The sequence below is a fragment of the Lygodium microphyllum genome, chromosome 17, assembly GCF_053477565.2.
Source record: "Lygodium microphyllum isolate KBCC chromosome 17, Lygodium_microphyllum_v1.1.10, whole genome shotgun sequence".
In the NCBI taxonomy this organism is placed as follows: Eukaryota; Viridiplantae; Streptophyta; class Polypodiopsida; order Schizaeales; family Lygodiaceae; genus Lygodium; species Lygodium microphyllum.
The window spans coordinates 68278379-68350467 of NC_141151.1; the positions used below are offsets into that span (position 1 = coordinate 68278379).

The 72089-nt window shown below is 38.8% G+C and overlaps 1 protein-coding gene across 1 annotated transcript; it reads left to right on the plus strand.

Moving 5' to 3' along the window:
• The first annotated feature begins 8165 nt into the window (after positions 1–8165).
• LOC148022003 (two-pore potassium channel 5-like) lies at positions 8166–41728 on the plus strand. The gene is made up of 2 exons (XM_087697560.1): positions 8166–10824; positions 41076–41728. The coding sequence occupies exons 1-2, from the start codon at positions 9380–9382 to the stop codon at positions 41251–41253; spliced, it is 1623 nt and encodes a 540-aa protein (XP_087553686.1). The 5' UTR covers positions 8166–9379; the 3' UTR covers positions 41254–41728.
• Positions 41729–72089: the final 30361 nt, after the last annotated feature.

Genomic DNA, 72089 nt, shown 5'->3' on the forward strand with positions numbered 1-72089 from the left:
ATTGTAGCTATGCACACTGATGGAATTCTCCAACCAAAATTAAAATGCAAAACCTCATTGACTTGAGAACATGCATATCTTTCCATTTTTATGGATTGTCCCTCTATAATAGATATGATGTTGATGTTGAATCTTAAAAAATATCATGAGAAGTAGGAAATTGGAACTACTTTTTGAATGGCATGTTTCTATTCTCGTAGAATGCCTCTTTTAGGCATGTGATTCTCCAATCATTTTCGAATATTTTTGATAAGTTAGTCTCACATCACGAATGCATTATACATGTGGTGTGGAACTTTTTGAATAAAGAGATGAGGAGAGACCTTGCTTTATAAATGCTTTAGCATATCATTTGTCCTTTTGCATTTTATGCTACACTAGAAAGTGCTAAAGATCAAGAAATAGGCAAGTGCAAGAAATATGTGTGTAAAGCTATGACGTTTGACATCACAACATTTGATGCTTCACACTAGTCTTTCTAAAAAGAGCCAACATCAACATGTGATAGTGCTTGGTTTCTCAAGTTAGTTGAGGGGAGGAAATAAGTTAAAATTGGAGTTAGTACTACAGTCTACATCATTAGAAAAAGATGTACCCAAAAGCATTCATTATTATGTAGATCATGTATTTAAGCCTTTTGAGTGTACTCAAATAGCAAGGCCTACCATAAATGACTATTTTTGTCTACCAACCATTGACTTTAGTTGCAATATTTAGATTTTGGATATGATTTTACCCCCTTCACATTGTATAATAAGCATACCAATTGCATCTAGTAGGCAACACGCTTGGATTGCACATATGTCACAACTGGAGGTTGGTGGCTATGTACTAGAATGAAATTTTATGTACATTCATAAGTCATGGCATTAGACCACTACTCCATTATGATGTCAATGAAAATATGTGCACTATTAAGTCTAACAATGCCAACCCCACATAAATCCAACCTCTCATTCCTTCAAGACACTAAATTTATTTGCTAAGATTGAAAAGTTGGTTGTAAAGCATTTCTAATCCCTCTACTCACTAGCAAGCTTGCATTAAAGCAATCCCAAAACTTTCAAAACAACATGTCAATGCTAAAGTTGCATGTAGGTAGAGGAAGCAGTGTGCTACTGCAAGATTTTGAGATGATGTGCTTTGGTGTCTTAGTCTAGATACTATTAATAAGATTCTACATTTCCTCTTATAAGGATTTCCATAAGGGGCAATAGTAATTTTGTGTTCAAAAGGCAAAAGTAGTATTAAAGGTCTATTGGACTATAATGGCATATGCTCCCAACCACTTTTATTCCAATGCATTGAAAGTGAAATAACATAGGGAGTTAATTGCTTATGTGGATTACTTATGTGCAATATGAAAGTGGCACCCTCTTCGCTAATGGTTAGGATATATTTGACATATTTAAAAAGCACCTACCTTCTTTGATCAGAATGGAGCCCTCCCAATCCAAGGATTGGTAGGTACAAGAATCCCAATTATTAGACATTCTGATTGATAGTTCCAACTAAGATCGTGTTGCTACTAGATCACCCATTCTCCATTGATGAAGTTCTATTTGTTTGTCCCAAAGTCTATTTAAAAAGGCAAGTGGCATGGATTCGATAGCTTTCAAGTTGAGTTCTTCTTGGTAATCCAAGAGGTATGTTTTAATGATAAGAGAGATCATTCAAACCATTTTTGGCCAAGTGAGAATGAGAAACTTGTGAGTGAGAGCCTCATCAAATTGATCCTAAATCTTGTGAGAGGTTTAAACCCAATCATCATGTTGAATTTTTCCTATAAGCTATTCTCTAAAGCTCTAGCTCTTCAAATAAATATGTGTTGCCTAAGATCATTAACCCAAAACAATATGGATTTGTCAATAGTAGGAGGATTATCTTAAATTTGAGATATTTGATGGATTACCTTTGGGATGTGGTTAAGAAGCCCTACTGATCAATATGGACTTAAACAAGGCCTATGATTGTGTGCATTGCGATTTTATCCTTGTTATAATGGTGTATTTAGGCTTTGGTCATGGCTTTTGTAGAATGATTTGTGCAATATTTGCTAATGCTTTGATTAGAGTTTTTGTGAGTGATGTGTAGTCAATGGAATTCCAACTGAGGTGGTCCTATTGCCCCTTTACTTTTTGCTCTTGTTATTGCTCCCCTTTTGAGGAACCTAGACAAACTAGTGAGGATAAGAGCCATCAAAACAATTAGGCTCCTGGGTGGGTAAGTCTTTTTAGCATTAATTTTTTGTGGATGAACGACTCCAACTTGATGTAGGTGGACAAGGGGACTATGGATGTCTTGCTTTCACTCTATGATGATTTTGCATTTATTTTTGTTTCACTTGTGCACAATGTGAAATCAGAGTTGGTCTTCATTGGCTAGAATGACATTTTGCATGGGTCATTACGTTATGTCTTCAAATTGATATGACCTAGCCAAATATTTCGGTGGTTGGGGTGTCCCTTAGGCATTGATATCACACTCAAGCAATGCTATGGCTACGAGCAAACATGAAGTCAAAGTTAGGTAAGTGGTTGAATCTCTAGTATGGTTTAGATGGAAGATTAGTGGTAGCAAAATCAATCTTATCCTCCTATGTATTGTATGAGGTTATCCATAAGTTTTTATGGTTTGGTAGATCTCATCACTATTGGCATATAGTCTCATGGAAAAAGTTACCTCACTAAAGAAGAAGAAGGAATGGGCCTAGAACAAACCCAAGACAATGCGATTCAACTACTCAAGAGGCTCTTTGAGAATCAACCATTGAAGGTCATCATGATCCACTAATTGAGAATTGCACCAAACCAAGTTGCCAATAGAAATTGCCACCCATTGTCGAGTAGCTTTTTATTGTTGGGGGGGAGGTCAAGATTCCAACCTCACAAGTAACCTAGAATCTAGTTCATAGTTAGCACTCAATGTCGTCCCAATGCTTTGGGAAAGCGGTGGAAAGGAGGAAGATATGTCCCTTTCTTGGAGCTATATGGAAGTGGGAGTGGTGTATGAAGATCAAATGAGGATACTATACAAAGCTAGTTTAGCATATATCTGTGGTCCCAAAAAAGTTATCCCATGAAATAACAACAAGCTTAGATAAAAAATGAAGTAGTATTTGGTTGGCATAGGAATTGCCTTAGTGCATTGGCTAGGGATTGCCAAGAAGTGTGTCTAAGTTCTAATTACTGATCTAAAATGCTTGAAAGGTACTTATGATAGAGTTGTTGCTAAACAACTAATTAAAGTGATCTAAGTGCCTTATAAAAGGACTTTTGCTTTGTTTGTCACTTCTAGTAGATGATGTAGATACCTCTCATGTTTATTAATATATTTTAGTTTTGCATTTGAAAAAAGAATTCTCTAATGCTATTGCCTATTTATAAAGATACAAACCTTAAACTATGATAGATGCAACAATGTGGATCTCATAAGAGTGGCCATGTTTCTACATACTATGTGATTTGCTGTCTCATTTATGCATCAATCAAACATTCTAGAGTGGGTAGGGCTATATATCATGAATCTACATGTGGTTTAAGTATTCATAGCCTTAGTATAAAAGCTTGGAATGTAGAATAAATGTATATCCTTACACTTGTCATAAAGGTAGAATGTCTTAATTAACACATAAGAGTATTGTAAATAGGATAATGCAAGCCAAATTTATTGATACTAATATAGAATTTTTGGAGTTGCTTATGCTTTTTGTGGCATTGCTTGATTAATGGTGTAAGGGTGATGTGTTCATGGAGCTTGTCATCATATAAGTGATCTACTTCACAAGCAGTGAATCTATATACTTTCATTATCACACAATCTATTGTTTTTTTAATATAAATGCAACGCTTTTCAATGTATTTCTATTTTGGTTTGATGAGCTCATCATCTTTGCTCACATATTAATAAAATACCCCTCAAAGTTGCCCAAGCAAGAATGGAACTCACGATCACATGCAACACACCTAGTATTGCAACTAGCTAAGCTGCCACTTTTGGATGTCACACAATTTGTTGCATGGATTTAAAGAGTGGAGAAAAAGTGACAAGATCACATAGGCTAGCTTTTACATTGAAGTGCTTGAGATGATGCATGTGACAACAACTAACAAAATGTCATTCAATTAAATTTAGCTACGATTCATTGGATCCGAAAGTAGTATAGACCTCAATTACATAATACGCTTACTTGATCTATGTAACTTGCACATCTAGTATGTACATTTTTAAATGCAAGTAAATGTGTAATAAAGTGTTTGTGTCTTAGATACTACCCACTATATCATGAAAAAACAAGCTCACTAAAACATTTGGAAAAAAAGTTTCATTAAAACATTTGGAATTAAAATAGTGTTTTAATCCATGGTATATGTTGACAAGGATTGGGCTTCCCAAGTAATAACACTCTTGCTTAATGGAGTTTAGAATACTCTAGTATGTATGTTTTCAATGCAATTCAATGTCTAATAAAGCATTTGTGCCTTAGATTGTAAAGCCAACACATAAATATTTGGGTGGACCCATCTAGAAGAGTTTAACATATTTGAAAATGAGATCTTTTGGTTGCTTCAAGTGATGTCATGAAAATGATATCCAGTGTATCATGAAAATTTGAGCTCGCTAAAACAAGTACAATCCCCTTTGCATATGTACATAAGTAAAGGTGAGTCATAGTTTTCATTGGCCATTTGAATTTTTATTATTTAAGTAATTTCTAGCACCCTCCATAGGTGATTTTCCATTGACCAAATCAAACATATCCCTAGCTCTAAGATTTTTGCAAGTTCTTTATAAGAGAGCTTTTGATTGTGAAAATTTAAGAAAAATAGGCTAGGACATCATCTTGGCAGTCATGATGGCCATGAGTTTCATCAATGGTTTCCTAGAGATGACTAGTCTATTCACAAATGCATTAGCAATGATCAACATGAATGGAAGCCCCTCTTGCCCTTTTGAGCTAGCTAGATTGGTCTGTCCAGGGTGCCCAATAGCTTCTTTGCCATTGTCATAGACCCCTTTCTTAGAAATTTAGATAAAAGGATGTAGCAAGGCATGATCAAAGGCCTTCCACTCAATGAGGACATCACTTTCCTGGCTCAATGTTTTGACGATGACAATTCAAAAATTGTCAAGGCAAAATAGGAATATGTCTACAAGCAATTGGATATGTACAACACCTTCTTTGAGCTCTTAGGCTCCAAGATAAGTCAATAGGAAACAAATCTCATGCCATTACAATGGAGAGATCTAGACCCTTGATTAGTCAATTTGGGTTTCAAGGTCATCAACCATGGTCAAACCTTTAGATTTTGGGTTGCCTTATTTGATAAATACTAATAGCTTGCAGAAAGATGTGGAGAAGAAGGCGATGATGCTTAAAGATCAAAGAGAGAAGAACTAACAAACTACAAAGGCAAACCAACTCTTACAACATGGTAAGAAGAAAAATTTTCATGAAATTGTAGGAGTGGAAGACACTCTTCCCCATGAGCATTGGAAAGCATGGAGACATAGGGTGAGAAGAATTTGGAGGGTAATGCCATCTAATTGGCTCAAGACCTTGCTTTGGAAGATCTAAAAGTTAGTGACTTGGAGGAGAATTAGATAAAGGGTTCACATTACAAGCCTTGATCCACAAACATTTTATTGGAGTAGAATCTACAAAGCCTTATTCCTATGAGGTTTCACTAGAATAATGCCTCATATGATGCTTAGAGTGATGTCTCAAAGGTTGGGAATACAACATCAATCTTAAGTTTTGAGAGATTTGTATATGTCATGCTCAAAATATTTAGAGAATTAGTGTTGTGCAAACTAGAATTTAATGGAATCTTTCATCACTAAGTTGCAATCTTATGCATAATTTATTGTGAATTGCATAGGTTTACCTTGGCGACTCCAAGCCACATGATGTCTAACCCCCCAACCTCATATATTTGTCACAAGGGGAAACCTAAGCATTGATGTAACACCCCCCCCCCCCCCCCCCCCCCCCCCCCCCCCCCACCAAAAGGATGGCAACTTAAAGTATATCGTAATGAAGAAAAATCGACCATGCAAGAATGATTAAGTGGTATCTAACTATGTGTGTATGTTAGGTTTAACCCATGGTTGCACTTATATAATATTCACGTATTGTCTTAATGTTGAAGTGTCCACTTTTCAAACTTTGGTATTAGGTCAAACTTTCCTAAAGGTCAAACCATGCAAGCTCACTTTGGTATTAGGTTGAGTTGTAAAAATTTTTGTAAAAAGAACTAACATTCATTCTTGGTTCTAGTTGCTAGCTCTCATTACAATTGCAAATGTACAGCTTTAAATGTTACTTAAATAAGTACTATACTCAAGAAAAAAATGTTAAGCTTTCAATGTGTATTTATTTCTAAATCTTTGTGTATTGAGGCTAACATGTCCCTCAAGCTTTCATCACAAAAGAAAATGCATCACCTTCTTTCCTCATGCAAACTAGATCGTTCTAACACAACAAGTGATATACATTTCCCAAGTTTGATGGTTGGTAATTTATTACCAATTAGAAGATTCCAATGTTAGCACTTGCTTTTCTTGAGCTACAAGTGCCTTTTGATCACCTTTGTGATGACAGGGGTCAAATTTCCTATTTTTACGTAAAATTATCATAGCTTCTTTTTCATAGGCAAATGATTGATCAAACTAACAATGAAATAATGGGAGGATTTTTTAAACTTACAATTAGTGCCACTTTTCTTAAACTTGTGTATTTTGCAATGATGCCTAGACACCCCTTAGAGTATGGAATCTAGTTGTGTGATGGGGTCCAACGATATCATATTATTAAGGTATTAGTGAAAAACAAAATGGAGATTTGATAGATGATATTGAACATATTTGTGAGGGACAAGTGGTTGCTAATGTGGAAGCCTTATTTCTTAAGGCACGAGTTTGAGTCCATTGTATGACTTTTCCTATTGTTTTACACAAGCAAGAAATTGACATATTCTCATAGGAGTAATCCATGAGGCAAATTCTTTGTGGGCTTGTCCAAAACCAGAGGCTATTGGAATTGTTACTAATTTGCAAGGGAGAAGTGGTCACTCGGCTAACGTGGAGGCCTTATTTCTTAAGACATGAGTTTGAGTCCACTATACGCCTTTTCCTATCATTTTACACAAGCAAGAAATTGGCATATTCTCTTAGGAGTAATTGATGATGCAAATTTGTTGTGGTCTTGTCCAAAACTACAGTCTATTGGAACTATGACTAAATTGCATTGGATGCAAAAGGCAGGTTAGACTTAAGAATAGTGACTACATACTATTATTCATCTAAAAAAAGATTAGTTGCAAAATGCAAGGGCCCACTAATATCATTTGTAGCAAGGCTTCCTATTCCTAGATTTTCCCTCTAACTCATAAGAAAGTTTCATTTTTCCATGTCTTGTTTGGGCCAATCCATGTGAGGGTTTTACATATTCTAAATCATCCTCCTTTGCAGGCTTCTTCTACACAAGTACAAAAGATGACAAATTGATGCATCTGTCTAGGTGGAGTTCTTTGCTCTTTGAAAATTCATCTTAGGAGGAGAAATGTGATACAACATGGCTAGCAGAGTGATACACACTCTTCATAATTGCAAAAATTTAGACTTTTGTTTTGAAGCTCTTTTTGCAAATAACTTCAACAAATTGCAAGAGATTAGGAAAATTGATGCGGTTCCTACGTCAAAGCAAGTGTGTGAAAAGGCCCACAATAGCATAAACCCATTGCTTTGGGAGACCAAATGTGCCCTTTAGGAGCTTTAGGTCACCTACGGGACAATATATTTGGCTTTTTCTTTGTTTGAAGGGCTAGTCCTATTCGATGAGTAGGATGTGCACCCATGGAGTTATGTCATGAGTCATAAGGAGTGGGGTGGGTCAGTGTGTGACATAAGAGTGTTGCCAGACTCTTAGTTTGTATTTGCATCCAAACGTAAAGGTAGTTGCATATTTAGTAAGTGAGAAAGAAAAAAAGGCGCGCAGACTTTACTTATTTGACATGTAAAAGGTTTAGTAGGTCTGCGTGTGACCTCACTCTAACTCTTAACAAAAGATTTGGTGGACCTGAATAACCATTAGCTAAGTGGGGTCCACGAACTAACTTATTTGAATTTTCTTTGTTGGAGTCACCTTCTGGTCAGAGTCTAGAGAGAGGGAGAGCGAGCCTGCGTCCATTGGCAGCAAAACCAGCAATCACAAGCTCTCTCTCTCTCTCTCTCTCTCTTTCTCTCTCTCTCTCTCTCTCTCTCTGTGTCTGCGTATTTCTCTCTCCCTGTCTTTATGGCCCCGCCGCTCATATCCTCCGCCATGCCTCAACGAAGACATCGTCTAGAAGCTGCATGCACCGCTCTTGTGCATCACGGGAGAGAATGAAACATCATCGGTGAAATACCACAAAAGCCGAAGCTCGGATGATTGCTGCAGCACGAAATTGCCTCATTCAAGTTCTCAATGACCGCACTCGCAGTCTGATAGCTTGATTGGCTACGTTTTGTATTGCCGAGCAACAAGTACTTTGTTGATAAACCAAGGATTCGTTCGGCTTGAAGCTGAGAAGAGGCCTTTGCAGCTCCACAATGTAACGCTTGCCTGTCCTTCCAGACGGACAAAATCAACTCCTATTGATATAATTAGTGGATGACTGAAGCTGATATGACCGACAGGTCAAATAGCGGCTTTGCGGTCTGCCATCTGTATAAATATTGTACGCAGGAGAGCATCAGGCTTGATAAGGAGAGCAGCCGAAGTCAACTTATGCTTTCTATTTGCTTGCTAGACGGTCTCTAATTCTATGGGCACATCGACATGGTTTGTGAAGGGAAAGGATGGATCAACAGAGAAAAGATTGGTTTTCTTTGAGACTGTGCTTCATTGCCTTATTTCTGACTTGATAGGAGGTTGTGCTCCTGTCTATATAGAATGACATGCTACAGTCAAATAGAAAGAGTGTGCTTTTTCATTTACTATGTAGAGCTCTCTATAGTGATGCCAATCCTAGAGAACAATAGCTAGTATGCAAAGATTGTGCTTATTGGTGTCTACATGATAGGAATGCTCTGCTCTAGGGCTTGGCTGGGATATGTAGAAAACAGACAGAGGGGGGTCTCTACCAGTATGACTGCTATTTATTGTATCAGCACCAAGGGGAAGCCGTTTAAAGTGGCTTACATGCAGATATGCATTTCTTGCAGTCTTCATTTGTCAACGGGGTAGTTTCCTTCTAGCTTCTCCCATTTTTCTATTGATCAACAAGGCAACAGCACTAGCAGGGTAAATCAGTGGAACCGTGTATCTTGATTTTGTGTTCATGAGTATTATTGTTGCTTCTGGCTGGGACACCGCTGAACGTTTCTAATTGACAAAATGGATGAGCCTTTCCTTGAGCCTAGAAAGATATCCAACTTCCAGTTTGGTCCTGCTCTTTCACAAATCCCTGAAGAAGATAAAGTCTCTTCTGGCGGAAACACTACTGGTACGCCCAGACCACTGCCACGTCCAAATGAAATTAAAGAAAGGCTTATTTATGGATATTCAGAAAGTAGTCTCACATCCCAGTCTAGTTTGTCAAATCGTGGCTCTCCTTCATATCAGCAGGCTGCTGAAAGTGGGGATTTACCTGCTGCAAATTACGACACTGAATGCACGTGCACCATTACTCCTAAGGACATAGCTGATCCTTCTCCAAAGGCAACGGCTGCCAATAAACCTTTTGATGATTCTTTTCTGGACAACCATGCACTTAATTCTTATCGACATCCATCATCAATTGCTTCTCTAACTAGGTTGGACCTTTTGAGAGATGCTGCTGTAGGGTTTATCAGCCCTGCATTACGACTTTTGCCTGCTTCAAACATGGTGGACTATGGTGAAAGAGACTCTGCTGGTGCCAGTGCAGCATTATTGGGGGATGAAACAGAAAAGCAGTTTCACTCTGTCCTTATACCACCTTTAAATGGCAGAAAAGGTGCTGAATGTCATGCTTGTTCAAAGAAACAACTGCCTAGGTCAAGAACTGCTCCTGCACTTGCTGGTATTGGGGAAAAGCGACAAAAGCGGTTTGGCTTGAGTTCTCCCACACCATCAAATTCATCATTCTCAGTGGTTTCACAGGCATGTGTTGGTCTTGTGATATACCTTGCAGTTGGTGTAGCACTCTACACCTGGAAACAGGATGAGTTCTCTGGTTCGACCACTCATGGGTTCATTGATGCAGTGTATTTCTGCATTGTTACTATGTGTACTATCGGTTATGGTGATATTATTCCAACTACACCTCTGGCCAAACTGTTTTCTTGTGCCTTTGTGCTGATAGGCTTTGGATTTATTGATATCCTTTTGAGTGGTATGGTGAGCTTTTTGTTGGACAGACAAGAAGCCGTACTTTTGAGTGCTGTTGCTGCTGGCCGCCATGAAACTGCAACCAATTATCTAGTGGATGTTAAGAAGGGCAGATTGCGTATTCGCTCCAAAGTTGCTTTTGCATTTGGCGTAGTCATCATGTGTATAGGAGTGGGAACACTATTTATGCATTTTATAGAGAGTCTAGGGTGGCTGGATTCCTTCTACTTGTCTTGCATGTCAGTCACAACAGTAGGCTATGGAGATCATGCCTTCAAAACCTCATCAGGGCGGCTGTTTGCAGCAGTGTGGCTTCTAGTAAGCACATTGGCTGTTGCAAGGTCCTTCCTTTATCTTGCAGAGGCGCGAATTGATAAACGCCATCGCTTGATAGCAAAGCTGGTTCTAGAAAAGGAGATGACAGTCGGAGATCTGCTGGCAGCTGATTTGGACAATGATGGCCGTGTGAGGTATTTATGCTTTGAGTTGTTTGTGTTTGCAACTTCATGATTTACCAAATCTTCAAGGCAATGCTTTTAGTACAAATAATAGACTCTTTATTGCATGTGCTAAGATAAAGTATTTTTTCCTTCAACAGTGAACTTTATTGTTTGACTGTAGGAGAGTATCTATATGTACATTTTTGCACCAGAAAATCTGGAGGGAACCTCCGGCCTGGAACTTGTGTTTTAAAATGTTATGCATTTTATGGCTTATCATAAAATTGACATATAGTGCTTACTAAGGGTTTCTTCCCTTAGCGGCAACAAATGGAACAGTTTCTTTCAGGACACCCAACAAAATCAATAAGTTGCTGATAGCACTTTGGAGCCTTTGGCTATGAGGTTCTTGAGTAGAAGTTTCCATCAAAGTGGTAGCAATGGTTTGTTGCACAGTCAAATCAATCATTTCATCTTCCAGTAGCTGTGGATGTATGATAAAGGGTTGCTAGTATGTGGTAGCTGTCCTGTGCTGTAACAGCATGTTAGCATGTGGATATTAGCTTTCATAGTCTCTAAAGGCATTGATATGGCATGCTTTGCACAGCTGCAATGTTCTCCTTGGACCTTTTGATTAGTGGGTCCCATTCTTTCAGTTGGGGGACTGGGGCATGGAAAAAAAATGGTGAGAGAAGAAGGATGCTGTTTTGGATGATCTGAAACAAGCTATTATTACTTCATGAGATTTTAGGGGCTGAGTTTGGTAATGGACACACTTATTGTTTATGTTTTCTCTAAACAATCACTTATTTCAGGTGCCTCTGCATGCTCAGTTAGGAGAAGCTCCCAAAGCTGGGTCTGGCTTTGTTAAAACATGCTGGAAAGGGTCTAAAACATGGGCAGTGAAATGTACAGCTAGTAACTTGCATCATGGAACCAAAAAACATTTGCAAGAGAAGAGAGAGAGAAAATAACAGATTGGACTTATTTTATTGATTGTCCTGAAGTCTATTCTCATACCCATGTATGTTGGAAGGGTTTATTGGATGGGGTAGTATCATGGATTCTACATATCCAATGCTTGTTTAAAGGTTAAAAATGAAAGCTCTTTCAAACTCCTCACCATGAATAAAATCGTGTGAGGGGCTTGTTCATCTGGATTTCAGCCATGTTCAATCACCTCCAAGCACCAGTATTCCAGATGGGGAGACTATTACAGCGCATATAAAGTATGAATGCCAAACACCTGGCCCAAAAGTTGAAGAATACTGCACTGCACTCGGGGAGGAATGATCCTTTAGCATGTATATAAAGTACCGAGTGCTCACAGCAATACAAACACCAGCACTAAAAGCATTATGGCTCACAGCAGCAGCATATCAAAATTAGGATGTTGGACCAGGCAACAAATGCAAGCTACAGTTGAATGATGTACTTGAATTAGTAAAATATATCACATGAGCTCAAATGCAACTGTATCAGAGGCATCACAACCCTTTCAAGCTCTTTTGCTCAGTGGGACTTAGACATACGTGCACTTCTTTGGGTCATCTCCATAGGGAAGATGGTACCATTATAGAGGGATCCAAGTAGGTTCTAAACATGGTTATTTTGTGTTTCAATCAGTTGCAACACTTCCTCTTCCACCAATATTGGAGAGTGCTAGACAAGCAATAAGTTGTCATTTCACAGGTTCATGAGCACCAAAGGCCAAAGCTATGGTTGACTCTTTTACTTAATTGCTGATCAAGTGACAACATTTCTGGAGCTGCTTGGTAGGTGATTGCATTAAATGCAGGCTGGAGCAGGCAACAAGCAGATTTTAGGGTTTTCGCGAAGAAAATCAGATTTCTCTCTTATCTTGGCTTTCTCTTACATTCTCCAATCTATTCTTTGGAGATCTCAGCATTTCCCATCCATTCTTAGAAGGATTTAGCCATATTTGGTGGACAGCAGAGGGATTTCTTCTGTAAACCCTAAATTTTTGCAGAAATTAGGGTTTAGCAGCCATCTTGGGATTGGTGCCATCAAAAGAAGGCATTGTACACTGAAATCAGCACCTGAAATTTGTGTATTGTCAGGGATTTTAGATGCCTAGCCATCCATTGTAAATTTGGGGTAGTATTTGGCTAGTTGGGGTTCAATTTAGAGCAAGTCCCGGGTGAAATTCAAGGGGCGTTTGGCCTTATCTGTTTGCTGATTATTGGATAAGTAAGGGGCTTTTGGATTAGCCAAGGAGATCGTGGAATCTCAGCTTCTAAATTATCCATTGGCAATTGAAGTTAAAGAAATACTGAAAGGGGTGCCAGTGACTTAGTTTTGGAGTCAACAAGTTGGTTATTGTCCAAGATTATTAAGGTAAATTGTGCATTTCAATTTATGTTTATTTGTTGATTGTTATAATTAAGTTCTTGATCATAATTACCGCCCTTTCCAAGAAGGAAGGTTGGTTTTAGTAGTGCACAGCAGTGTGGGACTAGATTTGCACCTTCGATGAAAGGCAGTTGGACTAAGGACAATATATATTGAAATGCACTACACTTGTTAGAGTATGGATGGACAAATTTGTCATGTATTTGGTTAAGATTAGTGATAATGAACTGAGGATATTGCAATGAAAACAAGTCTGAACTGCTTCAAAAGAGCTAGGCATATGGGAATAACTAGTGTTAAGAAAGTATTGGTTTGTGACAACCATAGTTGCCCTTGTATGTAGTACGGGGATGTTCATTCCGTACGATTTGTACGATATAGTATGGTAGGAATCTGTATGATTTTTACAAAAATAGTGTCTCTTTTTTGGCCATTGCATCTAGTGTGTTCCACATCTTGGTCAAAGTTAAATTTGTGCTTTTTTGTCTTGTTTTTTCCCATGTGGCACACTTGCCAGTCCATTGCCACTTACCATTGGATGCCCATTGTTAATTGGATTTCATGTTTTAGCCTTGAATGCTCTTTTCCACACTCTTGAGCCTTTTCTCTTCTTCCACTTTGGATCCCTCTCTTGTTCACTCTCTTCTCTAGTCTATGAAAGATGCTTCTCCTCTCCATCCTTCCATACCAAATCAACAAGCCCCTCTCTCTCTAACTTTCAAGCCTCTCACTCTCCCTCTCTTTCTTAAGGATCAAGGCTCAAGTCTCTCACTATCCTTTGGGCCTCTCTCTCTCAAGCCTCTCTCACTCTGTGACTCTTTCCTTTGGTATCATGACTTGTGAGAAGTACGAGGCCTTTAATTTACACACCATCCATGTGAAGAGGGGCATAAAGAAGTCCAATTGTCGCGGGGACGTAAGATTTTGAGATGCTTTAATCTTGTTGATAACATTTGATTAAGGTATTAATCAAATGTGCAAGGTTGTTTAGCACATGTGATGCACATGGCAGTTATTTTGTGATAATAGGCCAAAGACCTCGAGGATATAGTGGGTGTCAAAGGCAAAAGTTGTAATAAGTTATGCTTAACAGGTACTAGGTGGTACCTGGTGTCAGATTTGGGTCTAGACTAGTTTATTGGCCACTAATGTCAATGGTGACATTAGAAACTAAGCTTTAATTAATTAATAAATGTCAGTCTAAAGGTCAATAATTGCTCAACGATACTTGGAAGACAAATTGGCCTAGCCAATTTAATTATTGGATGGTGAAATTGATTTTTTGAGCACTAGAATAATTATTAAATTAAATTAATATAATAAAATAGATAATGCTAAAAAATGAGATTAAAATGCTGCCACTTGGTAAAACTTACTAATGCAAGTGGAAAAAACGTTTTTAGGGGCTGGTGGAAGTCTATTTCAGCCATTGTGAGAGGGAAGTAAGCTGATTAGTCCTAAGTATGTGACAGTAGTTTGGAGTGCTCCAGGAGCAGATGACAGTAGCCGAAGGTCCTTTTGGTGGAGATGACAACATATAGGAGGGGGCAATATTCTTTTTGGTGGTCCTAAGTTGTTGTGAGAGTGCGCAACGGAAGAACACGAACACAGAGGAGGAGAGAGAGACAGCAGAAAATGAAGGAAGAAAATCTGCACTGACTGTAATGAATGCTGAATACAAAACTGGGGACTGATCAGCCCCTGCACGCAGCCCGAAGCGTCAGTGAGGGCACCAGATCAGGCTGATGATGACGGCAGCACCGAAGACGGAGGAAGATGACGGAGTCGGAGTGTGCACCTGCCAAAGAAGGAGGGAAGTTGATAATACAACTGACTGGCGAGTGGGAAATGGCTATAAATAGCCAAAAAACCCACAAACTGGCCGACCTGAAATTTGAGGCCATAAATATGTCCGACCAGCATTTAATGCTGATCTGACCAGCATTTAATGCTGGTAAAAATGCCAGGAATGCTCAGAAAAATCCCGGAAATGGTGGACAATGTCCGGCAGGTGAGGCAGGCTGATGAATGCAGAAACTGCCCCGGGAAATGGACATCTAAGTGCTCTAGAATGAGCTACCTCCTCCGTCAAAACAAGTGATAGACAAGTCAGAGCTCCTATAGTCCTCATCTGACTCAGACTGAGGCTCACAGGCAGGAGATGACAAGGCATGACAAACATGACTGCTAACAGTTGTAAGTGACAGCTTCCACGGCTGTTTGAGTAGGGCAGCAATAGTTTTTCAACATTTCTCGTGATGAAACTTTGAAGTTTCTCTCTCTACAGTACTCTCTCTCATCCTCAAGCCATCTCTAAGTTATCTAATAATTTTCTAGCAATTTGAGCCATTAGAGAGAGATCTCAATCTCTATTGTAAACCCTAATTTATAGTAGAAATTAGGGTTTTGATAGTAGTTGCCTTGTGATGTGTGTGTAAAATTACAACAGTTGAAATTAAGGAATTTCAAGGAGTTTTAAAAGGCTAGCCGACCAATATTAGATTTGGGATTGAATTAGTCTTTCAAGGAGTAGGGTGAAGGCGAATCCCCAAGCAAATCAAGGGGCAAATTGGTTTTGAGGCTTATTGGTCAATTTTGAGAGTAAGACACTTGGATTAGCGGAGGAGATTAGAGGATCTCAGTTGTACTCCTTCCATTTGCAATATAAGATAAAGAAATTGTAACGTGCCTGCTCCTCAAATCGCGGGACATGTCTTAGCAGTCCATCGAGAGTTATATCTAGAAGATACCGCCCGGCACTCCCAAGGAATGATACGGGGTTTGCCAACTAGGGTCTCTCGAGTCTGCCCCGTAACGGAACTTATCCGGCCGTTCCCACTAGGATCGACCTGAAGTCCGGGTTCCTTGTAATCGGGTCTTCCTAACAGCCTTCTAGCGTTGGTCTACAACTGCTCCACTTTGCGAGACACAACTGGGCCAAAGCAGACTTATACTGCACTTGGTTCAAAGAGAATGGGAAACAAGAGGGATGCATCGCTCGATCTCTCTGCCGGTAGGGGATAGTTCCATTCCGGTCCCCTAAAACGGTATGAATCAGGTTTTTAACTTACAAGTTCTAAAGTCCTTGTCTATCTAACGTTCGCATCAAATAAATTCCATTGAGGAAAGCTTTCGGCTAACCGAGACCACCCTTCTGTAGGATAGACCCATTGGTCATATCCACCACGCTTCCCTCGGGGGTTGTTTTAGTTATCTAATTACCTATCACATTATGCTTGACTCATAAAAGCAGCTTCCTTAATTAGCCCGTTAATCACAGGTTCCTTTACGTAATTTAGGGCACAGACACGAATACAAGATAAAACAAGATAAACACTTCCTTAACTTATCTTCAGATTAATGTTTGTCCATACAGGAGAATTAAGTGTTTCTTTCTGCCTTCGTAGAAAAATCCTTCCGTACCCTGGAAATAAAAACCCGAAGGTTTATCCTACCAAGATTTTGCCTTGTAACTAGTATCAAGGCATCGAGATCCCATCTCGAGTCACGTAGAACACCTGTGTAGGGTTCGGAGGCATTGGGATTTACGGCCAGAGCCCCCTTGGCACCCAAGCGTCCTCCTATGCCAAGTAATTTCCATGGAGAGACCTCTCGCGGCGGGTTCGGTCCACATTCCCGGCGCGGATTCATAATCCCCTTGGTTAGGGTTTGGCGGTTCGCGGGGGGTAGCTAGTGCCATCCTTTCTTAATTATCCCTTTAGGAAATTATCCACAACTGAAGTAACCAGCCTAATAACATTTACTAAGGAAAATATCCCTTTTGTTCCCATGGCAATCCATAATCACAGACCCGGCCATGAAATCATCAATCACACCCCACTTGGATTAACATCCAAAATCACATTAACAAATAGTTGAATGTACAACTTCTTGCTTCAAGGCATCGTAATCCCATTGCATGCACAACCGGAATTTAACTTGGATGTGTCAAAACACTTGCTCAAGGAATTTACAATCTTTTCTAAGGTAGAAGTCCTTCTAAGATAACAATCACCTAATTTGCTTAGATGGCTCTTTCCCTTAGGGTTTATACGGCTAGACTCCAAGCCTTCTTTGCTAGTCATTAAGTTTCATCATAACTTGGCAATATCATATATGGAATTTCATACGATCATCTACATCTATGAACAACTAGGAATGAAAGAATACATAGCCAACATATAGCTTTTATGAGTATCCTTTCCCTTCAATGGATATTAAAATGAAGACTATGACCTATGAGCGTGTAGAACCATAGAAGTTATTTCGTTCCTGCTAATAGAACGATAAGCATAGATAGAAAAAGGGTTCGAAAACATCGAAGTTCTTCAAGCGCCATCTCCTAGTTGAAACCTTGGTCTTTCTTCGACTTGTTGATACTTTTGTAATTCCCAACTCCAGATCTACCCTTGACGCAAGAAGCTCATTGCTCCAAGAGTGCCTTCCTCTTCTCCTTCTAGCATCGGCTTGCCTCTCTCTCTCTCTCTCTCTCTCTCTCCTCCTTTTCTCTCTCCCTCTTCTTCTTATTCTTTCTCTTTGATTACGTAGGGGGGGTGCTGACATCACGGCCAATAGGGGGGGCGCGCTGTGTTCCCAGGACGGGGGGGGGGGGGGGGGGCTGCCGCAGTCCGTCGCTGGAGGGGGGCCGCTGCAGAGTCGGAGGGGGAGGGTGCTGTGTCTAGGCGGAGGGGGGGGAGACCTTACTGCCGTGCCGAGCTGGAGGGGGGGCCGCTGCCTGTCCTTTTAAGGTGGGGGGGGGAGGAGATGGCGCTCCTTGCCATCTGGGGGGCTGCATGCCCCCCCTTATCATTTGCTTCACTCCCTCTCTCTCTCTCTCTCTCTCTCTCTCTCTCTCCGCCATGCGCACAGCAGGGGGAGAGAGAGAGAGTATAATTTTTTTTTAAAAAAAATAAAAATTTCTTTAGGGGGGGGTTTCTTATGGGGAAGACACGGGGGAGCACAGGGGTCACGGTGGGGACATTACAGAAATACTATAAGGGGCGCTACTTTTGTGGTTCATTATCCAAGATTAAAGTGGTAAAGTGTGCATTTTCAGTTTATGTGAATTTAATGCTTGCTATAATTAGTGTGTTATCAGATTATTTACCACCCTATCCGAGGAGGAAGGCTGGTTTCATGGTTCCATCACTGGGATACCATCAATTTCCTCGAATTGGTGGACTTGAGGCACTTAATTGAAGGTCAAAAGCTTTGCTCTAGTACTGAAATCGTATTTAGCTAAGCATTACTACAATTACGTGTTTGGATAGTGAGATGGGATCAAGTAAGGATGATGTCTCTCAAGCTAAAAATTCACAAAGTGTTGGGGAAAATGCAATGCCTAATCTTGGATAAGGCACATAACATGGACTTCAAGTTGATAATGTTGGTTTAGACTAAAATGTGGATTCTTTTAGGCCTTTAGAAGCTGATGATTAGTAAGAGGAAGAGGAATTTAATGACTAGTTTAAAGATTAGCTAAGGACAATAGTTGAAATGTTTATGCAATTGGCAAATGGTTCTTAGTTTAGGTGCTTTTTGAACCCTTAGAGAAGGGCAATAAAGGCAAGAAGAGGAAATCGTCTTCAAGAGCTTCGAGACAACAAGATGCACCAAAGAAAGAGCCAATACAACAACATGATGTTTCAAACATGGGTAGTGAGCATAATCAAATGATGCTAGTGGGGCAATTGATGTATATGCAAGGCCATCTTGGAAGTGCCAATTCGATGTTTTTTTTGGACAGTAGGGCATAATTGCAATTATGGGGCAGCCAAGTTACTTTGGTGGTGGCACTAGTTTCCATGCTATGGTGGGATAGGGACCGCATATGGGGATGTATTATACAACTTTTTATCATATGTAACTTTTTATCATATGTAGCAAACAATGCGTGGTGTGCAAGGCCCAATGCTTTCGGGTATGGTTGGTAATATGCATAATCCCATGTATAGCAGTGTTGGCATGATACTAGGGTACAAAGTGGCAAGTTTCACAATGCATATATGTAGTCCATTATGTTTGGGACTCATGGTATTAATGTTAGTTATGCAAATGCTTCATATATTGTTGGTCATAAGAAAAAATGCAACTAGTAAATTCCCATGTACAGTCACATTGCAATGGTTCAAAGTATGCAAACAAGAATGTTTCCTAATGCATTTGGTGCTCCTAGCATGTCAACTACACATGAGAGGCTAATCTACTGGATGCAATGCTGCATATTAGTTAAGTTGGAATTATAGCAGTATGAAAGTACAAAGCATTGCAATGCTTAAGGGGAAGAAAGGCCTACAACCTAGTGGAGGTTTCGAGGCTAGAGGTAAAGCTTCCATATGCTTCTCGGTGAAGCTTCAACATTGTTTCACCAAAAGATGCAAAGTGGATGGAAGAGGATGACTTAGCAGACCATCCTTAGTTGTTCTAGCTTTACCTAGATGCCTTTTAGTTAGAGTCTACTTCAGTTTGAGCTCAGTTAGATTCAACAGACCAGGGGTCAGGAGTATTGCTTGATGCTCAAGGGGAAGGTAACACTTCCACTCCTCCACTTGTGGATAGCTCTTGTATATAGTGAATCTCGGATGTATTCAGCATACATCCAAGGTACTATACTGACAGTATGCCTGCCATGGGGTCACTACTCAGTGTATTAGTCACTCTGATCTGGTGTCCATATCCAAGATTAAAGTGATAAAGTGTGCATTTTCAGTTTATGTGAATGTTATGCTTACTGCAATTAGTACTTAATTAGGCTATTTATCACCCTATCTAAGGAAGAAGGTTGGCTTTACTAACTCCCACCATTGGACGTGCAAGTATTGCGGGAAGCACTATACAAGTGGTGCGACTTGACTTTTCTGCCAAGATGGGGAGGTAAGTTGCTCCATGCAAGGAAATTCCTCAAAACATTGCGGACAAGATTCTCGCTAAGATGAGAGGGGAATCCACTAGAGGAGAAGTGGCGTATTGGCATCAACACCTATGCCTACCAATGAGGAAGCATTGAATATGGATGTGTTTTCAACTGATGCAGGCGAGGCCTGCACCATTATTGGCGGGGCTCCACGTCCATATCTAGCTCCCTCAAAAGACAAAGAGTGGAGGCTCATGCAGTACCGGAGAGGCAATCCTATCTCTCTCTCTCTCTCTCTCTCTCTCTTTCTCTCTCTCTCCCAATCATGTGTGGATCGGTTGCCTTTCTTAGAGAAAGGCAACAACTTGCGGACATTGAAATTGCACGTATTGAGAGTGGTTCCTCCTGTAGCCATGCCTTGAACTCCTCCGAGACCATGGCTTAGTGCAATCTTGCATTCAATGTCCTAAAGCAAGAGCAATGTAAGAAGATAGTGAAAGCCATTGCTAATGTGGGTCCATGTGAAGGATGGACCAGTATCATATACAACGACATGAGAACAAAAAAGATTGATGAAAAGAAGGAGAGGATTAATAGAGCCCTTGATCCTATTTGGGCCGCATGGATAAAATATGATTGCTCCTCTCACCGACCAATGGAGTGATTGTAAGAAATGGGATAGTACTCCTTTCATGTTCACTCGACACTTACTTTTTGCAAGCGATAGACACTGGCAAGAGGGGAAGGAAAACTATGGGCGCCTTCATCTATCGCCACATTCGACAAGCTATCATTGAGATATATATTGTCTTTTAAATTTGTTTCTTTCATTATTCATAATTATCCATCTTTCTATTTTCTCTAATATCTATCTTGATTCTCTCTTTTTCCTAAGTCTCTATCTCTCTTCATTCTTAAAACTTTGAAAGTTGAATCTTTTGAGGCTTAGCTCTCTCTTTCTCTCTCTAAGTATTGTAATTTGTGGTTGTAGGTGGGCCCCTCGAATGTGGTGCAAGTTGTTATCAACAATGCATTGAATTGTCAGCACATAGGCCATTTGCTTAAGGTCGAATTCCCCATGATTGTGTGGACTCCTTGTGCAAGTCATTGTTTGGACTTGCTTATGGAGGACATTGCGAAGCTCAAGTGGGTGAAGAGGGTGGCCTGCAAAGCCACATCAATTATCATCTTCTTCACGGTAAAGGTAAAGATGCTTGTGATGTATCGTGAGTATAGCACACTCCAGTTGAAGAAGTCTTCTTCAACTCGCTTTGCTTACATGTGGCTATTACTCAAGTGCCTTTATGAGGTGCGGTCTGTCTTGTGCCAGATAGTGGTGTCCACCCTATGGAATGAGTGGGATGAGCATGAGAAAGAGGAGGCCAAAGCCATGTAGTGCTTGTGCCTCAATGAGTAATTTTGGTAGAAAGTCTGCGTCATTGTCATTGTCGTGACTCCCTTTTTAGGGTGTTATGTATGAGTGATTACGAGGAGTCCACCATGGGCCTTCTTGTGTACTTCTTTAGAGCAGCATTGGTGGAGGCATGTGCTTGCACTGTGATCATAGAGACACAACATGCACATGTTCTAGAGATAGCAGAGAGGAGATGGGTATGGATGCGTAAGCCCATCCATGGTTTTGCAGCATTGGTATATTTGGTCTACAAGTTGTTGGTGGTCATGGACAATAGAGAGCTCGATTTGGACTAGCTTGCTTATTTAACTCGTGTGGTTCTTGTGGATGACCACAATGCAGTGCTAGAGGAGCTAGGATGCTTTGTGGATCAGAGAGGGCATGTTGCTTTTGTTGCTTCTACTTGTTGGAGAAGGGTCACTTGTGAAGCCTCTATTTTGGTGGCAAAACTTCGGATGCATGCTAGAGATCTTTCAGCCTTTAGCCATGAGAGTCCTTGCTCAAGATTGCTCTTTGGGTGCATGTGAGAGAAATTGGAGTGCCTATTCTCTCATTTACACGAAGATTCGCAATTGGCTTAGCATATGATAGTTAAGAGTGGCTAGTCTATTGCCACACTAACTTACGCATGATGAGGGCTATGCTGAGCATGGGTAGTCCAAAGCATGTAAATACTTGACCATAACATTTTAAACCTTTTGTTTTAAACTTTAAAGTTTATACTTTACAATTTAGACTTTAGCGTTTACAATCTATATGCATTGTCTTAAACTTCATTAAAGTTTGTACTTTACAATTTAGACTTTAGTGTTTACAATCTATGTGCATTGTGTTGATGAATGTTGATACATTCAAGTTGATGGGCAGATTTGGAGGGTGTTGGCTTATAGCCACCTCATTGTTTCTGTAGGTTATCTTCAGCACTCCTCTCCGACACTCTCCATCATTGGTGCTGCCCTCATCATCTCGGCTTGATCTGGTGCTACACTAATGCTTTGGGCTGCGTGCAAGGACTGATCAGTCCTCATCATTGTATTCAGCATTCCTCTTCAACCAGTGCAATATTTCTTCCTTCATCTTCTATTTCCTTCTCTCTGTCTCTCCTGTGCTCGTGTTTCTTCTTCCGTCGCGCACTCACATGGTATCAGAGCCTAACCAAGAGCACGGAGGTGAGATCCTTTGCAAAGAAGGATCCCAACCATTAAACACAGTTTTTAACCCTTGCGTTTGCCGCAATCGCAGCCTTTAGTCTAGAAGGCATCAATTGTTTGGTGCCAAAATTTGCGTTTACTGCAAACACTGCTGTATAGGAGGAGGCAACATCATTCAGGAGGTGGTGACATCATTTGGTGAGGTGGTGGCAGCTTTTCCTCTCTCTTCCTCAGGCGACAATCTTAGTGTGCAGCCGACATGCTTTGTTGCTTGTCTTATGTTGCAACTTTCAGGGTGATTGCAGATTTGGAAGATGTCTTGTCAGTTTCAAGGCTTTGATGACTGAGACGAGGAGCTTATCTCACATCACTTGTCTAAGCGGAGATGTGATTATCGGGAGTTTCGTAATTATCAACGACAGGAGGAGTCTCCTCGAATCCGACCGTCTTTTGCTCATCTATCACAGGAAGCCCCATTTGAAGTGAAGATGCTTTCCTTGATACTCTCTATTCATGTGCTTGTTCTCCCTTCTATACCCAAAGAACACAAACTAGATGGTTCCAACTATTTCTTGTGGTCTTGCAAGGTGGAGTGTAAACTTGACACCTTTGATCTTGGGGAGCTCGTTTCTTCACCTATTCCTTGTCCTTAGGAGGTTCCCCAGCTGATAGACTTTTTATGGACCGTGTTGCCTTATGGAATCAGCTCAATATGTGAGCCAGATCTTTTCTCTTTATGAGTTTGTAGGACTCTGTTCTTGTGCATGCTCGCAGGTTGAAGACTGCGGTGGAACTATGGAGCAAGCTTGTGTCTTTGTATGAGCACAAGACGTTTGCCCACAAGATCTCCCTTGAGAAGAAGTTGTGGATACTTAGTCTTGGTGACTCTCCTTCTATGAAGGAGCACATCATGAAAATGGAGCATATGAGAAGTGAGTTGCCTATTTCGAACGGAAGATCTCTTCTAAGGATATGGCTATGATTGTTTTGACTTAGCTGCCCTCTCCCCGGTTCGATGTCTTCTACACCAACCTTATCACCTTGAGGACCCGCGAGAGAATTTTATGATAGAAGCTTTCACCGCTTGTCTTGAAGCATGACGAGCGACTCAGAGAGGTGGCATCCAGTGGTTCTATCTCCACCAAGGCATTTACAATAGGTATAGAAGAAGGGAAGAAGAAGGAGAAGGAAAAGGCCAAGGAGAAGAAGGAAGAGGACAAGAAGGGTTCATAAGAGAAGAAGCCCAAGTGCCCATACTGTGGGAAGGATACTCATCCCGAGGAGAAGTGTTGGTAGAAGTATCTCCATTTGAATGCAAAGGAGAAGGATTCAAAGGCGATTCTCGCTACGATAGAGTCTATCTTTGTGCAAATACTTGCCGAGGAGGATACGACTCTTACTGCTTCTTCCTAAGAGAAGCCTTGGCCCGTGGATAGTGACACTTCTCATATGACCTACTGACAGGATTTTTGGCTCCAGAGGGGGCATTGTCACCATTGGTGACAACTCTATGGTTCCAATTCATGGAGTGGGGACCATTCCTTTATTACCAGACAGACAATCTTCTTTCGCCAAAGTTCTTTATGTTTCGGAGCTGGGCTTCAATCTCTTATCTGTTTATGGTCTTACCCAGCTAGGTATCCAGGTGGTCTTTCACCAAAGATACAGTGACTGTGGAGGATGAGTCTATGGGTTCTTTGGATTGATACATAGGAAGGTGGGCTTTACATGCTTATAGCCTTAGCTGTGAGGTCTTCCCACGAGCTTGGGTTGCTTTGGCATGCTCATTATGGTTATTTGAATATGGACGCGATACAACGGCTTCTAGGAGGAAGATGGTGGAGGGCCTTCTTGATTTCCCTCCTATTCACACTCTTTGCCCTAGCTGCTTGAGGGGCAAGTAGCATTGGCAGCCACATCCCTAGGTTGCCACACGACAGACTTATTCTCCACTTGAGTTGGTTCATACCGACCTTTGCGGCCTTATGGGCATGGCCTCCCTTGGGAAGGTCAAGTATTTGATGTTGATTGTTGATGACTTCGGTCTTTATATGTGGTCTTATTTTTTGGAGTACAAGAGCGATGCGTATTTCCGCTTCTACGAGTGGATGGTGTTTGTGGAGACAAACACTTCTAAGTTCCAAGGTGTATGAGCAGATCACGGCGGCGAGTTTACTTTTAACCTCTTTTTTAAGTTTTGCAGGGATCAGGGATTCGGGTGGAGTACTTCCATCCGAATACACCATTTGAGAATGGTGTGGTAGAGCGGGTGAATCGGACCATGCTGGAGATTCATTTCCTTGAGGTTGTGGCTACTGCGGTTCACATCCGCAACTGCTCTCTGACTTCTGCTTTGGTGGACATTACTTCCTAGGAGGCTTTCTTTGGGAAGAAGCCTTCTGTGTCCCATTTTCGCATCTTTAGGTTCGAGGCATATGTCCATGTGGACAAGAAAAAGAGGCAGGCAAAGCTTAACTCGAAGTTGTGGAAGCTTCTCTTCGATTTTAGGCATGTTTCATATGATGCCTCATTTTTCAAAATAATGTGGAACACTACAAAAGCATCGTGAACTAAATCTCCCTCTTTGCATGTTTGAATGCATAAATGCATGTGTGTTAGGGTTTTTTCAAAATTAGAGTTTATGTGGTGGGAGACCCATGGTTAGGGTTTTGGGTGGAAAGGCGGTTTCTCTCTCTCTCCCTATATATATATATATATATATATATATATATATATATATATATATATATATATATATATATAGTTTGTTGAGATAACAAGCATGCGGACATTGATGATGGACCACCTGGTTAGATGGGTCCACACGTCTACACTTAGCACGTCGGTGGTCATTATGACTCTCACATGGCCACTGACTCATTACTTATTATATTCAGGTTGTTACACCTATTTACAGCTGGCATAGTTATAGCGCCAGTCGACTAGTGTAGTCGGTTATGCATTGTTTGACTTAGTAGGCCACTTTCTTTTATGTTGTATCTTATCTATACTTTGTGTACATTGTAAAGTGTGTGGAAAAAGAAGAAGAAACCAGCAAGAAAACGTTTTGGTCTCCATCTCTCTTCTTGTCTCTTGAGTGAGCTTCTCCTTGTGCATTCTGTGTGTGTTCGGCGCAACATCTTGAGCAAGCCCCTCCACCACGTGATTCTTGACATGGTATTAGAGCCGCGCCAGTGAGAGAGGTTGATTTCGAAGGCTGAAGCGAAGGAGAAGAAGCAAGGTTTGAGCAAGCAAGCCATGGGTAAGAAGCTCTCCCATTCTTCCACTCTCTCTCTTGGATAGTGCCTGTGGAGGCACCGGAAGCAGGGTCGAGCAAAAATCTCAGATTGTAGTGAGATTTGGTGTGCGCGAAGAGCGCTATGTATTCTGTAGATATTTTGGGCATTTGAGACCGTTTCAGGCCCTGTTTTAGAGCTGCAAGGTTGCGTACAACAGTTTCAGGGTACACTGTGACTTCGATTGTATTGACCGAAAGCGGGTGCACAGGTTACAGATCTCAGATCTGTAAGTTCAAAGGTGTTTACCAGTAAGTAAACACAAGGTTTATCTGCAAACTGGTTGCAGATTGCATGTCTTGTTGAGCAGACAGTGAAAAAGACTGTCTGGTGTATTGCTGTGCACTACAGGTCGAGGGTTGTAGAAGATTTGCTTGCTGTTGGTATTAATTTGTGATAATGGCAGAGAATAGTGGAAGCCCCATCATTGAGAAGCTTGATAAGAACAACTACCCTTCATGGAAGTTCCGTGTCACGAACTTCCTTATTGAAAAATGCCTCTACGAGTTTGTTTCAGGTGAAGAAAAGGAGCTGGAGGTGAGTGATCTTCCAACTGTAGAAGAGACAAAGGCACGGAAGGAATGGAATGCAAAAGACAAGAAGGTCATGTATTGGTTGTCTGCAGTTTTTGACAATAATATGCTGGGACACATTAGAAATGCAGAGAATTCATATGCAGCTTGGACCATACTTGAAAGTATGTTTTCTGTAAATTTAAAGGCACGAAAGATTCAACTCAAGCAAGAGTTGAATACATTGAAGAAAGGAAAGATATCTATCAATGAGTATGCACTGAAGGTAAGGAGCATCGCAGATGCCTTGGCAGCGAGATTGATGCAATGCGCGATGATGATGATTTGGTGTTGTCTACCTTGGGTGAACTTAACAATGAAAAGGCTTGGAAGTCTTTTGTAACTTCTGTATATGTTAGAAAGCCAGTTCCAGATTTCGATGAGTTGGTCTTCCTTATGATCACTGAAGAGATCAACATGCAGAGAGACATCTGAAAAAAGTGGTGAACAGGTCCAAGCTTTCTACTCCAGTTCAGGAAGGGGACGTGGTAGGTTCTCTTCAAGAGGCCGTGGTACAGGACGTGGTAGTGACAACCAGCAAAACAGATTGAATCAGTAATTTGGCGATATGCAGGTTTCAGGAGGTCGTGGTAACTTTAGATGCAGGGGGAGCTTTAGAGGAAGAGGTGGATGGCAGAACAGAGGTTGTAACAACTCTGGTATTGTGTGCCACTACTGTGGCAAAACAGGTCATATCGCAGTCCAATGTTATGCTAAGAAAGATGATATCCGCAGTGGTAAGTTGCAGCAAGGAAACTATGCATCGTTTTCACGACAGAATGAAGATAAAAATGAACGTCTGTTTGTTATGCAGCATATGCTGAATGCTGTTACAAGAAAGGGAACATATGATGATGTTTGGTATGTTGATTCAGGTGCATCCAATCATATGACCAGCCATACAGAATGGTTTGGAGAGATGCAAGATTTGCAAAATGCAGGTTATGTGCAGACGGGTGATGATTCATGCCACGTAATTTCACACATGAGAAAAGTTCCCTTGTCCTTGCATGATAGTAAGACAAAGAGTCTTTCAGATGTATTACATGTGCCATCTATTACAAAGAACTTGGTGTCAGTCGGTCAGATGGTAGAGCAAGGGCTGCAAGTCAGATTTAATGCAAAGGGCTGCTTTTTAGAAGACTTCAATGATAAGTGCAAGTTAGTTGCAAAGGGAAGTAGAGTTGGACGTATGTTTCCTCTGGATGTTGGAATTCCTACTATGAATGCTGCTATGTATGCTAAAGGAAAATGTGTTGTTGCAGATATTGAAATTTGGTACAAACGCATTGGACATGCAAATGTACAAAGGCTGAAATTAATGCAGTCCAAAGGGTTGGTTACAGGTTTGCCTACATTTAGAGTTGCAAAATTTCATAAGGTATGCGAAGCATGTCAGTTTGGTAAGCAGGCAAGACAACCCTTTTTACATGACAGAGATGTAAGCAGAAATATCCTTGATGTTGTGCATATAGACATTTGGGGGCCTACACAAAATGTATCTCTTGGAGGCAGTTTAGAACTTTGAAGGCTACAGTTGAAAGAGAAACAGGCTTGAAAGTAAAGTGCTTGAGGTCAGATGGAGGGGGAGAGTATCTCTTAAATGAGTTCAGTGATTTTTTGAGGTGTCATGGGATAAAGAGACAGTTCACATGTAGGTATACCCCATAGCAAAATGGTGTTGCAGAAAGGAAAAACAGACATATTGCAGAAGTTGCACGCGCCTTGATGGCTGAAAAGAAGATACATGTTCTCTTTTGGTAGTGCAGCAGTTGCTTGGAGCAGCAAAAAGCAATCTACAGTTGCTTTGTCGAGTACAGAGGCTGAGTATAGAGGTGCTGCTGTTACAGCATGTGAGGTAGTATGGCTACAAAAGTTAATGCCTGATTTGGATGTGCAGGTGGAAGGTCCAATTGTCATTTATTGTGACAACATGAGCAGTATACAGTTGGCTAGGAACCCTGTGTTCCATGCCAGGACAAAACATATTGAGATACACTACCACTTTGTGAGAGAGAAGGTACTAGCAGGTGAGATTGACTTGGTGTATATCAGCACACAGGATCAGATAGCTGACATCTTCACGAAGGTATTGGGTACAAAGAAGCTTCAAAAGTTTCGAAGCTTACTTGGAGTTGTAGAGATGCAGTTGAGCTTGAGGGGGAGTGTTGAGATGACAAGCTCAACACATGTGGACATTGATGATGGATCGCCTGGTTAGATGGGTCCACACTTCTACACTTAGCACGTCGGTGGTCATTATGACTCTCACATGGCCACTGACTCATTACTTATTATACTCAGGTTGTTACACCTATTTACAGCTGGCATAGTTATAGCGCCAGTCGACTAGTGTAGTCGGTTATGCATTGTTTGACTTAGTAGGCCACTTTCCTTTATGTTGTATCTTATCTATAATTTGTGTACATTGTAAAGTGTGTGGAAGAAGAAGAAGAAACCGGCAAGAAAACGTTTTGGCCTCCATCTCTCTTCTTGTCTCTTGAGTGAGCTTCTCCTTGTGCATTTTGTGTGTGTTCGGTGCAGCATCTTGAGCAAGCCCCTCTACCACGTGATTCTTGACACAGTTTACCAGTTGGACATTAAGTTTGCTTTCTTGAATGGCATCCTTGAGGAGATTTGTCTCTCAACCTCTAGGATTTCAGGGACCATGTCTACAGGTTGCGGACCCCTTTATGGCTTGAAGCGAGCTCCCAGGGCTTGGAACTAGAGGATTGATCGATTCTTCTTATAGAGTGGCTTCCATCAATCTGTACATGACATCAACCTTTACTACAAGGTTGAGGGTGACAATTGTGTCTTGATTATTTTGTATGCCTACGATCTTATCATCACTGGGAGCTCTACACAGGAGGTTGATCGGACTCCAGGTATTTTGAGATAGGAGTTTGACATGACGGATCTTGGGATCCTTCACTTTTTCCTTGGATTGGAGATCTATCAAATGGTATAGGGTTATTTCCCAGCATAGGTACATCTCCAAGCTTCTCTCAGAGTTAGATTTGGCCGAGTGTTGGCCTCTTTCTTGTCCCATGGACCTTGAGTCCAAGCTTATGGCAGCAGGAGATCCCCTTACTATGCCTTGTTAGCTCTTTAATCTGGCTTATTCATACTCGGCCGGACATCTCTTTTGTGGTGGCTTTGCCGTCTTCTTTTATGAAGACTCCTACCCAAGGTCATTGGAGAGCGGCTTTGCACGTTCTTCAGTATTTACAGGGGACTCGGTCCTACAGGATCATGTATGGAGAAGGGGTTACTCTTTCTCAATGGAGTGACTTTGATTGGGCAGGTGATGTGGATTCGAGACGACGGTCCACTAGAGGTTATGCTTTCTCCCTTGGATCGGGAGCTATCTCTTGGAGTAGTAAGAAGCAGCCTATTGTGGCTCTTTCTTCTACAGAGGCCGAGTATTGTGCCCTTTGTTCTACCACCATAGAGGTAGTTTGGCTTTGTCGTATGATGGTGGAGATTGGCTTTCCTCGGACAGGACCTACGGAGCTGTGTGTGGACAACTAGAGTGCCCTTGCTCTAGCGAAGAACCTAGTGTTTCATACTCACACGAAGCACATTGAGGTTCAGTATCATTATGTTTGGGAGTGGATCATGGATTTCAAGTTAGTGGTGGAATACTGTCCCATAGAGGACAATGCAACAAATCTCTTCACGAAGCCTTTGTCTCAGGCTTCTATGCTTCATCACATGAGGTTGTTGGGTTTTTAGACACTCCCAAGATTTGAGAGGGGGTGTTAGCCTGCTTGCTTTAGTCACGGTAGTTTGTCACCTTCTGGTTGTGAGCTCTTGTTAGAGTTTGACGGAGACATGAGAGTTGTGATAGTTCAGTGTGTATTTCTCCCATTTTAGGCACATTTCTTGTGCATTTCCCTAGTCTGTTAAAAGGTTTCCACCTTTGGTCAGTGTTAGACTGCTCCATGACTGCTGGTTATTTTTCCCATTTTTTACAGCAGTCGGATTGCATTAAATGCAGTCATTTTTGGGCATTCATTGCAGTCAGCCAGATTTAGTGCCTCTTGCAGGTAGTCGACCAGATTTGGAGGGTGTTGGCTATTTGTAGCCATCTCATTGATCACTTTCTCACTTCTTCTGCAAGTTATCTTCAGTACACTCCTCTTCGACACTCTTCGTCATTGGTGCTGCCCTCATCATCTCAGCTTGATTTGGTGTCTTATTGATACTCCGGGCTGCGTGTAGGGATTGCTTAGTTCTCATCATTGTATTTAGCATTCCTCTTTAGTCAAGGCAATATTTCTTCCTTCATCTTTTGTTTCCTTTTCTCTCTCTCTCTCTCTCTCTCTCTCTCTCTCTCTCTCTCTCTGTGCTCGTGTTTCTTCTGTCACGCACTCTCATAGGTGGTAGCAGGGGTATAGTCATTTGGTGCCCTTCAATATCGAGGAGGGGTGGTTCGAGTGGCTTGTATACATAGGTAAGATGGGGCTCTAGTAGCTTCCATTGTGTGCCTCATGATAACATTTTTCCCCTTGCCTACATAGCTGATGCCTAGGGAGCCATCATTTGATGATGATGGTAACATCATTAGTGAGGATGACTATGATAGTGTCTCATTATTCGAAGCCGAGGAGTCATCTTTATACTCTCTTGATGAGCACTCTGATGGTTTTGATGATGATGATGATAGTGATGCCTCATCATGGATTCATAGGTCTCTCTCTTTTTTATCTACTATCATTGTATCCACATGCCACTATGATCCATTGTCCATGTATATGCTAGACTCTAGTTATATTGCATGTTTTGCACAATACATGAGACTGCAAGGGCCACCCTCATGTATTCATCTTATTTTGTAATGAAATGGCTATTTTCACTTTAAACATGTATTCTATCATTTAACGATTTATGGTTTTAAAAAAAAAACAAGTTATACTTTTTTCGTACTAATATCGTACCGTACCTTATTAAAACATGAGGTACCATTTAGTACCGTGTTTTATCGTGCCGTACTGTATCGTACCTTTCGTACCTAACAACTATGTTGACAACAAGGCACTTGTAATTTGTGTAAGCTTTGAATGATGATAAAGAAATAGGGAAAGGGGTGCCAACATTTGGGGCCTATCGTGTATTCTCTATCATATAAGAGCATTCTTGCCTCTTGTTTAGTGAGTATTTTGTTTGTTCGCTGATTTATTTCATGTGTGCATAAGATAGATTTATCTCATTTGTGCGTAAGATATTTTATGATATTTGCCATTTATATTATTTCCAAAGGCTGGTTTTATGGTTTTGTTACCAGGACATCACCATCTTCTTCAAGGACATGAGCTTGTGGTTGTCTCGAGGAGGAAACACATGTAATTTGGCTTTGCTATAATTCAGTTGCAGCAAGGTTTACACTCGCTGAAAACAGTAGTCTGAACACTTGATGGTATTTGGACTTGTGGGATCACTTGAAAGCAAGCTTGTTCCTTGCTGTTGTTGATGGGTGACTTTAACATGTGTATTGACCCTTCATAGTCTATCTTTGAGCACTGAGTGATGGATACACTAGAGGGCGGTGCTTGGGATGCTTTTGCATTGGTCATTCTCAAAGAGGGTCTTTGGTCTTGGCTCTACCCATTAGCTTCAGGATTTATACCTCATTCAGCATAGCATGCGATGGCATGGACTTGCTTTAATCATATGTATGTTATGCAGGATGATGTGCTCTTGCCAAAGATACTAGAGATGACAGTATTGCAACAATTTGCTTTATCTGATCACTTTCCTCTGTAGTTTGACATGCTTAGACAGCCCCTAATCCATTAGCCCCATTTGCACAGTTTCTAGGTAGGCTTCCTTTACTCTTTAATTCCTCCTATTTGAGCCACCTAATTTTCAATGGTTACATGAGACACTTACTTGGAAGATTTTTGCTTGACTTTCCATGTGCAGGTAGTGCCTCCTTTGAACAGTTGATTCGAAATGTGCAGAGGGTTTCCAGGCAATATAGGATTCACCATGCTTCATCTTGGATGTAGCCTATGCATGTTGTTGAGGAATTGTTGGATTTGGTTCATTTCCTATTGCTTGAGTTGGATGATGCTTTCCTAGCTCCATTGTTTGTGAGGTTGGCTAATCTTACTAAGCATTTTATTATCAAGCCAAATTGAAAGCTTTGACAAAGGGTTTGTAGGATAACTCCTATCAGTTTCATGAATTCTTTTGTGGTTGCATGCATCCCTTGCTTGGGAGAGCATGGTGAGATTGCAAAATGCTAATCGTTAAATGGTTACACACCCTTAGTCCATTATTCATATGTGTAGACATTATTTTTTGGATATTCTTGGTTTGAGGTAGGCATATTTTGATCAGATTATGTACTCTCGATTGCTATTTTATGCCTTGATCAAGGATTAGGTTTCTCCTGACATCCATGTTGATTTGGAGGCTAGTATTTGTGAGGATGAGGTCATGGATGTCTTATTGCACTTGCCTAGGGGTAAAAGCCTTGGTTGGGATGGTCTCATGAATGAATTTTTCTAGACTTATGCTTCTTCTTTGGTCAAGTATGGGTTCTATTAAGGGCAGGAATACTTGCATAATATCTTGAATGTAGAGATGGACATAGATTATGTGCAACACTCCAATTAGGAGGTTCTTCTAGTCCAATTGGATTTGGAGAAGGCCTTTGACTACTTGGAGTGGTCTTTTCTGGCTGAGCTTATGTAGACCATGGGTTTTGGGCCACACGTCGTGGTTGATATACACTATTAGTAGTGATGCTACTTTGTATGTCAAGCTGAATGTTGGTGCTATTGAGGCCTTCACTCTTGCACGGTTGGTCAAACAGTGCTGTCCTACGAGTCCCTTCCTATCCTTCTAGTTCTCACCGTGCTGTCCCACCTAGTTGAGACTAGGCAGCTGGCTGGTGAGGGTAACTGCACGCATGGTTAAGGGAGCCTCTTACGTCTCAAGCTTCACCCATATTGTTGAAGCAATCTTGCAAGAGGTGATTGCTGGAAAAACCTCTTTAGAGATACAACAAAGAAGAGCAGAATATGCACGGGCATCATTAGAATCCTATGTGAGCACAGCTTTCTCATGGTTGTCCTTGCTGAAATTAGTTGGAAGAGTGCGTGCTCAAAACGCTCAATAGCTCTAGAAACAACATACCATAACCGTTTTCGCACAAACCATGCTTTCATAACAACACTCCATGTTAGGTAATCATGGCGGTGAAGTATGTCATTAGTAGAATAGCAAGGGGAGCCATTTGGAGAGGACAGGAAGAGAAAATAGAGGAAAGAAGAGGAGAAGCAAGAGAGTACCGCCAAAGCACATCATAGACTAGTCACTGCACTAAATGAAGTTCACATGCATTATCGAGATCATGAAATTTGCAAAAATCACAAAGAATGAGCCAATCAAAGACAAACAAAGATTGAAAAACCCTATTGCCTAGCCTTAAGGAGTTGAAAATACTATAAACGCAAATGTTACAAGTCAAAACATAGACAAAGAGCATTAAATGCAATCGCCAACAATAGAATAATGTAGAAAATCAGAAAATGCAGGCAGCAATAGCATTAAATGCAGTTAATGCAACCTAAAAGATGATCACAGTAGCAAAACACAAATATCTGATGGTTGAAAAGTCCCAGAACTGGTCGCACAGCTGCAGCACACAAAGATAATCAGTAATCAGCAGAAAAACAGCAATGCAAATGTAGATCTTGAAATCCGATACCATGTGAGAAGTGGATACAACAATGGAAGCATAGAAGGATTCTGAAATAAACTGCTGAACACAAGATAGAAAAGAGAAAACACAAGAACATTGCAAAGGAGAACTCAGAGATATGCTCGGGAAATGGAATCCATATACCAAACACGAGATAGTCACACACAACAGTGAGTCATTGGCTGCGTGGGCATTGGTACTTGCTCCATCTTTTCAACAATATCCTACACTGGAATTTGCAAGTCGTAAACGACACACTGGAGGAGGGAGCTTGATATGTAGGCCAAAAATATGCCAATAATGTGATCAGGTGGGCTGGAAACAGGTTGCCTTGCCTTGTTTGACTCCAAGCACAAGGTTTGCAGCACGTGGGGATGACACTTGGCAAGTTTTGTTGCGGATAGCACACTCTTCGAGATCTCCGACTCCCCATACATGACTCTGATACCATGTGAGAGTGTGCAACAAAAAGAGGAAAGTGAACACGGAGAGAAGGAGACAAAGAGAACGTAGGAGGAAGAAGGAACAATGTGATTGCAAAGGCAGAAGGTACAAGGTTGCAATAGTTAGCCCCAATACGCAGCTCTACACGTCAGTGTGGGTGCAAAATGGTAGCAGGGGGATGAGAGAATGAGGAATCGAGTCATCCACCACCTCCGGCTCTGACTCGATTCCTCCAACCAAGGTCAAGGGCAAGGTGTGGAAGGGCTCACCCTCTTGTGACTGAGGGAAGGGCTTGGCAGCCCCTCCTTTTGTTGCTTTCTAGTACAAGTGATATGATCATCCCTCAGGACTCTCCAATGTCACAGAGGGAGTGGGAGAGGGTGGTGAGGTAGGGTAGGTGAGCCTCATCTATATAGGCATATAGGTGCATAGGTTCCAGAGAGGGACTCGTGTGGACGCATCGACCACAATTTTGTAGGTTTTGAAATCTTGGAGTTGGGATTGACTTCCAGGTTCATTCTTGATTATTACTTGATAGAGAGTGAGATTGGCTCCTAGTTCGAGTTCACACAAGGGGACACTTTGGCGGTCTTGGCCAAAGGCGAGGAATCCATGTTCATGTTGCTCAGAGGCATTTTTGATAGGATGGTCATGTATGGTATTGCGAGGCATTGTTGACATAGGGAGTTGCTATGATTCTTATCTATTTTCAGGTTTTAGTTCAATTGGCATCAACACCCAAGTTCTCTTTGAGGCACCTTGGTGGTGGCTTGATCACCCACTGCTTGGGTATCCATGGTCCTATTCTAGTGGTCTTTGTTGTATGGCCTATGATGAGTAATTATCATTGTATCATTGTATTGTATTAGATCTCTGATGATCTGAGAGAGGATCTTGGTAGGATAGTTAGCTCATGAGTGAGTTTGGGATGTGCCTTGTTGGGACAAGCATTATTAAGTATTTTAGGTGTTTTTAAATTATCATTTTGATGATTATTTTGGCATTTATTATTAATCGACCAGCATTAAATGTTGGCTGATCTGATCACATTATTGGCATATTTTTGGCTTGTATATTCAAGCTCCCTTCTCCACAGTCTATCATCACCACTTGTATATTCTAGTGCAAGGTTCCATAGAAGAGATGGAGCCGGTGCGAGTGTCCACGCAACCAGTGACTCACTGTTTGTACATGATTGTCTCGTGTTTGGTATATGGATTTCACTTTCTAAGCTTTCTTTAAGTTATTGCTTGTAGTGTTCTTGTGTTTTCTCTTTTCTCTCTCTTCTATCTTGTGTTTAGCAGTTTATTTCAGCATTCTTCTATGCTTCCATTGTTGTATCCACTTTTGATAAAATTGGCATCCAACGAAGGATAGATCACATGCTAATTCTTAGCAAATTGAATTGTTGGTTGTGCCTTGGTTGCTTTCTTGGAAAGGGAAACAAGATGACTGCTCTGAGTTCAATTAATGGCATATCTAGGTTTGGTCTCTATTATAGATGCAACTCCATCGGCTTGGAGTGTACTATTGTCTTTCTGCATAGCCAAACAAGCTTTTTGAATCCCTCGTGGATATGTGATTTATGGGCCAAGATTTGAATGCAATTGCAGGATTGATAACCCTTCCCAACCCTTGATTCTGATCATCCTTGGCAAGATTGGAATCTTGTGGGTTGGTTGAGCTTGGAGGATACTTTGGTTACCCAGATGTATCACCTTATGATTAGAAATCACCATTGGTTGGTGACCAAAGCCAATGCTATTTGGAGACTACATAAAAGCAAGGCATGGTGAAAATTGACTACTATGGAAAGTGGCTCAATAAGATTGGTATTAGAGTTCTGGCTTGATCCTCACCCCAACACTAGTGCTTACAATTATAAGTTAGTTTCTTTTTAGCCCTTGCATTGAGTGCTTGAGCATACTTTTCTTAGGGATTTAATGGAAGAGTCAAGTGCTATCCTTCAAGCCATTCTTAAGTCTTAGAAAGGAGAACTAACATATTCATGAGTAACATATACAAAGCCATAGTAATGAAAAGAGCTGATCAAGAAGCCCAACTATTTCTAGGAGGTGAAGTGGAAAAAGTAAAAGGACTCATTCTACTATAAGACAAAGAAAAAGATTGCATTGAAGATCATCCTCATCTTCAAGTTATATGGTGGCTTTCCCGAGGGACCCTCATTAAGTGACAGAGTCACATCCTTCTTCATGTGACCCTTATCCTCCCACTAGATGTTTGGTATAAGCATGCCTATTTCATTTACCATGTTCTTGATCAGCCCTCTCTTTTTCGCCCTCATCACTAGAGTTGTCATTGCACTATTTTATCCTATTTTCGCATGTAACACTACCATGGTGAGTGCGACCATCGATTGTTTGCAAAATAGGAGAGCCTAGGAACATGGATTGGTGGCATAATATGTCTCATGTGCTAGAGATCTATTGTCTCCCTTGCTAGCACACATGTTTAATAGAGCCCTACATAAGGGGTTTCCCCCTAAGTTGGGGGCCACCGATACCGTAGTACCAATCCATAAGGCAAGTGACCCTATAGAGCCGAACACCTATAGGACAATCATACTTGCCTATACGTTAGGCGAGCTTCATATAGTAGTTGGAAAGGTTGGTTTCAAACAAGGATGATTTACCCTTGACCACATGTTTACCTCGTAAGCCATCATTGGGGAGAGCCAAGCACAAAGATGGAGAATGTATCGTTGCTTTGTGGATATTTGTGAGGCATTGGACATAGAACTAGGAGCCAAGTTGCTACATCAACTCCAAAAACATATAGAATTACCATTATAGATGATATTGGGGATCATCATATTGGAAATAGAGAGAGAGAGTGTTTGGGTGAACACAAGACAGTGAGAAAGAGTGGATAGTAGTTCCACACTCAAAAGATGCAATTGCTAGAATGATAGAATGAAAGTACAATAGGTCTTAAGTAAGTTAGACCTATCCTTAACTCAACTAGGGTTAATTTAATTTTGAACTAATTCTAGAATTGGTGACAACTTATTAATGTAGCTGTGCTCACACTACAACCAACTAACTAAAACATTGGGCACTACCCATAAAATGGGAAAATTCTAATACCCCCTGCAATGCCAATGTGGTAGAAGTATAGGAAGATCAATCACCAAAGGGTAGCAAGTTCAAGAAGTTTCAAAAAGCCTTAAACTTTTCACAAGGAAGTTCTTGGTGAAAATGTTTGCAACATTCTCTTGTGTAGGGACATACATTAAACAGATCTCTCCAGCATAGCATCTCTCTGACATAATGGTAATGTATCTCAATACGTTTCATACGAGCATGAAGCACAAGATTCTGTGCCATTGCAATAGCACTCTGAATGTCAGAAAAAATGGGTGTAGGACCCTCCAAAGACATATGTAGATCAGCCAATAATCTACGCAACCCTACACATTCCACTGTTGCGATGAATGTTTCCCTGTACTCAGCCTCACAAGACAAGGTAGCAACTGTAGGTTGTTTCTCACTTCGCCGTAAAATGCATGAACGGCCTAGAAAGAAACAATGTCCACTAGTAGATTTCCTAGTGTCTAAATCACCAGTCCAATTTGAATTGCCGTAAGCTTGTAAGTGCAAGTCCCCCCCCTAGGAAATAATAAAGCATATGATTGAGTACCTTGCAAATATCTAAAGATCTGCTTGACAGCTTACTAATGTACTTTCCGTGGGCTGTGTGTAAACCTACTCACCTGAGATACTGCATAGTGTATGTTAAGATGTGCATTGCAAAGGTAAATAAGACAGCCAACAGCTTGGTTGCAAATTGCAATATCAGACATCTCTTCACCATTATGCATGGATAGCTTGAGTGCTGGCTCCATAGGAGTGCACATAGGCTTGCAATTTTGCATATTAAATCTATGGAAAAACTTATCCACATATTGCTATTGACATGATGATGCCATGCTGATTTTGGGTGAATTGAATCCCCAAATAGTAGTTTAAAAAACCCATATATGAGATAGCAAAAGTATGTTTCAGTTCAGCCTTAAAATTTGCAATTTTATGCTATTTTGGTCGAGTGAGCAGCATATCATCTACACATAGAATGATAACCCATAGGTCCCCCCATTCATTCTTAGTGAAGAGAGTGGGTGCAGTTGGACTATTTGTGAATCCAATGTTGGCCAAATAAGCATCAATCTTAGCATACCATGCACAAGGAGCTTGCTTTAAACCATAAAGAGCTTTATGTAACTTGCAAACCATGTGCTCTTTGCCTTTCACCACAAACCCCGAAGGTTGTGACACATAAACATCCTCATGTAGGTCACCATTCAAGAATACCGTCTTGATGTCCAATTGATGTACCTTTCGTTCATAATTTGCAGCCATTGCAATAACACCATACTGTACTCATACGGGATGTAGGAGCAAATGTCTCCTCATAATCAATGCCCTTTTTTTGTGCATATCCCTTGGCTACCAAGCGTGCTTTGCACTTGTCTATAGTACCATCAGCCTTGCGCTTTAGTTTATAGAACCATTTGGTTCCAATGGCCTTCTTGCCATGGGGCAACTCAACAAGATCCCATGTATGATTGGCGGCAATAGAATCCAATTCTTCTTGCATGGCTTGCATCCAATGTACATCCTGTTGGGCTTCTTCAAAGGAAGTAGGCTCATCATCATCTAACAGTGAGCTCATAAATGCATATTCGTCATAGAAATCATCTACTTCCGAAAAATCAGCCAAATGAGCCCCCCTTGCATGATATGTTGTATGTCTAGCAGCCCTTCTAGTGTGTTGAGGTAAGAGAGCATCCATTTTACTCTCATAGAGAGTTTGTAACAGCCATCTTGGGACTGTTTTTACTGCATTTATAGCAGCCCTTTCTTGCTGTACTACATGTTCCTTTGTGATACGAAAAGTGAGCTCCTCCTAGGCAGATCGTGCGCTACCTCTGTTAGCTGCTGTACTTCTGCCTGTTCTATCCTTCAAAGACTCCATTATATATTGAAGTCCCTTACTGGTACCTGATGGTAATCTGTGGTAGTTTCTATCTCACAACATTCCAATGATTTCTCTCGTCCCTATGAATGTTGGAGGCATGAACCACCAAGATGTCTACCAAGAACTCCTTGATTCAAAGAGCTCCCAGTGGGATAGCGATACTCCAAACTTGTACTGCTGATGCCAGGACTTTGCCACTGCATTGAGATGTGCTTCAACAGCAACATCACCAACAAAGGTGGGGGACCTTAAACCTACCTAGCTAGTGTATTTGGACCAACATATGACAAAATATAACTGTTGAGGTACTGCACGTACATGATTTCATAGTCTATTGTCACCATTTCATGCTTAAGCATCTCGCCATCCATGTTACAGATGCATGGCTGCTTCTTATTATTGTAACAAATTATAGCTACACTAAGCACTTATTCTTCTCAGTCCATGTTGCAGTCTGTGCTGTATTTCAAATGTAAGGGTCAAGGCTGCATGGAAGAGGATTATCCTCATTCATTACTCTTGGTTGCAGAGAAGGTTATGCACTATGTTCTGGATTGGTTGTGTGTTAATTCTGCTGATATCTTTGCAGTTTCTCTGTGATTTTTATCAAAATTATTAGATGAAAATTTTGAATGGCTCTGCAGTTTTGAGTGTTGCTGCAATCCATAAAAGCAGGAGGGCATGCGCAGGTAAGACTGGGTGTCCCTTGCGAATCCAGTCTCAGCCTCATATCTGGAGATGTTTGTTATTCGATGTCCTACGGTTTACAAGGCAATCGCGTCAAATGTTAACTAGATCATGTTGTGTTGTAAGGTGATATATTCAGGCATGCTGTAGATGAATCACATGTATCGGAGACTTGAGGGTCCTCAAAAACCAATTAAGGGTTCAACAACAGACAAGCTCCTTTACAAGGGGACAGCTACAGGGTTCATACAAGCAAGTTAAAGGATAAGAACTCCTCTGTCTTGCAACCAGTCATTCTGCTGACCGCAAGATAAGAGACACCTAGGATTATGGTTGGGTAAGTCAGAGATGATGCTAAATTTGGAACTTTGAGAAACAAAACTAATAAAACCTGCAGCTCAGGCTAGAGGCATGGTTTTGTAAGTTGGAGATAATGCTAATTCTGAGCTTTGAGAAACATAACTAAAATAATATGATACCTTAATGCGTAAATTTGTTTACCATTGTTGATTACCAGACCTGCAGATCAGCCTAGAGGTCTAGTGGGACATTCAGTTAATTGCCATTAATGTACTCACAGTATAATATGCCATTGGTATGTTCTTGTTACTTGTATTTTCAATGGGTTGGTTTACTTCTTGAGTTCCATTCTTGTTTATTCCTTGCATAGAATCATATCAGAGAGTCTCAAATGATTTGGTTTGTTTTGATTTGTGTATGATGTCTAAATTGGAAACAGACACTAAACTTTCCCTTCTTGATCTTCAACTTTGCAGCAAGTCCGACTTTGTGGTTTACAAACTTAAAGAAATGGGAAAGATTCAGGAAAAGCACATCCTGGAGATATGCAAGCAATTCAGCCGGTTGGACACAGACAACTGTGGGAAAATCACTTTGTCTTGCCTAATCAATCTTCATGAAACCTCTGCTTTGAAACAAAAAGATCTGATGTAAGAGCTGATAGATACGTATGTGCAATGATTGTAATATCTAGCCCTATATTACATTTGCACCTTTGTTTGGGTTGGAAGTAACCCATAATACAAGAATGAAATAGTTTTTGCTAGGAGATGTTTTCTTAGTTATCTATGAAAATATATAAATGAAAAAAGGTGAGCTTTCATTAAGGCTTTCCTAGAGGTTAAAAAGTGAGAAAAGACAAGGGGGCGATTGTCCACTTTTGTTCTTCTAGGGCCTAGGGCTCACCATATGCTCATGTGTATGCATGTGCATATGCACATGTATACACACTCTTGCCTCATTGGCCCTTGGTAGAGAGCCATGAAGGTGGAGGTTTCGACATCTAATTACGAGGATGAGGATCGGCATGAATTGTTAGGTTTGAGGGGCTGTGAGATGGGAGTTGTTGGGTATAAAACTAGAGCTCCACTTGCTACAAATTGTGGACAAGGTGTGAACTTCTCAATCCATGGTAGAAAATTGTAAGATGGTGCATAATTTTCCTTTGTTTCTTGTATGAAATGCCAATGCATTTTTTTCTTTGGATGACTAATGAGTGAGAAGTGCAGTTTTGGTCCTTATAAAGGCTATAAGGTATGTTGAGAGTGGAGAGCATTCATTTGTAAGAGTTGGAAAATAGAAATTTGAGTATGTATGTATATAAATTATTTTAGTGCCTTATCGGAAAAAATGTTTTAAAGGGTATCCTTGTGGTTAATAGAAACAATCTCTCTTTTTCTCTCTCCATTGGTTAGCATAGAAGGATATATATCATGTGCGCGTGTGCGTGCACACACATACAGATAGAGAGATCACATGTTAAGAAGAGAATCCCAAGATCCAAACTTGAAAGAACTTTTGAAGTTGCTATCTCTTGGCCGCTTGGTATTTTAGAAAGGAAAGCCCTCCAACCAATAGAATTCTTTAAAGAGGATGTTGAATTCCTCAATGCTATATGTGGAAATCCCAAATGGATCAAGAAGCAATTGCAAGGATCCTATACGGATATCTTTCCTCATATGTTGTTGGATATTTACCTTCAAGCTAGTGACCACTAATTGTGGTCCTCTAAAATGTGGATGTTGCTAGTTGGTGAAGAAGACATTGCAACAACAAAATAGGATTTTGTAGCTTTAGCAAATGACTATGTTATCACTATATGTACTATTATCTTGAATGGGCCACTTGCTCTATGAATCTTTTTGAGCCTAATATATGTGCAATGAAAGCATATGACAATATATTGTCATTGTCTAGCTATTGTCTTGAATGGGCCACTCATTATGAGTCTTTTTGAGCCTAACATATGTGCTTCATCGCATGGTATCTATATTGCAATAAAGCTAGTTGGGCCCAATAATAACAAGCATTAAATGAAGTTAATCTATGGGTTTTCAATTACTTTTGACCCTTTATAAAAAGCACAAAATAAAAAAGCAGCACAATACTTTGCTTCAATCATGTTGTTTAGTTTATTATACAAAACATGGGCTTCATTTTTGGAGTGGAAAGTCTTAAAGGCTCTATGCTACCATTTTTAAAGAGGATAACCAATCAACGACACGAAGTTATCAAAGCCTCCTTTGTAATCTCATTTGATAGGGAGATGGTTCTCACAACAACTAATAACTTGATAGCCAATTCAAAAGATTGCAACTTTCTTGGAAAACTCCAAGGTGATGGTGTGAAGTTAATGGAAAGGTTCTTTAGTTTGGCCAAGTTTCCAAATCCAACTAGTAAGACATCCACTCAGCTTGGTTTGGAAGTAGGTATTCGCTAGGACACTAATGATTGAAGAATTTTGATTCTAGAATTGTATTCAATCATGCATCAAACAATGTGTTCTCTACTTTTCAAAATGTGAAAATAAATTATATAGTGCTTGGAGATTGTAGTTCAAAATGCTTAACCCTTGATTAAACTTGCAGATTGCTCTCACATAAAAGCTTGATTGCATGGCTCTTTTTGGAAAGCTTGGAATCTTTTGCCAATCATGTTTACTTCAAATGGTAGTTATACTTAATGAATGCCCACAAGTTATGAAAGAAGTACCATTCAATTCAATGCTAGAGTACAGTTGCTAGTTGGCATTAGTAATGATCATATTGGATGATCAAATTAGCTATGAAGCCTTTGTCAATCTTCCAAACTCAACATTTTATTGTAGATTTGATTGATATTACTAAATGCTACAAGGATGTTCACACCATAGGATATCTCATGAAAGTTTTTATTTTGTAACTAGTTTTGCAATGTTGGCTCTTTGGTTGTATTTGTTTAAAGTTTGATAAGTATGGATCTCTTCGGATGTGTAGTATTTATGTAGAAGCTACTTGTACTTTTGGATGTCTTCCTTGTGTGGGCATATGATTATTGTTCTTTGGTTTACCAAATCTAGGATATTTTTCTCGTTAGTGATGCACTTGTGTAGGCATTCTTGTATTTCTTCCTTGGTTGGATATTGGTGCCTAATCACTTGGAAGAATTGTAGAAATGATAGGTCATGAGTATGTCAAATTGAATAGTGGAGGATGTGGCATTGTGCATGTGTCCAATATATTGACGAGGCGATGTGACATTGTTGGTAGAATTTGGTCTGATGGTTGCAAATTGGTGGCAATTGTGTAAGGTCACCAAACAATATTTTGAGCTTTTTGTTAATTAATTGAGTAGAGAGCGTTGGTAGGTGCCAACTATCTGTGGTACTATTATGTCATGTTATTCTTGTCAACATGAACATCTTGTTAATGATAATCACGTTTGCTTCTCTTATTGTGATGAATTGCTCATCTATCTCTTGTAATGATATTGGATAGTATTGTGTACACACATGTATCTTAATTTGGTAGTGGACTATTTTGGAGAGATTGAATAGTATAATTGTGGTTGCTCTTGTACTTGTTGTTAGTAGGACACTTTTATTCTTGGCAATGAAATTTAAATGTGGTAGTGTATAAGAAAGGTTTTCCCATTGCTTGGTGTGCCACTAATAATGTGTAGATTGGATGTTGTATTGATAAGTTGATTGTAGACCGTTTGTTATTATGTTGTTAAAGTGTTACCAAGTATTATTATGAACTCTTTTGTTAAAGTATTGACATGTATTATATTGAACTCTTTTGTCAATTGTTGCAACATCTTGGTTCGTGTTGATGCAACATTGTTATGGTGCTCATTTGATGTTGAAGATGCTATGAATATTGTTGGGTTATCTTTGATGAAGGAGATTTTTTGGATGATCATATTCATTAGTTGGCGGGTCTCATACGATGTGAGTAAATTTCTTTGTGTATACTTAGTGATGTACGTTTTGATGTCTTTCTTGTTTACGATCAGATCATGGAGTTGGCACGCTATAGTATGATTGTGTTGTATTTTCATAACTTATTAGCTCGTTCTTAGATATAAATGTAACTCGCTATAATACTGTGTTGAAGAAAAAATCTTCAATTTGGTAGTCTAGGGGAAAATAGGTGAATCATACTAGTATTTTATGATGTTGGATGTTGTTTCCATAAGTGTCTCATAGAGTGACTTCGAGATTAGATGTATATGTACCTTTGGTGATGATGTAGTTTTTATGGTATTCATAGAATATTAGGCTGTCTAGGCATGATGATTGGACACAGTATAGGTCCATAGGATACATGATATTTCATGTCCTTATGAGCTCTCATTGTTGCATGCTAGCAATGGAGGTATCTAGGTATTCAACAACCTTGCTTCTTGTCATTATTAGAATTTGCATCCAATTCAAGGCCACTTCAGTGGGAGATATTGGCTTAGTAAGTATGTTGATGGAGATTAGTTTTTCCTTTTTCAAATCCAAGTCTTGTAGACCTACTCTCTTGGCATCTTGTGTCTTAATGTTTAATCTATTAGTTGGTTTGGCCTTCATTGCATACTTCAATAGATAGAATGAGATGCATGAGTTTGTTACTTGTTGAATGTTCATGTGTGTTCCCCACAAAGACTAGTAATATTGGGCAGTGCGGCATGACATTACGGTGCTCATATCTGAGATCGTAGTAGATGTATTGTTAGGTTTTAGGATCTATTGTTGGTTCTAGATTGTTGTATGCGACAAATGGAAATCCCTACTTGCACTTTTCATGGTCACTAGTATCAGTTATATAGTAGGTGCAATGACACTCATGAAGTTGTTTTGCCAACATGAGGGCTCTTAATTTTTGTGTTGAATTGCATTGCTGATCATTTGATGGAACATATGTATAGATCTTATTTGTTGTATCATCGATATCTACCTCATGTAAGCATAGGATGACATATAAATGCAATAAGTCTTTATGTTCAATTTTATACCTAATCAAATGATGTTGGACACATCCCATATAAGGAGCTTCCTCAACGGTATACTGATTGAAAAATAGATGGAACCTACTGTGAAAGAGGATAGTGCACTTGATAGGGAAATTTTTCCATGAGAATTTTGGATTGAATTGCTTTGTAATGGCTTTTAATGTGCTTATCTCAACCCACCTTGTACTAGTCACCTCATCTACAGTGAACCTAAGAAGTGAGGCATGTCACACATGACCACCATTGTGATAAGATCCTTTAAGTTACGCTGGTGCAAAGAAGGGGATCCTTCTATTGATACGGGTATGTTGTAGTGGAGTATATGCCTAACCACTTCCTCATTGGAAATCATATTATTTATTCACTTGTAGTTATCAATGTCTCTTTCTCATGCTATTCGGAATTAACATAGCTTGTTGTTTTAGTTGGTATAAGATTAGAATGTAAGGCTTGTGCAAGGTATAGACTGGGCATAGTGTTGACGTGCACATCTTGATGTATTCACTGAGATACATGTTACCATAATATATACCATGACTAAGTGGAAAGAGAAATGGGAATAGTGCATTCTCCAAAAGGTGATATCCAGGTAGGATGAGCTTGTTGCAGGTAAGCTCTCTATTATGAACATTGCTATTCTTTGTAGAAGCCAACTATTGTCTTGCAAGATGATGCATACAAACTCATCTCGATCACCCTTTCAAATGCCTATTGTGAGTATTATTGAGCAAAGTATAACTTGCTCTATTTTCTATTTCTAACTTTGGGCCCAACAGGGACTATTGATGGTGGACTCCTAGAATCCTTTTGGTTGATTGCTTGTTGAGGACATAGAGACCCATCTTTAGATGTGGATGCTCCACTATTGTGATACCATGGTAGATGTTGTCAAGTTTGGTGGATGGATAAGAAGTGTGCATCATTTTGGGAGATGAAAGGATTGTTGTGAATTAATTGTTGATACAATGTTTCATTTGTAATTAATGTTGTCATTTTGAGACAGAGATGGACACATCAATGATGCTTAGAGGCTCTTGTTGTAATAGCTCATCATGGAGAATCCTTTTTGTATAGTCTGGTAATAGGATCACTACGTACTTGTTCCCAAAACTTGTATTTATTCTATATATCTATTACTTGTTTGTGAGACAATGGTTTGAATTATGCATCATAACTACTTTGCACAGTTGAACATATTGTTAGCACACCACCAATGATGCTTGCACATTCGATTGTGCCTAAGATAATTCACATTTTTGTATATCATACCAACTTGTGGCTTATGGTTTTAGTGATTTTTTTTAGATGTCATAGTTTTCTTTTCCTAGAAGCCCTTAATGAAGTCCTATGATTTGGTATTTGCATGAAGTCCATTACTATTGTGTATCCTATTAGCATGAAAATATATATCTGTTAATCACAATAGTATGATTCTATGATTGAATTTACTCTCACATTTTAATTCGTATGCTTGAAAAAGCTAGAAAATATCTTTAGCTATGTCCAAGAAAAATGAAATGTTGCCTCTTTTAAACTACATATTACAGAGCAATACTTATGAGATTTTGGAGCTAACAAGATTTGGTTAGAAACTTGTTGTATAGCTTGACATGTTCTCTTGATAAAGAACACCTTGTAGAACGTAAAATGGAAGATAATAAATTTTCTTGATCAAAATCTAAGATTTGATGATTTGTATGCTTGACTTTTTAAAAAGATATGTTTTGCTTAGGACTCAACTTACAACTTTATAAAAGCATACTAATAAAAAAGATCAAATGAACAAGCATCATATTGAAGAGTCAGCACATGTCACTTCATTGTTTCATAATTATAGGGGAAGGTCCCATTCCCTTGTCTTTGGAAATGACTTTTCTTTGTTTCATGTCACTTCATTGTTTGATAATTATAGGGGAAGGTCCCATTCCCTTGTCTTTGGAAATGACTTTTCTTTGTTTTTATTTACTTTTCTTTACTATAAATGGTGTCAGAAAGGAGAAAAGCTATATTTTAACCTTGTGAAAGATTGTACGCATGAATATTGTAGTTATCTTTGCTAAACTGAAGCCTGTAATGATCATATAGAAGCAAATGAGCAAACCACATGAATTCTTAAGTAAAACAATTATTAATTTCATGTTGGAAAATAATAAAAATATAACTATTAAAACTACTAGTAAATATATCTATATTTATATTAAGTTTTGATGTACAAAAAATGTTAGTTCTATGTTTAAATTAGTTTTTAGCTCTAGTTAAAAAGTGATTACTGCTTCTAAACCCCTATGCCATAGCCTTGCTTATTGTTGTTGGCATATTATTAAACTAATTTTTAGTTTGTTAGTTTAAGTTAATAACTAAGATTTTAAAAATCATAGGCCATCATGCCTAAATGAAGCCTCTCAAACCTAAACTAAGTTTTGAAACTAGTTTGTGACTAAGTAGCAATTAATGATTGTAAAACATAGGCTCCTATATATAAAGATACCTAAACTAAGCCCCACACATCTAAACTATTATCGATTAACTCCTAAAGAGCTTACATATTCCAATGTGCACTTCGCGTGCGTGAAATGCTAGGTACGCTTTGCGGCAGCTTTGCTGCCCCGAAGTGGCGAGCGAAGTTGTCGTGCTATCGCACAAAAACTTTGCTCAACAATCCATTTCTCATATTTCTCTCTCCTCTTTTCCCTCTTTGTTTCTAATTTTTTCTTCACCCTCTCTCTCTCTCTCCTCCCCCAATTCCCTATGTCTAATTCTCTCTCTCCTCTCTCTTTGCCTTCTATTTTAGTTAATTTTTTCTCCTCTCCTGATTCTCTCTCTCTCTCTCTCCTTTGTTTCTCTCCCTGCTTTTATTCTCTCTCTCTCTCTCTCTCTCTCTCCCCCCTCTCTCCTCTCTTTTCCTTCTCTCTCCCTCTCCCCTTTTTTCATTTTTTTTCTTCTTTTCTCTCTTTCTCTTCATTTTTATAAAAAATTTCCTCTCTCTCTCTCTCTCTCTCTCTCTCTCTCTCCCCTTCTTCTCCTTCTTGTTTCACTTTCTTTTCCCTCCCTCAGTCTTTCTTAAAGTATGCAAGTTTATCTTTTCCCTATATATAATTCTCTCTCTTCTTCTCCTTTCTCTCTCTCTCCTTTTATTTTCTCTCTGCCCCATTTTCTTCTCCTTCCCTTTCTCCTAATTTTCCTTTTTTTCTTCTCTCCCTCTCTCTCTTTTAAATTTCATCTTTTCTCTCTCTCTCTCCTCTCTCCTTTTCTCCCTCTCTTCATGAAAAAATATTTAAATTTAAAAAAGACTTTTCTCTTTCCTCTTTTCCCCCATCTCTCTTCCTCTTTTCCTCTTTCTTCTTCTTCTTCTTCTTCTTCTCTCTCTTTCTCTCTCCCCACTTTTATTCTCTCTCTTTCCCCTCTCTCCTCTCTTTTCCTTCTCTCTCCCTCTCCTCCTTTTCCCTTTTTTCTCTTCTTCTCTCTCTCTTCATTCTCTCTTTAAATTTTGTTTTTTTCTCTTTCTTTTGAATTTTATCTTTCCTCTCTCTACAATTCTCTCTCTCTCTCTCTCTCTATGTTTAAATTCTCTCTTCTTCTTCTTCTTCTTCTTTTCTTCTCTCCCCACTTTTCTTCTCTCTATCTCTCTCCCCCTTTTCTTCTCCCCCCTCTTTTCCTTTTTTCTTTTCCTCTTTCTCTCTCTCTCTTTCTCTCTCTCTCTCTCTCTCTCTCTCTCTCTCCTTATTTTTATTTTCCTCTCTATTTGTCTTTTAAGTTTTTTTCTCTCGCTATATATATCTCTCTCTATTTTTCTCTTTCCTCTCTTTCCCTTTCTTTCCCCCTATTTTCTCTCTTTCAAATTATATATTTCCTCTCTCTCTCTCTCTCTCTCTCAGTCAAAAATATATTAAAAAAGTTTAATTTAAAAAAGACTATTCTCTTTTCTCTTTCCCTCCCTCTCTCCATCATTTTCTCTTTCTTTTTATTCTTTTTTTAATCTTTCTCATTCTTCTTCTTTTATCTTCTTCTCAAAGTGTGTGAAAAAATATGTCAATTTTTTAATTAAAATAAAAGTTTAATCTAAGTGTAAGAGAGAGAGAGAGAGAAAGAAAGAAAGAAAGAAAGAAAGTTATATTAACGTTTGTAAAAGGCAAGTTGGCCTATGAGACCAAATGGTTACATACAAAATGTCTGGGAAGTTTTCCAAGTCCTAGTAAAGCTACTATCTGGTGTTATGGTGAACTAGGTGAGTAGGTACAAAATGGTATATTAGACTCAATACTATATATATATATATATATATATATATATATATATATATATATATATATATATATATATATATATATATATATATATATATATATATATATATATAGAGAGAGAGAGAGAGAGAGAGAGAGAGAGAGAGAGAGAGAGAGAGAGAGAGAGAGAGAGAGAGAGAGAGAGAATCTAGGCCCTACACATGAGAGAGAGAGAGGGGGAGGGGAGAGGAGTTTAAATAAAAAGGGGAGGGGGAAAAGAAAGAGAGAGATTATACATGAGAGAGGGGAGGGGGTTTTAATTTAAGAGAGAGAGAAAGAGAACCTAAGCCCTACAATGAGAAGGGGGGGGGGGAGAGAGGGACTTTTAATTAAAAAAGGGAGGGGAAGAGAAAATCAGAGATTATAGGTGAGAGAAAGAGGAGGGGAGGGGGTTTTAATTAAAAAAGGGAGGTTTGGAAAAGGTTGTAAGTTTGGGAAGCCCTTTGGAGGTTCAAGACATTGCGAACCTACAACCAAAATAATACAGTAGTAAGATATTTGTGTTGAATACTATAAGTCATAGTGCCACATGTAATACATTATTACATTACTATACAATATATTGAAAATATGGTTTAATATTGGAACATGTATGTGCATCTCTATATTGGAATTAATGTGGTTCTTATTGTGAGATGTTTAATATGCTATGTTCATATGCCTATAGGATGGTGACTACAATACGGTTTGTAGAAATCTCGTTTCATATTAATAAGTGTTGGGATTCCCTATGATGCTGGGTGTATGCTACAAAGGCATGGCATTACTCGCCTTATTGCAAGACATCCTTCCATAGTCCATGCACTTATGCGATGAGGATGCGGGCACCTACATATGATCATCCGTGTAGACGTTATGATCAATTGCAGACAATTGTCACACGATGTATTCGTAGCCAAGATACGAGCAATCTAGGCGTCGTATAGTCTTGGTGATGTTGGACAAGACATCGCCTTCTCCCCATCACCTTTTGACATTAATACACGATATTATTCCAAGTCTCTTTCTTTAACCCTTACGACACCTCCTCTTTAAACATTAAGGGTCTATCAATCTGTGTAAAAATCACACACTCTCAAGCTATGCAGTACATTTAATGAGAGAATATATGATTCATTGAAGAGGTCAGCCATTAAATATCTTCATTCTTTAATGGACATTAAGGGTCACATTTTCAGTATTATTCTCTTGAAACTTGTAAAATTTCATATTTTTGAATTTTCACACCAAAAGACACTCGTTTATTTCTCAATGTTCATTTTTTGGACCTCTATTCTTTTTCCTTCTTTGCGACATTGTTGCCCCGTTAAGGTTTCTCCACCAAAATGTTTACCAGTACCTCTTCTAGCAACACAAGCATAGGCCCATCATGCAAGTATAAACTTACTATTCAACTAGATCCTGTTTATTCATCTTAGAGGAGTATACACCATTGAGCATTGTTGGACAAGGACGAAGCTAACATGTTATGATTACAAGGAAAGAAGCATGTAGAATTATGGGTGGATGGAAATATTTATACACCGGACCCTTCTATAGGTAAACATCCTCATTTTTACAATATTCACGACTTCATAAGGTACGTTGGAGATGGTTGTGATGGGATTTGGTTATTGTATGAGGTTATATTCTACATCTTATGCATTTAGAGAACATATACATGAAATGAAGGAATCATTAACATTGGCACAAAAAACTATTTCTGAGATAACGAACAAGAATGATGTTCTTGAAAATTCTAACAAGTCATTGCAAGAAAAATTACTACGCTTGAAGGAAACTCCAATAGGATTTAGAGAGAGAAAAAGACCGCTAAAAAGTATAATGGGCTTGTGTAGTCGGGTGAAAAAGAGGAGGCCAAATCTTACAAAGAGATGTGTTTCTAATATTTTAAGCATTAATATTTGAGATAACAATGAGAGAATTAAGCTTATTAAAGAAATCATGGCAAAGAAGGATATTTTTAGGATTCTAAAATCACCTAAAAATCTAAACTTGAGAAGCCAAACTCTGAAAAGAGTTAGTGAAAGATTTAAAAGGAATAGTCAAACCAAATTAAATAGTGGAGACATGTGACAATATGGGTATCGGCCTCGTAAAGGTTATCATGCTCTCTCAAAATTGTGGTTTACAGACCTTAGATGTCATAGGATAAGTGCATTTGGTTTGTCTCACCCTTTTGCAGTTTCAATTGCTAGGACAATCATGAATTGTAGGATTCCAGATGTCTTTTCTTTGGGGAGTATATTCATATAGAAGGATCTATGCCCTATGAAAAGCATAAAACAAAGGATTTTTTGGAATACAATACATTTAATAATATTTGGATTGATATTAAAAGAGTCCAAATTGCAATTGTCTGTATGTATAAATTTACTGTTCAAGAATGTGATGTATTTTGAATTTTGCACTAAAATTGGATGAAGCACAGATTCAAAAGGGACAAAAGATAGAAAGAGCCAGCATTTGTATCATGAACAGGGCATTGGATTATAGTAAGGGTAGGGGACAATAACAACAATTTAAGATACGATCCAAGATGGAACTTCGGTGGATTGGTGCGGCCCAAGTACCAATTGAAAGTCATGAAATCCTGAAATGGTTGTTCTCTCATACATGTATTCTTGATATTATAAAGTTTGAAAGTGAAGGGGAAATTTTAATAGTCGATGGTGTTGATAGTTTTAATGTTGAGTGGCATATGAGTGCTGACTTGAAAACTATCAAATGTATGCTTGGAGTAAGTAATGGGGACAATGCAAAATATCATTGTATTTATTGCATGGAGAGTTTGGGATCCAAAGAATGTACTTTGCGGCCAGCAGAAGAGTCCCGACTAGGAACTCCATAGATTTGAGCAAGTTCAAAAATGTTGATGGCTTTTTGGATCCTATTCTTTCAATCTCTTTAAGGAGCATTCATATTTGTACATTGCACGCAGGTTGCATCTTTACTATGCATATTCAATAAAACCAATATCTTTGTCACATGATTGCATTGATAAATATGAGGCTTTGCTCTCAAAAATGGGTTTTCATGGAGGTCAAGTTCACCTAAGAAAGGATCCAATAGCCAAGGAAAGCAAGAGATGTCTTAGTAGACGTCTCTATGGGGGGTGCAAAAGCTAGACGATTTCTAGGAAATCACACAAGCAAACAAATGAGTGCAATTGTGGGAGTGCTGGAGAGAGTTGTGTGCAATCACAACAAATGTGGCTAGTACACCATGAGTGGCATTCCTACCAATGGAGGTTTGGAGACATCTTGACATATTTTTAAAAGTACTCAGGAAACAAAAGATAACATCCAATTATTCAGAAGAGTACAAATGTTCAATTGTAAATCTTGTTTAGGCAATCAAGGAAGCTCGGAGAGAAAAGGATATTACTTTCTACTTGGTAATATATTAATGATTCAAACTGATTTTTGCTTTTATGGTTTGTCACAACATATTCTTCTTGTTCATGGCCCTTATTTTGTGGAAGAGCAAGGGCCCCTAGCAAATTACAATAGCCAAGGTATGGAGAAATCTCACTACCAAGTACATATGTGTTTCTTTCGGAGCACTAGACACGGAGGAGGAGTAATTAAAACCAATTTCCTTGATGAGTTATTCAATTGGTTTTTTTGAAGACAACTTCAAAGATTGAAGAACACAACAAATTGCGATGGAATCTAGAATACCCATACTATTTTTAAAATATTTTATACATGGCTAGCTTTCAAGAGCCTTTACATCATCATCCTCCTCATGCATTTTTCCTCTATAACATAAAAACTTTCTTCTCTTGTATCCAGCTATGGACTTGATATCTATTTTATTTGTTGCTAAAGCATAAGATGAGAATGCTAGGAAGTATCTAGCCCTAGAGATAGAGAAGCTGGGAACATAATCAAATATTCGGATGGTTGTTGTCTTTTTCTAGGAACATGACTTTGTGTGCATTGTACTGCAAGAAGTCTGAGTACCCAAGGAGCCTTGTAAGTGCTTTGACACAGACAATCGGCCATGAGACCTCCTTTGAGAAAGTGCTATGCAAAACCAATAGAACATTGGATCAATCCTTGATATGTAATGCCCAAGTGCAAATGCAGCATCCTTTAGGGAATTACCACCAATTCTTGATCCTTTGCCTCTTCCCAAGAAATTATCCTCATCTACAATCTCCAACTATAAAACTAGAAGTCAGAATGAAAAAAAAGAAAATATGTATGTGGTTTCACAAAAGCAGAAGAAGCATTACCGCTTGATTTTCATCACTCTCAAGTTCACTTGGATTCCATAAACTAATTGATGTCTCTTTGATATCCTCGAGTTCCTTAACATATTTGACTCCTCCTTTCCAAAACTAGAGATTCCAAGCTTCTCTTGAAATTGGTCAAACTCATTGTTAGTAGCCTGTAACTCTCTCTTAGCATCTCTTACCTTGCTTAAACATAGGGAAAATGCATATGATGCATATATAAAATTATCATCTAACATTTGAGTATCTAATTTTAGTACGTCCTCCTTGGATTCATTCTCAACATCCACTATGCCTTCTACATTTGTAGATGCCTCTACAATAATTGCCTAGCAATAATCCTCCCTCAAATTGAAAAGGATTTGTAGATCAAGCAATAATATGCACTCTTTGTCTTTAATTGGAAAAGTTGGCAAGGATGTGGAACAATGAGGTTGGAAGGGGCATAAGTGATGTCAGAAGGCATACTCCACAGTGGATTCCATGAAACCACGGTAAATTCTGTGAGGTTTTTATTCCACGTGGATTCCGTGAGGTTTTGTTGTGGATTCCATAAAACTATATTTATTTGACGGGGCTCATACACAAGGTGGATTCCTTGTGTGAGAAGTTGACGGGGACGCCTGTCCTTTTCGAGCGTCAGATTAATTTAGTGTGCATGTGGGTGATTCCACAGCGGGTGGTTCTACAAAATACATATTTAAATTAATGGACGTTTATGAGTTTAGAGTGCACTCGTATTAAATTAAGGTTAGGACAGAGTTTCAAACTTTTTATTTATTTTGTAGCTGAAGACTGCTAGGTATTCACTTTTGTCAGTTTAATTTTATTATTTTCTAACAATTGTGAATGCTTCAATTGATGTGTAGAGCTGGTAGCGGTGGCATTGGGAAGCATCGACGAGCGATGGCATGTATTCAAATTACCTAGAAGAATTATTATTTTTGATGGACGCGCACCTTATCATTAAAGGCGTGACGCTAATATTTATTTAGGAGCACTTATTTATCGAAGCACTTGACAAACATTTATTATTTTGTATGCAAATAGGCACTCAATTTAAATATTTCATTATTGGACATTGTATTTAGGCACAGCCCGATTTTGGGATGCCCAACTAGTTTATTCTTTATTTGGACAAAAGCAAACACAAAAGTCAAAGCATGCTAATTGTAAATTGGGCTATTTTTGAGCTTGGAGATTAATAAATTTATAAATACATGCCTTGTGGAGCGCTCACATAAGGCATGGGGGGAGATTGTACCCAATTTGTCTTTTTGTATCATGTCGTACAAACTCTCTTCTTGCTTTTATGAAGTTTATGTAGAGTTCTTTGTTCTTGGGGACCTTTCGGAGTTCACTACACGCGCATACAACATTCGATTTGCGCACCAATAAGATACTTCATCAACCTCTGCATTGCTATTTTCAATTATTGTCTCTGCTTTAAATTGAGCAATGTCTAGGTCTTTTGCAATTGATTCTTCCATATGTGGGCCTATTTACTCCTCAACATCCACATCATTTGCTAACTCTTTAAGAAGACAACAACTAGGCAATTTTGAGGTTTCCTTAATCTTTTCATCAAATTGGATGGGGTACTTCAGAAGAGCAAATACAATAAATGCAGCAGACTTAAGCATAAGCCTGCATTTTTTTGGGTGTAAAGAGTATAACTCAGATGCATAGAATCTACCAAGAGAATGATAACCACATTTCTTGGTGAAGGAAGACTTCTTAGTGGGGCTGACCTCCCAATAGGAGTGTGAACATAATCCTTGGAATCCAATTGAATAATAGGATATGCCAACTCTTCAAACTCTGCAAAGTCTTCCCTGCAAAAGTCCTTTGAGTAGTTCACAACTTGATCAAGATCCCACTCTGGATTGAAAATCTCCCTAGCTGTTGCAAAGAAGGATAAGTTAATATTGTTTTCGATAAGGAAATCTAGAAGTCTTTCTGAGGCTCTGACCTCTATAAATTGAGTGAGGCTTGGGGTCCTCACAGAAGATTTTCCCTTTTTTGAAGCCTTCTTTGTAGTCACAACACTTGTCATTGACACATGAGATGCAACTAAAACTTTTGAGGCAACCAATTCCCTGGACAATGTGGCTTTAAGCCTTTTTTAACATTTCCCAACTGCGGAGGGTGACATGGGTGGGTTTTCACTTGACATTTTGAAGTAGCACAAATACAGAGCGAAAGACGTTCTTGCAAGAGGCCCAGAAACAATATTAGCGTTGATCCTTACTTTAAGAAGATACAACGCAAAGGGAGATTGGACTGTATTCTTATTGCGATGTACTAGACAAACCTCGACACGATGCGATCATCGCATGTTAATAGACAAAGCGCCATGCTATCACGTCATATCAGAAGCTACCACACATGTTGAACACAAAGAAGTACGGGAAAGTCATAAGACAACATTGTTGATGGAGAAGACCAGGTGGACAAGAAGAGGCGATGGGAGGAGACGGTGACGATAGGAAGATGATATAAACGGGAGGCGAAAACGACAATGGGGATGAGAGGAAAAGACACTGAGCATTAGAGTGACCGAGAGGACAACATATTGACAGAGACAAGGCACGGGGACGGACGTGTGGATGGCACGTCAACATGAAGATCACAGCTACAGGAAGGAGCCTAAAAATGTGGCAACAAGGATGGGGAGGTTGGGGATGGGAGGTTAGACAAACGCGAAAAGAGTGTGAAGTGAGACCTCGATTCATTATATAGGCCATGTGGAACAATCTCGAATCATTGGGAAATCCTAATTGGAGAACAAATAGCAAAATGACACGTGTCCAAAAACTCTCGTGCATATATAAGGACCTCCCATTTCATGCGAAGCCCATTTTACTTTCTATCTTCCCTACCCTATGCCTGACACTCCTATCGATTCTGTCCATCGTTCGTGTCGCATGTCCGACATGCTCACCATTTTTGACCTCTCTTCGCCGGCAGAGCTTATATAGTGCGAGGTGTTCTCCCGAACTGCCTTAGAGGCCCTTCATTGCGCTATAAAGAAATTGACCTTCCGACGATACGATGCAAATATTAGCCTCGCAAAATCCTCCAGGCACAACCACTCATGCAATATCGAATCCTTTCAGAGATATGGAGAGACTGCTAGATTGAGACTTAGTGGCTTAAAAGTGGCTAGATTGAAACCCATAACATTTGTGAGCTAAATTGGCATTCTTGGCTTGTGCATTGCAGTTGAGTGGTATCATGACTGTGCACTTCATTCTCCATCATAAGCTTTCTGTATATCCATGTGAATAGATCCATATTGATGCTTGTGAACATTTAAGATAATATTAAGGATGGTGTCATGGATGTGACTTTTGTGAATAAATCCATATTGATTCTTGTGAACATGTTGCCCAAGAAAAAACTTGGTTCAATTAGCTAGGGTTTTAGCCATTACCTTGTAGGGTATGTTCAGCATAATGAGAGGCCACCAATGGTGTGGTCTCTATCATTGAACTACCTTGGGTATGAGTTCCCCTAAATTGATTGAGCATATCACATAGGTATTGATTAGCAAACTTGGTCATAGAGCCCGATACCAAAACTGATTGAGCATATCACATAGGTCTTGTGGGCAAACATCCCAAATACCTAAGAAGAACTCCACCAGGGAAGACATCCAAAATGGGGAGCTCGACCTTTGTGCATGGACTTCATAGTGAGGAGCAAATTACCAAGTGCATGGAGCAGATCACCATAGTGAGGAGATCGACCTTTGTGCATGGAGAAAGCAATAAAATATCACCATGTGCACATAATAGAGCAGTAAACATAGAGTCCCAATACCACTCAACGAGCGCACATACGATGCGATTGATGCACAACAAAGTTCTTCTAGGTCCCTCTATTGTGTCGTATAAGCATTTTTTTTGATATGGTGCAATTGTGTTATTTTTGCATCAGGGGCATCATCTTATAGCATCGTGTTAGCATTTTTTTGATACGATGCGATTGTGTTATTTCTACATCAGGAGCGTGATCTTATCGTGCCATATTAACATTTTTATGATACAACACGATAGTGTTAGTAGTTAGACATTGGGATTATCATCTTATCACACAGTATTGTCAAATCTACCCCAGGTACTTATGAACCTTAGCCTACACAAATGATGGCTAGGACAAAGCAAACTGTAAGGAAGGTTTACATGAAGAAACCTTCAAGGGAAGGTGAAGAGGAAACTGTCGAGGAGACAAGTGAAGATATTGTTTATTGCTACCCTTGCTAGTGTTGGAGGTGAAGGTGAATCCTCAGAGAACTCTGAGTCAGCTCTGTTGGTGAGGTTCAACCTTCAAGTTCCCTTCTTAATCTTGCTACCTAGTAAACCCCTTTGAAGAGAAAGAGAAAATATAGATGGTTCTACATGCACAGATGTTTGGACAGATTAGGAAAGCTCAAAAGAACATTGAACATCTCATTCTTAAGGCTCATTTTTCTAGAGTGGTCGAGGAGATATCTGATAGGTTGTCTTTAGTTGCTTCTGTGGAGGGCCTCAATAAGAAATGGAAGTTGTCTGCCCTACTCTACTTACAGGAGGAAGTGGAGGATTTTTTGAATGATGATGAATAAGGACTTTAGTATGGTTTGTGGACTTAAGTATAGGTTTTTGAAGCCTTTTCCAAACTACTGATCAAAAGGCATTTGAAATTCTCAATATTCCACCCAAGGTGTCTAGAAAACAGAAGAAGCCAAAGGAGCCACTGGCGCCCAAGGTTGAGGATGTGTTATAGAATCCGAGATACACGCTCAACTTTCTTATATACTTAAAATATATATGGCAAATATTATGTTGGCACAGAGGGAGAATAGATGAGAGAAAAAAAAGATGTAGAGAGAGAGTAGAGAAATTGGCAACACACTAGGGACTGGAAGATGGGCCAGTCCCCCCCCTTGTGGAGTTACATTATTGACAAGGAGCAAGTTCCTCCGTTACACATAAGCCAGTTTTTACTTGTAGATCTTGGAAACAAGATCACGGTTCCTTGCATAGTATACAACCGGCTAACACTTGTAAAACTTGGAAGTTGGCACCTTTTGATCCTTCTTGAGTCTCCTTCTCTCCTACACAATATGTGTAGGGATCTCCTCTTGTTCCCTGGATGCACACATAAATACATATACACAATGCTAATGCACGTCCTCTTCTTAGAACTCAATCCATCTTCATTTATGTGTAACTCCTTGGTTCTTGTGTACACTCTTACACTTGGCAGACACTTCTTTCCCTCTTCATGACTTGTATTGCATGTACAAGATATCCCCGTCACAGTGCTCTGATCACCCCATTAAGTGATGCACTAGGAATACTGATCTCTAAATGATCTCATGGCCATGCTAGATCATCATTAACTCTTAAAGAAAAGTGAGTCATTAATTCATTGACATGAATTTATTAAATAGAGAATGCATAATAAGCAATCAATTTAGTGACAGGATGTTACTCACTTGTATCCTACAAGGGTTGCAAGTGAGCAGGAGGCTGTCTTGGAGGAGAAGAGGAAAGAGATAATAGAGAATGAATATGTGATCTGGCAAAGAAAGATTGAGTCTCTTGGCCTTGTGAACTACAAGATGATGGGCAAAGTGTACGGCGGCCAAATGGTCATAAATGTTTCTATTAATCTTGAAAAAGAAGAGTACATCACCATATCTCCTGAAGATAATGCCCCATTAGAGAAAAATGATTGTCAACTAATAGATTCAGTAATTTTATGTTGTTTGAGTTAAGGTCTTTTGCTTCTCTTTTTTTATATTGAATTTTTTCAAGGGTCCTTACATTACATTCATTCTCTTATTCATTCTTTACTTTGTATACATGTCATATATTGCTTCTCTTAGCAATGATATTGCTAAGAATATATTTGTTGTTGATCCACTTCTCTATGTGGGTTTTTTTTCAAAATCTAATTTATATATTACAAAAAAATTTAAGCACTTTGATAGTGTCACAAACCATCATATATTTTTTCCATATGTTGAAATGTACATCCCTTCAATGATCTATCTCTTGATGATTTGTCTTTAGGGTTTTTGCTCACTAGTGTTTTGGTTCCCAGAGAGTATTGGAGCCTAATCTATATCGACATTCCCGCAAGAGAGGTCATCTTTATGAATTCTTCTTCAAGAATTCACGGCCAATCAAAGATGTATTGTCAATGGACACTCTTTATTTTGTCTTTTATTGGTTAAAGTTTATATATACTATTTGCTAATAAGTTAATATTTACGGTATTGCTAAACTTGTTACTATCCACTTGGACACCAACTTTGAAAATATTGCTAATCCTCAAAGGCCTTTCAAGTTTCTCCTTCAAGAGGTCCCATTGCAAAATGACATATATAGTTGTGGGTGGAGAGTGATTTCAAATGCTTCGAGGACAATAGATTCAAAGTTATTGAATGTAGAGGGGGTGAATGTAAGTCTCCTATGTCTTGTCTTTTTTATTTTGAAAGTCTCTTCTAATTCAAATAACTTATATACTTTGTTGCAGTGTAGAGATTACCCTGAGTCATACATGTGGTGGATACGGGGGAGGTGTATTAAACTAGTTTTGGGTAGGGAAATTACTCCAATGGACCCCGACTCCCCTCTCCCACCTAAAACTTCCAAGGGACAGGCAACAACGAAGGGAAAATGCAAGAAAAAGAAGTTCTCAAGGTAAAAAAGGAAGGGTCCAAAAAGAAGGGGATGCCTGAGCTTTCTCCATTGAAATTTAATCCATCTTCTCTGAAGCCCAGGAGAAAAGAGTGCTTGAGAAAATCAAGTTCTTTGAGCGACCAAAGAAAATACCTACTAAGATGAAACTAGTGATGGCGAATGAAAGTGATGAAGATGAAGCAACTATTCAAAAGAAGGAGAAAAGTCTTGAGGGTGGAGAAGTTGAACATCAGAGAGAAGCTCAGCCTAAGGATGGAGAAGCTGTAGACCAAGGAGAAGCCAAAGAACAGCCTGAGGGTGGAGAAGCTGAAGATTAAAGAGAAGCTAAAGAATAGCCTGTTTTTCTATTTGTACATTAGTAAATTCCCCTTGTATATTTGTAGTAAAATATTCTAACCCATGATGTAATGAAATCTCGTTTTGGTCTTACCCATGTAAGATGATTTTTTGTTCATAAAATCACAGAGAATTGTAAAGTTCATGCCAAGCGTTTCCTATAAAATTGCATTACAATTTTGTAACCCACGATATAATGAAATAATTTTGTTCTACGAAAGATGATTTGTTACCTATAGAATCACTGCAAAGTTTATACCAAGAGTTCCTTTTAAATACTTATCAATATGCATAATTCCATGTTTTTGGCAACAATATCTGTGAGCAAAAGAAAAATTCAAAATTATTTATACGTGCATATTCATGGTCTGAAAGTCACAACGCTAAGAGGAAAACAACTCATACATGATAAAGAGTGCTTAACACTTTTTCCAATTATAGCACCATTTACCTTGAACTTATATCTAGGAGTAACATTGTCTAGAAACTCCAAGGTGTCTCTTACATCCTTAAGACTCCACTTTGAAGTAACGTTCATCTCCTTTACTTCTTGTGCAATAACTTGCACTGTAAGTTTCAATGTCTTACAATTAATCTCTGAATCTAAAGGAACCTAGACACCCACTCTAAGTTTGTATCTTTTGTAATCAAAACCTATGACAAGGGATTGTCGAAATGTATTATAGGATTAACCCAATGGCTGAGGGCATACATTGCACCTTATAAAGCCACCTTTGTGGTCAGATTCCTTGGCTTTCCAAGATAGACCTAAAATTTTGTCCAAATCTTCCTTTGAAAAGTTTCTATTTAGCCATGAAGCCTTCCTTCTTTGTAAACATGTTTCTTTGAAGCAAGCTATAAAAACATACAAGGGTAAAAACCATGATAAGCGTACTCTTCTCGAGATCCTTCCAGGAGTCATAGCCTTTTGAATATCTTAAGCAATTTTGAGTTTAAAAATCTCCATTGTTTCTTCATCGGGCATCTCCCAATCCAAAGATGAGAGACTTGGTAATTGCAAATCTTCAAGGTATCCATACACATCTGCTCTTGAGGGATCCACATACTATGCATAATACACAAAAATTCTACTTTCATAAAAAAAACTCATAGTTTGATCACCATAAATAATGTCTTAAAATTCTTTATGAATAGCATGGAATGTTTCGCTAAGGCTCTCTACACATTGCCACTCAAAACTTGTCAATGGAAAGATATCTCTACAACTAATAATCCACTATTTAGCATTTGCTTCAAACTAAACAATATATTCACATATATTTTGCAACTCAAACTTACAGTGTGCTTTAGTAGGCATGTAAACATGTTGCACCAAAGCAAACCGTCCTTGAGGTATAGTTTTGAAAGCAATGATGCATCCCTTCGAGTGATATATCTTCCTATTTTGTTCTTTTCACCTTATGAGAGCCCATGCAAGATGGTAGCATTGTAACCCAATCATTTATAGTAAATGTTTTGGGCTCTCTTTCTCCATTTGTGCTTTTGCTATAGATGGTGCAAGAGTTTATGGAATGAGAAGGATCCCTTGTGGACACCATGTAAAAGACAATGAACATGCAGATAATGTGCAGAGAAAGAAACCTAAAGAGAGAAGTCAAGGATCTAAGGGTGAACCTCAAGGAGACAAATTAAAAATACTACGAGCGCGCCAAGAACTTTGAAAATTCTCTTGATTTTCAAAACGGTCTGAATTAACTTAACTTTGTTATGTCTTTGTCAGCTTTTATTAGTTAATAGGGCCTTTGGGACTACCAAAACTTGTCGCGATTTGAAGAATTTGGCTAAATAGGAGGGAAGAACAAAAAAATAGACTCTACTATCTCAAAAGTGGAGAAGACAAGAATACCATATTTTTGTCCATGTGGCGAAATCTCTTTGGCCCTTTCCTTAATCCACTGATTAACAAAAGTACATTTTTTGAAGCATTTTTGGCCCTAATGTTTTTTTAAAACCTCTTGCTAACAAATTATTATAGTAATAATAATGAATAATACAAAGGACAACAATAACACATTATGATATATTATAATAATTAATAATACGAACAATGATTGTTAATCATGAACTACCTAATATACTACAAGTAGAGCTAGTAATGTTTTTAATATCTATAGTAGAGCTACTAATGTTTTTAATATCTATACTAGAATCAAATTATTAATGTTATTAATCTTAAACCGACTACACTCAAATGAACAAATGCTGAGAAAAACAAAAAAGCGTAGATTCTAACCTTTTGCAAGTTTTTATGTGTAAAGATTGTAATTGTCTTTGCTAAACTAGAGCCTATAATGATAAGACAGAAGCAAATGAGCTTACTAGATTAATTCCAAGTAAAAAAATCAAGTAAACTAATTTATATTAGGTAATTGACCATTGATAAACTATTTTATATTAAAATAATTTATACTAAGTCATCTAATATAATTTATACTAACTAAATAATTGAATTAAGTAATCTAATTTCTAATTTATATTACCCAATTGTCAAACTAATCAACTTAAACTGATTTAAACCAACTAATTAAAATTAATTAATTGAATTATACTAATTAAGAAAATTAAAATTATTTATAGTAATCAATTAAATTAATTTTTTACATTAATTAATTGACTATTAGTCTAATTTATACTAACTAATCTAATTTATACTAATTAATTGACTTACATAATCTAATTTTCAATTTATACCAACTAATTAAATTACAATAATTTATATTGATTAATTACATAGACTAATTTATACTAATAAAATTAAAATAAATTATATTAATTAATTGAGTATGAATTAAAATATTTATATCAAGTACTAATTTATATTAATTAATCAACTAATCAAATTGATTAGTAATCAAATTAGACTAATAGACTAATTATATTAATTAATTGAGTATGCATTAAAGTATTTATATAGACTACTAATTTGTATTGATTAATTACATTAATTAATCAACTACCGAATTGTTGAAGAACTATATTGGTGATGAATATGTTCAAGTTAAGGGGGAATGCCATGGTTTGCTTATGTATTTGGCTCTCATTTGAGGCTCTAAGATGAGTGTATTGCCTTGATGTTGCCATAGCCTTGAGTCTCTAGAGATACTCAATCATGAGCTTGACAATGCTCTTTTTTACCACCTATTATTACCTAATTGTCTGCATTTATTTGGTGAAACATTGAGTACCATTTAGTGGATTCAAAGTCAAAAGATAGAAACCACGGATGGAAACTTATCTTTTTACCATCATATCTTGAGCGAAAGTTTTGAGATTGTACATTTGATCATGCCCTCACACAAGATGTATTATTATTTCACAAGTTGGAGGGGCTTTGGCTTGTTGATGCAACATCTTGAGAGAAAGAATAAAAGAGGTACAAGGTTAACTACGTTTATACGTATACAAGAATTCGTGTTTGACAATTTCAAAAATCCACCAATTTTAAGAATTCAAGTTATACTCCAATTCAACAAAGGCATCCAAGTTGGTTTTGTAGGAATCCACTAATATTAGGAATTTAGGTCGTACTCAAATTTAGCAAAGATATCCAAGCCAATTTGTTTTGTATCAAGTTCACAAAGGTAAGTAATCAAATCACTAAGCAAGGAAGGTATTGCAAAGAACTAGCTATATGCAATTTCTCTTCAGTTAAAATCTTATTAATAATCCAATGATATTGAAATTGTTATGGCATGCCCAAATTCTGAGCCAAGATGATAGACCATTGTAAAGTAGTCCTATAATGTGTTGGGTTGTAGCTATATGTTGTTGCTTAGCCATTGTCATGAGGTGAATATAATTGTGATCAATCTTAAGTTGATGGGAAAACTTCTATAAGAATGGTCATAAGGAATGGCAATTGTGGTCAAGTTGATCAAGTACTTGCCGATATTTGATTTTCATCATCATAGATGTATAAGAAGGGATAACTCGACATGATTGCGATTGCTTCTAAGGGAGGGGTTTAGCATATTGGGTAGCATGAACTAAGAGGATTTATGGAAGAGGTGTTCACTCTTTTCCCAAATGGCATGGCAGTTGGAAACAACTTGAATTTCCTCATAATTGATAACGCCAAATCAAGCTTTGCAAATAGCTTGGTATAAGTAGGGAATATAAAGTCAAATTGGAGTAACCTCTACTTTAGAGGAATTGTATTTTTTGGCTAAATCAATAGCCAAGCTACTCAAAGATCAACAGACCAATAGACCAACATAGATCTCATATGAGCAAGTAGAGCAAGTTTTTTGGAACTAATCTACAATAGGTGAGATTAAGTTTGAAGTGTTTTGGGATTCAGCTTGCATAGCTTGGTCTAACTACTGGGATTCATATGAGCAAGTAGAGCAAGTTTTGTGGAACTAATCTACAATAGGTGATATTAAGTTTGAAGTGTTTTGGGATTCAGCTTGCATAGCTTGGTCTAACTACTGGGTTGGGTTATATAGACATTAGGATCTTTAGGCTTAGGGACTAGAGTGTCAAGCATACCGTTTTCAACTACTGTATCTTGTTAGTAGGAGTTTTATGTACATCACTTTACTCCACAATATTCAAGGAAGATGCATTAGGCATGGTAGTAGAAATAGAGGAAAGATTTGGTGTTGTGTCACTCATCCTTGAAATAAATTAGTGAAAGAAATTGGGATTGTATTGACGGGAGCATAGTCATCAAGGAGCAGTGGTGATGTGAGTAGTAAAAATGCATATCCAATAACATCAAGTACAACATTCTCTTGGCATATTCTTCTAACAAAATATAATTCTTTCTTTGTGAGGGGTTTATCCATTAGATGATGTCCTTGGACTAAGAAAGGAAGCTTAAAATCTCTCATGATTAGAAGCATGCACTCTAAGAGAAGTAGGAGCTGCATATGTAGGATCATGCACTCAAGTCCCAAGTATCCTTCTTTACTCAATAATGGTCATTATTCATCGATCGCCAATTCAAGTTACTAAATAATGGGTAAAATACAATTTCTTTTCAAACAAACTTTGTCCTTTTCAATTTTGTGCCAATGGTTCAGGTTTCTCCTTGCTAGTTTCACAATGGCTAATGTATAGTGATGAAATCAAGCAAAGCTCTTTTTGTTTAGCTTTGGAAATGGACTTCATGACATCTACTATGATAGTTGGATAACAAAAGAAGACATATTCTTGCTCTACCTATGTCAATGGTGTTTCTATGAGATGTGCATGTTCTTCAGTAGGAACTCCAATGTCAACATGAGCAAGGGATGTCAATGTTTCATCTAGTTCTTTGGGACACTTGGCCTCCAATTGATCTTCTTGTTGCCCCATCTTTTCTAACTTCTCCTTAATAGATTACTTCATGAGCTTTGGCTTCAAATACTTTGAAAGTTCTAGTGAAAAGGAACAAGACTTTCGAACCAATGAATTCATTATACTCTCTGTGCTAGAGTTTGCATCATTTTGTGAGTCAGAAGCAAAAATGTTGCTTTTCAACATGATTGATAGATTTGGTCATAGCCAAGGGTTGTGACTGTGTGCTTTCCACCTTGAAATTGGAAGTAATATCTTCTAATTCAGTAGACTGGTCAATCTTGGCAATTAGAGATGGCTATGTATTTAGATTCTTGGACTGATTGGAAGTAGTCTTATTCTTGGAATTTCTAGATTTATCTTTGAAAATACTCTTAGAAGGAGGTTGTCAATCTTTAGGTGTGCCCTTGGCTATTCCTTGTGGATCCTTTTTACTAGATTACACTAATGGATCAACTTGTTGTTGTTGCTAGATTTTCAGATTAGGCTTGGGTGACAAAGGCTCTTGCTTTTTGGGAGACTTTGGCCATTTGGACTGACCATCAACTATGTTAGTGCTTGTCAACACTTGATAGTGCTACCATGTTCTTGGAATTTCTTCTTTAGCAAGATCACTAGGGAGTGGTTGCTTGGTGTTTTCCTCTTGGGTTGATGACTTCTTAGGCACCATAGCTTCCTCATATGGATTAACAACTACCCAAGTGTTTGCTCTTTTGGAATTTGTTCATGCATCTTTTCTTTATAGTCAAGAAGTAGCCTTTCAATGTCCAAGACTAGCTTCTCAGATTTGATTGTGTCTAGCTTTGTCTCGTCATTTTTGTTAGTCCTTAACCTAGATATGCATATGGATTTCTTTCTCCTTCTTTTCAATTTTGATGGGATTTAGACTACAATCAATGGAGGTGGTTGCATGGGTGGTTAAGGTGATCAACTCCATTGATTTCGTGTGTGTAAAGCCCTTGAGCATACAATAACATTTTGGAAACCCATTGTGACTTTGTACTAGCTCTCCATTGATGCTTTTGATTATATGCATTGGGTCTTCTCTACCTTTTGGATGAAGTTCTTTTCTTTATGACTTGAGAAGCTATGGTATTATTCCTAGTAGCCCAAGATGTTTACTTTGGGTCTAGGAGGATACACACTAAGTGCTTCCCTCTTGTCTTCTTGTGCCTTGAGTAGTTCTTTTAGGACTCTCTATTTGTCCTCCCTAGGGTTCTTGTTCGACTCTAAGATATGCTTCTTGCCTTTTCGTGGAGAAGAAACATGGAAACCTTTATTGAAAGTAGTGATTAATTTGATACTTGGCAAGCTAAGTGTATTTGATGTGTTGTATAGTCCACTTTGCATTGAGTTGCATGCTTGAAAGGTCTTTCAAGTAGGACTTTTACATCCTCTTTGTTTAGAAGCACATAGAAAATGATAGACATGCTTTCAATCTCTATAGTCACAAGAACTTTGGATTTTCCTTGGAGGGAATATCATGATCCTCCATAAGGTTTGATAGATGCATTTATCACTACAATTTTATGTTAATCGATCTCGATCCATCCTTCACAACTCAAGACATTATAATCTAAACCTTCATCAATGAGAGCATAAAGGATGAACTCTTTCTTGGCAGTTAGTTTGATCTTAAGATATAGTGGAAGTATTAGATCCTCATCTTCTGGGTTAGTACTTGTGGCTTTGACCTTTTGGATGTTAGGTTGAGTAGACCTGGTTAGGGTGCTACTAGATTCCTTGCATGCCATAGAATCATGCAATATGTGAGTGATGCTACAATCAATGCATCTTGGGTTAGCTTCGTGATATGTGTTGATCTCCATTTTGTCCACTAACCATGGCTATGGTCTTTGTGTTGCTAGCTAAATAATATGTCTATGGATGGTTGGATATGAACATTCTCTCATACTTGACTCATCGGATTTTAGGACTTGTAGACTTCTCAATCTAGTCTAGTATTAAGCATGTCAACAAGGCATCATGCGCTTAATAGCCAAATGAAAGCTCTTGACTCTTATTGGGAGGTCAAGTTCTTCTATTTTCTTGTATTGTATGTGCTTCTTTACTTAAAAATCCAAGGCTTCTTTTGTGGTCTCTCAACCCTATCTCTTCAAGTTCTTATCATTCATCTTTGTCTCATCAAGTTTGTGATTTAGTGTCCTTATCCTTGCTCATGGACTAGGTGCAATTGTCCTTGGATTTCCTTTGATATATCTCCATGCTTGGCTTGGGGCCTGATGTTTTGGATTGATCAAGCCAATAATTTGGTCAATGAGATTTTTAAGAGATGTGGTATTAAGGATAAGCCTATGGCTAGAGTAGTGGATTTAAAAGTTGATGTTGCAGCACTTATATACTTAAAAAATATATGGCGAATATTATGTTGGCATAGAGGGAGTATAAATGAGAGAAAAGAAAGATGTGGAGAGAGAGAGAGAGAGGTAGAGAAATTGGCAACACATTAGGGATTGGAAGATGGGCCAATACCCCCCCTTGTGGAGTTATATTATTGACAAGGAGCAAGCTCCTCCATTACACATAAGCCAATTCTTACTTGTAGATATTGGAAACAAGATCAGGGTTCCTTACACGGTATACAATCGGCTAACACTTGCACAACTTGGAAGTTGGCACGTTTTGATCCTTCTTGAGTCTCTCCTTCTCTCCTACATAATATGTGTAGGGCTCTCCTCTTGGCGCTTGATTTCAACTGCACTTGCACCTTCTCTTCTCCTCTTGGATGCATTCAAAGTGATGCTTCCTTTTCCTCTCTCACAACCAAGGAGAGCCTCCTCTTTTATAGGCTTTCAAGAGCTTATCTTCTTGGAGAGAGACTTTAGTTGATCTTCATACAAGATGTGGTTTCTCCAGGACGTACTCTGGAGCACTAATTTCGAGATGTCTCTCTATGCGTTGTTTGGATGAAAAAACATCCAACACGAAATTTGTAGATCTCGTTGTTTCCAAAAACCCTCACGGCCCATTTTTAGAGATCGTCTTTCTATCACGAGATATTTAAAAAATGGATTCACCATGTTTTTTTAAAAAACAACAGCTTCTCAAATTGTACTCTTAACTTAATTGTACTCTTAACTTGTGGTCCTTGCAACCGCCTTAAGGAGAGTTCATTAAATTGCCTTGGGCCTTAACCTTAAGATTGACTTCCACACAAAAGCTTGTGTATTTTTAGACCTTAGAAAGAGAAAATCACTTCTCTCCTCACTTTCAGAGGATCATGTCTCTTGTCTTACTTAGTGAGATAATTACTTCTCTTGTCTTTCTTAATGAAAGAAAAGACCTTAAATCTTGACTTATAAGGGAGAGGATGATCCCAAATGAATGCAATGCTCATTACACACAAGTAAAAATTCCCAAGCATCCTCAGATGCACACATGAATACATATACACAATGCTAATGCACTTCCTCTTCTTAGAACTCAATCCATCTTCATTTATGTGTAACTCCTTAGTTCTTGTGTACACTCTTACACTTGGCAGACACTTCTTTCCCCCTTCATAACTTGTACTGCCTGTACCAGATATCCCCGTCACAGTGCTCTGATCACCCCATTAAGTGATGCACTAGGAATATTGGTCTCTAAATGGTTTCATGGCCATGCTAGATCATTATCAACACTTAAAGAAAAGCGAGTCATTAATTTATTGACATGAATTTATTAAATAGAGAATGCGTAATAAGAATCAATTTAGTGACATCCTTCTGGCTTTTAAACAATTGACCTCAACTGTAGTGGGGATTCATAGTCTTTAAGACGATCTGGAAAGTCTTGTAGTTCTCTCTCAGTCATAAACTGAGCGTCCAATGGGGGATAATTCTTAAACTTAACCAGATACTTTTGTAATACCTTACCTGACCTTAGAGTATTGTCATGATGGTGTAAAATTCTTTCAGGCACAAGGAATTATTTTTCTTCTATGTCAGGTAAATCTTCCTTGATTGGTTCCATTGGAGATCTTTGCAGCAGATGAGTTTGTTAGAGACATTGATACAGCTTTCACTCAAGTAAAACCTTCTATCCAAAGAACACAAGAGAAGCACAAATGCGAAGCTGATAGATCTCAATTTGGGACAACATGTTCTTCTTAAGTTTGATAAGGCTCGCTTAAAGAAGCAGAAATGTCAAAAGGGTAAAGTGGTTAAGCTTTCTAATTGCTATTATGGCTCTTTCAAGATCACAAATAAGATAAACTATGTGACTTTTTGTTTTGATCTACCAAGTCATTGGAACATTCATAATGCTTTCCATATAAGTTTGCTACGTCCCTATATTGGAACCCTTGTAAGAAGGATGGGTGGTAAATGAGGCTTACCATAGATGATCTCAAGGGGTGCCTTACCAGTACTAGAGTGCACCGTATTGTTGTATGCAAACTCTACTAAAGGCAAATACTTTTCCCATCCTCTTTGATTATCAGAGACATAGGATTTCAAAAGGTCCAGAATAGTAGAATTAACACTTTCACTCTGCCCATCCATTTGAGGATGATAAGAGGATGAAAAATTTAACTTTGTACTGAGGTTCTCAAAGAGAGCTTGCCAAAAGAGGTTGGTCATACGGGGATCTCGATCACTTATAATGGACTTAGGCATGCCATGATGCTTGAAAATATGAGCAATGGATAGCTTAGCCATATGATCGGCTTTGATTGTCTTTTGCACAGGTACAAAGTGAGCTTGCTTACTGAATCTATCAATGATTGTCTAGATTGCATCCTTGCCTGCTTGTGTGCAAGGAAGCTCCATGATAAAGTCTATGGCTATAATTTCCCAAGGCTCATTGGGAATAGGTAATGGCTTCAGTAGACTGGGTGGTTTATGCCTATCATACTTTACTTTTTGGCATATCCTGCACTCACGGACATATCTTTCAATGTCAGCTCTAAGAGTAAGCCAAAAGAAATATCTTTCCAATGCTTGAGTAGTAGGTATAATACCCCTATGTCTAACATATGGAGATGCATGTGCTTCATCCATTACCTTGTGTCGCAATGTTAAGGCTATACAAATTGCTTGATGATGATACAAATAACCGTCTCGAATTGAGTAAGGTGTAATTGACTGACCTGAGTTAAGTTGATCCCATATGGTTGAGAAGTTGGAATCAGTTGCATGCATTTTGGATAAATCCATGAAATCGTTATGGTAAACAGTTGTGATTGCATTCATTCGAGGTCGTCGTGATAGATCATCTGTTACCACATTCTTAGTTACAGATGTATGAAGGATTTGAAAATGAAACATAGATAAGAAATTTGCCCAGCACATTTGTTTCTCGAAGAGCTTCTTCTGAGTGAGGAAGTATCTTAGACTTTGGTGATCTATTTTAATAACAAAATCTGCACCAAGTAAGTGGTATTTACATACTTGAAGAGCATGTACTAGTGCCATAAGCTCTTTCTCATATACTGGAGCATGTAGCTCATGATCCTTGAGGTGTCAGCTCTCAAATGCTACTGCATGATGCTCTTGGTTAAGCACAGCTCCAATGTAATCCCCAGAAGCATCGAAGTGAACTTCAAAAGGTTTTTGAAGATCAGGAACTATGAGAACTGGTTCTTGAGTCACAAGAAACTTAATTCTTTCAAAGGCTTGTAGTTGCCTTGATTCCCAACAAAAA

Bases quoted from the DNA above. Each gene is read 5' to 3' on its own strand.
- LOC148022003 (XM_087697560.1), top strand. From the start codon at position 9,380: ATGGATGAGCCTTTCCTTGAGCCTAGAAAGATATCCAACTTCCAGTTT. The intron at 10,825-41,075 runs GTATTTATGCTT...TCAACTTTGCAG, and splicing joins GACAATGATGGCCGTGTGAG to CAAGTCCGACTTTGTGGTTT.